Source organism: Cornus florida, unplaced genomic scaffold, assembly GCF_030987335.1.
Source record: "Cornus florida cultivar Cherokee Brave unplaced genomic scaffold, ASM3098733v1 CherokeeBrave_3.0.0_Hap2_Chr01, whole genome shotgun sequence".
NCBI classification, from domain to species: Eukaryota; Viridiplantae; Streptophyta; class Magnoliopsida; order Cornales; family Cornaceae; genus Cornus; species Cornus florida.
The window spans coordinates 90940228-91012316 of record NW_026775571.1 but is presented as its reverse complement, the minus strand read 5'-3'; the positions used below and the strand labels follow the sequence as shown (position 1 = coordinate 91012316).

Here is a 72089-nt window from a genome sequence, read left to right as displayed (position 1 = left end):
TGGCATAATCTAATAGGGTCGACATACTTTTGTTGGTTGCACGGGGATGATTAATTTATTATAGATTTGTGGTGAATTAGTTGATTTATTATTTATGAGTGATGTGTCATTACTTATTTATAGAGTTGTGGACACAAGCAAGAGGGGAATTGTGTTCATTCAAATTAGGGATTGTGTTTTTGTTTGCAGTGAAAGTGATTGGTTGTGCTGTTGGTTTCTCTCTTTCTTAATTGATAATGATTTATAATTAATGATATTTTCTGATTCAGAATTGTGATATTTCTTTCTCTAGAATCCCATTTTAGATTTCACTACTTTTTCTCAAGACGTCTCCCCTTTGCATAGGGGGTTTCTCTATTCTTAAGAGGTTCTCCGCTTGTCGGAGTGATTTCTTTGGATTTCCTCTTGGTCTATTTTTCTTTCTCCTTTCCTTATCTTTCCTTGTCTCTAATACTCTTGTAGATTGTTTTCTTTGGTTTGCTTCTATTATAGTTCTTTTGCTTCTGATGGTTTCCTCTCTGGTGATCTTGGGTATTCCTTTATCTCCTTGCCGGAACGGCAAAAGTGTGCAGCGAGATGTACAGCAGGGGGTTCTACGTTTTGGAAGAATTGACGACCAATTAGTGCAAACTTTTCCTTTCAATCCGGGTATCGCTATAAGTTTTTGTGTTTCTATGTTAGTGTTAATTTTATCTTGGTGTGTTTTGCCTTTCAGATTTCTTGGTTTGCCTCATTTCTCTTTCCGGGTGAAGGCTTCACTGTTTCGGGCTTGGTTGGCGAAATCAATTTCTCCTACTTCTTGGTTGCCGGCGAATCTGGGTTATCCTCGTGGGATGATTAGATCTTTGATTTGGTGGCCCGTGGTGAAGAAATTTGGGGTACACTTTTTCTGTTGGGTATTCAAAATTGGATGGTGCTGTTGGTGTTTTCTCGTCATGGGGTTAAGTTTAAGCAGTCTGTGGCATGGTTGGTGGATCAGCTCCATTCGCCGGCGGCATGATCATGGTGTTTGCCGGTTTGTGATTGTCGGTGGCTTGGTGACAGGGTCAACTTTTGCTTCTTTGGCTGGGAAAGCCATGACGTCATGGTTGATGTCATGGAAGTTTTTTCTGCCTTTTAGTGGGTCATGGCCATGCGTGTTTTAGGAATTTGTGTGAGGCGGTGTCATTTGATAAAAGATCTTTAGGTGCTTTGGTGGGTCCAAATTATGACTATTCTAAACAATCTAGTGCTCTGTTTGTGGGTACTAACACTCCCAATATCAGTTATTGTCAAGAATGCTATCTTGACATTTGAGAGTGTTAGTTTTGAATCGTTATGTGTTTTTTGGCACTAATTGTGTTTATGCGTTTTGATATGGTTCCATGTTCTTGCCCTGTAGATATCATATGGTTGCTTTCTTGCCAGGTTAAAAAAAATAATAATAACCCTATTTCTCAGAGGTCAATATCATACCAGGTAACTGATTTGATAAGAAATTGCTTATTCCAGATGAATTTTCAGTTCAAAGAGAAAACAATTATGCATTTCAGCCATATTGTAGGATTAGTAATAAAAAATGATCTGTTTAGTTGTTGAGGGGAAAAAAAAATAGCAATAAAAAATTGTCGAAGCTCAATATCTTAGAGCATCATCATTATAGTTGAAAAAGAATGGTAGTTGAAAAAAAAAATGGTGGTTGTGTCAAAAAATAGCATTTTGGATAAAATGCACCATTGGAGCAAAATTGCTAAAATATAGCATTCTAACTTTGTAGCACCTCTCAAAATATAATTTTGGCATGCAAAAATAGCATTTTGTATTGGATATGGTCTCAAATAAGAAGTTTTAAAATTTTGAGGAGGCCAGCTTTAATTTTTTTAAATACAAAATCACCATTATTAATAATAAATTAGTACTATTAATTGAGTTTTAAGAAAAGTTTCTAGCACACCCCCGCTCCTCTTCCACCGGTTTTGGGTGATGTTAGTTTGAATGGAACTCTTTTACGGTTTTACCATAGGTGTCATTTCTATTATTTATTTATTTTTTAATCCTAGCAAGCTGGATAACAATAATTTAGTACCATAAATGGAAAGTTATAAAAAATTTGAGGCCCAACTTTCCTCGATTTTGGGTGGTGATTTGTTGATTGGAACTCATTTGGGGTACATCCGTTCGAAGAGTTAGGCGCTCTACCAATTACGCCAATAAAGGTTGAACCGAATTTATTTTTGTAATTGTTATGAAAAAAGGATCGAGTAGGAGTTTATAAGAACAAGAGAAAAATAAATTACAAGAAAATAAAATAGCGCACACACAAACGAGATAAGGATTTACGTGGTTTGACTATGCGTACGTCCACGGGGAGAAAACAAAACAATATTTCATTATGGAAATAAAGAGATACAAGACAAAGTGGCTTACACCCAAAACCTAATTTACACCCAAAGTCTCTCACTCTCTAATTGATATTATTACAAACTCACTCACTCAACTGATGAATGATTTTCGGATGATCAAATAACATATGGGCATAGGCTATTTATAACCAAACAAAAGCAATTTATGCTTGTTAATCAAGTGCATGGGCTGACACCAAAAGACTTTTCAAACACAGCTTGGTGGTCACACATACTTGGAGGGCAAGCTGATGATGTAAGTGATGAGCTATGACATGGCGAGTTGGCAAATTTGAGCCACAGCTTTCAACAAATCTCCACCTTGGTGAAAATTCAGATGCGCCACTATATTTCTGCTAAACAAACTGTCTTCTCCACAAAAAAACATATTAATTAAGAATTTTAGTTAAGTTTGAGTCATCCTCAAACTTAACCATTGGGCTATCAATTGTCAACCTATGCATGCCTTGCGTAGCCACAAGCATACCTCCAGTATTTTTGTTAAACTCTGAATGCTTGCCAAAAGTAACCTCGGAAACTCTAAGTTTGACATCTCCTTTAGCAACCTTCTCCAATCGCCCACTAACCACCGGCTGGTAATGAAAAGTCATCTTCTCACCCTTGTGGAGAATATGACGTCCTAGATTTTTCCCCGTATTTCTATTGTGACCAACTACTTGCCTCCTACACATCTTAATGGCACTCGAATGGACTATCTCATTGCAAGTCAATATCACACCTGTCCTCATAGGTCTGCCTCCTTGTAAGGACTACTGCAATTTTGATTGCCATTTTAAAATGGATTTCATAATCCCACCACGTTTTTTAGTCCCCTCACAACCTTTTTGAGAATTAGGATTGTCACTCCTCTTTCTAACTCTTTCTTTGCCAAGACCTGAATGCAGATTTCTACGAACTGTAGAAGATCCTATAATATCTCTACCTGTTACTATATTCCCTTGGAAAAAATACAAATTTTTCACCTTGGTGCCTTGTAACACCACAAAAGAATCCATCACGACCATCATTGCTCTACCTTCTGTTACAACCTTGTAACCTTTGGAGTCTAGCACACCTACTGAAATAAGATTCATCTTCAGATCTGGTACATGTCACGCATCTAACAATGTTCTCATCAACCTATTGTACGTCTTGATCTTGACTGTTCCAATTCCCAAAATTTTAAAAGTTTTCATGTCCGCCGTCAAAATCGAACCACCTTTAACCTCTTTATTGGAAGAGAAAGAATCCCTATTTGGACACATATGTAGGGAACAACCAGAATCAAGAATCCACTTGTCATTAAATGACATACCTGAACACAAGGTTGTTATGAGAACATAATCGTCACTTTCCAAATCACTCGTTGTAGCAGTTGCCACAGAAGCTGCTTCTTAAACCTTCTATTTGTCATTCCCATTCTTTGCCTTTAGTTTGGGACAGTGCTTGATGATGTGCCATATCTCGTGACATTAGTAACATTCCACATTTTTATGAGATTTAGATTTGCCCCTACTACCAGAACTTTTTGTCTCACTTTTACCTCTTACAAATAGACCCTCAGCCTGTTCATCTCCAATATTCCCAGACACCTTTTTCCTCAACTCCTGAGAATTCAATGAGGATTTAATATCCTCCATATTAATAGTGTCTTTTCTATAGAGCAATGTGGTAACAAAATGCTTATAGGAAGGAAGCAAAGAACACAATAAAATAAGGGCTTGATCTTCGTCATCAATTTTAATATCAGCATTTTTCAAATCTATAATAATAGAATTGAAATTATCAATATGCTCCTTAAGAGGCATACATTCCTTCATACGAAGGGTGTAGAGACTCTGTTTCAGGTAGAGTGTGTTGGTGAGAGATTTCGTCATATACAGACTTTCCAATTTTAGCCATAACTTTGCCGCCGTGTCTTTATCAATAACTTCATGCAACAGCTCATCAGCTAGATTCAAAATAATCGCACTGCACGCCTTTTCATCGACCTCATTCTTGTCTTTATTGGATATAGTTGTTGGCAACTTAACCTTCCCGAATAATACCTTCTTTAGACTTTGCTGAGTCAGCAGGGCCTGCATCTTTATATGCCAAAGATTGAAACTAATCTTGCCATCAATTTTCTCAATCTTGTATCTGGTCGACATCTCAAAAAACTCCCCAAAATATTTCTCGGTGAATAGTATCATATTTGTGAACAATACATGAATAGTATTTATGAACAGTACCGTACGTGTGAACAATATATGTATACAAATTAAATACACGAACTGAGCTCTGATACTGGTTTGTTATGAAAAAAGGATCGAGTAGAAGTTTATGAGAACAAGAGAAAAATAAATGACAAGAAAATAAAATAGCGCACACACAAACGAGACAAGGATTTACGTGGTTCGGCTATGCCTACGTCAACGGGAAGAAGACAGAACAATATTTCATTATGGAAATAAAGAAATACAAGGCAAAGTGGCTTACACCCAACACCTAATTTACATCAAAAGTCTCTCACTCTCCAACTGATATTATTACAAGCTCACTCACTCAAATGATAAATGATTTATGGATGATCAAATAACATATGGGCATAGGCTATTTATAGTCAAACAAAAATAACTTATGCTTGCTGATCAAGCACATGGGCTGACACCAAAAGACTTATCAAACACAACTTGGTGGTCACGCATACTTGGAAGGCAAGCTGATGATGTAAGTGATGAGCTATTACATGGTGAGTTAGCAAATTTGAGCTACAGCTTTCAACAGTAACCTTGTGATATAATTGACATAGAGTAATGCTATTAAGAAAGCGCTCCCTTTAGTAAATTAACGAGTCGTTGTGTGGCAACCTTGTGGGCAGGTGTACCATGGGTGAGTGCGATGCACTGGCAGGTTACCACACTGGGCGAGTTACGGGTGCACAATCCCACACCGCCTGAGTAAGGGAATGGTGAAGTGCTTATATATGGTGGTGTTATTTCCAATTGGTATGAGATCTTTTGAGATAAAACCTAAGAACAAATTGTGCGGAGCAGTAAGTTACCTTAGTTTACTATTAATTAAGGCAGGAAAAAAAAAATGTCTCTAATAAAAAAAAAATTAACAAAGAAAAGAAGAGAATTAAATATTTGAATTAAAATAAAAAAGGTAAAAGATTGTTGGAAGAAATGAATTACGAGTATAATTTATAATTGTGATTTTTTGTTTTTTCACTCAACAAGAATACAAATTATTGGTATTGATTATATTTATATTGGATGTTTAATTTTGGATTTTATCAAAAATAATAATGAATTGAAGGAGTAGTTTTTATCTTGAAAAAGAGTGTCAAAATTTGATAAGTATTTTATTGATGATGATATTCGTAAGACTTCTTGATTTGCTGTGTATATAGAGAGATGGTTATGGTGATATTATAAGATATCTTTCTCTCTCATTTATTATTATTTTTCTTTTTTTATTTATTTATAGAAAATAGTAAAACTAACATCCCTCTTTTTTAGGTACGTTTACCTAAAATTTCTTAATTTAAAGGCTAAAAAATGAGAGTTTAGAGGGCGTTTTCTTAATAGCATTACTGATTGACTTATAATACAATTTTTGTGAATCATGAATGTTTAGCAAAAACTTGTATGCCATTTGAATAACTATGGAGGAAAAGTAAAAGAAAAGAAGGAAAACGAAAAAAGAAAAAGAAAAAGGAAAGAGGATTATGTTACTCTCTCTTTGTTTGGATAATCAAGGGAAAGAATAATGAAAATTCTTTAAGAGTACTCAAACAAGTATCATTCCCAATTCTCTTTTAAGGTGGCTGGAAGTGGATTGACCAGATTAGACATGATGAATCTGAAAAGATGCATCCATATAAACATAAGGGTTGGTAAATTGATCAAACATTTTCAAAATCACATATTTATATGATAAATTGTAATACTAATTTTTTGAGAAAATATAATTATGTAGGAATTATACTCCGACTAATTATCGGGCAAGCCCATTGTTTGATATTTCCTATGCATCTCAGGCTAAATATAAACAACTCCCCAATTCCTTTGGCCTCGTTAGAATAAATAATATCACCATTTGTACAGAAAAATATTATTCATTCTAAATCATTACCCTTCTTAATATTTATCCATAAGAAATATTACATTCTTTAAAAAGAAAATTCTCTTCAGAATAATATTAAGAAATCATTCCTGAATGCCCATGTTTTAAAATAGCATACATAGGGATAGGGTAACCACCTAAAACATCATACTATTATTGATGATGAAGGCCATAAAACTTTGTATGGTAAGACCCCTCTTCCACTCAATATTTTATAAACTTTAGGATTCTCCTTTAATAATTCAAGACTTAATCCCATCTTTAATTGGAAAGAATATTGAATTTCTCTCATTTTTAAATGGGAGAGTTTGAAAAAATATAATTTTTAAATTTAAGTATTCCAAATAATTATCCAATTTAATTACAAAAATTATGTCAATAATATATATAACTCATAAATTTAAAATATTAAATCATTTCATTTCAATTGGATTATATATTATAAAATATGAAATAAAATAATAAAATACATGGTTATAGTTATTTGTATTCTATCAGTTTTGTTTTCATTTTATTTAATCTATAAACTTACCTCCTCACCCAAAGTTTATGATATAAACAATATAACGAATTACTCCTCACTATTTTCCCGCACCATTTTGTCTCCCAATAAAGTTTGGTAGGATAGTTAATTACCAAGGAAGCTTTATAAAGCTTATTTGAATTTATATCCAATTTTGTCTTTTATTAATCTCGATTGCAAACTCAATGTCACATGCTTGATTGAATGGAAGATTTGTATTTTTTGGAGCGTGCTTTACGAGAATTGGTTGCTTGGTTTGCAAAAATCAACTCCAACTCTATTTATTATAGGTTAAGGGGCCACATAATGAATGCTTCAGATAACAATTTAATATTGGAGAGTATTTTAGAATTAGGTTTTAGAATGTTTTAAAAACAATACACATAAATTTAAAAAATTTCACATAGGCGGAGAGAAGTCTAGAGTGCTCTGATCTCATGTCATCGTCTTATTTGTGTTGGCGTGATTTCTGCGTAATATAACCTTTCACGATAGAGCGTAACATCAAGCTTAACTTGAGTTCAATGCTTTGAGCCGATCTTAAACGCCTATATTTCGGTTAGTGTCAAACTCAAACTTGAGTTAATTATAGAGGCTAAGGTCAAACAATTGAAAGATACTTCAATTGAATAGGATTAAATATTTTGATTTAGTTAATACTTAAGTATCAAGTTGTATATAGAGCATTCAACTAAAAAAAAGAAGAAGTTGTATATAGAGTGTAGTTATTGTGAAAAACCCAAAGCCACTTTGTAATAACTCAATGAAGATTGATGTGCAAAAAAAGAGTTGATAGTGTTAGAGTTAACGAGTGATAAAGCTTATCTTAATGAGAAAGCTTATCTGTTGCAATTTGTTGTAACTACTCTGCTTTACTTAATTGTAGGAAACCAAAATACCAAATTGTAGGAGGTTGTTTCTCTTCCAATTATTATAAAAAGACTATTCTCTCAACTAACTAAAGTAAGGTTGGAGAATTTCAGATACCTTCTTACTATTTTATCTCACCAAAACTATGTTTTTTTATGGTATCAGAGCAACCAAGGAAAATACATGGCAAGGATCTTGGATCAAATTTTGTTTTAGCATAATCCCGCAAATATGGAAAACAACGACAACCAAATATTCTCAAATAACTATAATTTGGTTTCTGTTTGAACAATTTTTCAAACGGTGACTGCATGCTCAACACTTGGGGTAGGAATCCTATTTATCAACCAAATTGCTGTCTTAAAGGTGACCTGACACCACGTGAATCAATAATTCGGAGCGCATTTGATGATTCGGAAGATATGCAAACGTTGTTGACACCAACATTAAGAAAAGAGTCACCAACGTTGTTGACACCAACATTAAGAAAAGAGTCACCGTCAGAATATTGTGGTCCTTCAAATGGAGGTGAATTTCTTCTTGACACAGTCTCGGGGGTTTGGGGAGATCCTATAAACCAATCATTAAATGTTATTAAATTAACATTATCTTTTACAGAAGAGAATAGTGCACATGGATCACGAAAATGAAATGTTGTTTCATCATCATTTGACACGTCTTCTCCACCAAGTGAACCAACTCAAGAGAGAACACATATATTATCATATCCTAATATGTTTCCTTCATTGAATGAACCAGTTCAAGAGATAGTTGCCTCATTATCTTGTCCTTCATCTTCTATCGATACTGGCCATCGCATGGTTACCCGGCTTAAGGATGGAATTGTGAAGCCTAATCCCAAATATTTGTTGACTATTCGTGATGTCCCAACTCCACATAAGACAACAAAATCTGCTCTCAAACACCTTGGATGGTTTGCTGCTATGAAAGAAGAACTAGTGGCATTGCATACCAATAACACATGGGTATTAGTTCCACGTGAACCCCACATAAATGTTGTTGGATGTAAGTAGGTCTTTAGAGCCAAATTACATGGTGATGGTTCTTTAGAACGTTTAAAGGCACGCATAATAGCTAAAGGATTTGCCCATATTCTAGGCTTAGATTTTTTGGAAACATTTTCTCCTATTGTAAAACCGACCACCATCCGTATAGGTTTGATAATTGTATTTGCTCATCATTGGGATATCCGGCAATTAGATATAAAAAATGCCTTTTTACATGGTCATCTGTCATCTCAAGCGTGCTTTATATGGATTAAAACAAGCCCCAAGAACTTGGTTTGATCGTTTACAAACTTCCTTATTGATATGGGATTTTTCCAGTAGTGTTGTTGATCCTTCTCTTTTCATTCATCAAGGTTCTCATGGTACGACTTTAATACTTCTGTATATGGATGATATTATTCTGACCGAAAATAATCCCACTACCTTACAATCACTTATACGTCGTTTATGTTAAGAATTTGCTATGAAAGATTTGGGTCATTTCCATTATTTCTTGGGAGTTGCGGTTGAACGTTTCAATGGAGGTTTGTTTCTTAACCAATACAAGTATGCGTATGATTTGTTAGAACGAGCAAAAATAAAAAACTGCAACCCATGTCTGCTCCAATGGGTACTAAAATCAACGCAACAATAAATGATGAAGCTTATGGTGATCCTTTCTTCTATCGCAACATTGTTGGTGGACTCCAATATTTGACGTTCACCCGTCCAGATGTTGCCTACAGTGTCAACTATGTCTCCCAATTTATGCAAAAGCCAACTTTCTCTCATTTTCAATTGGTGAAACGTATTCTACGATATGATCATGGAACTATCTCCTATGGTATCCGACTCTTAACTAGGAACTCAATGGTATTTTATGGTTTTTCGGATGCCGACAGGGCGAGTTGTCCTCTTACTCGTCGTTCTGTAACCGGGTATTGTACGTTTCTTGGTGGGAAATGTATCTCTTGGTGTGCCAAGAAGCAACCAACAGTGTCGCGATCAAGCACTGAGGCTGAATACAGAGCACTTGCCTTTGCTACTGCTAAACTTACGTGGATTTCATTCATTCTTCGCGATATTGGGTTATATCTCTCCACTCCACCAAAGTTATTTTGTGACAATATTTTCTGCCCTATAAATGACTGTCAATCCGGTTTTTCATACTCGAACAAAACATGTTGAACTTGATTATCACTTTGTAAGGGAAAAGGTTGCACTTGGCTGCTTAACAACACGGTTCATTCCTTAACACCTTCAAGTTGCTGATATATTTACTAAACCTTACCGCGCCAACTCTTTCTTGATTTAAGACCTAAACTTGGTCTTTGGCATTCTCCAGCGTCTAGTTGAGGGGGTGTGTGAAAATCCAAAGCTACTTTGTGATAACTAAATGAAGACTGATGTGCAAAAAAGGAGTTGATAGTGTTAGAGTTAATGAATGATAAAGTTTATCTCAATGAGAAAACTTATCTGTTGCAATCTGTTGTAACTACTATGTTTTACTTAATTGTAGGAGTTGGTTTCTCTTCCAATTATTATAAAAAGACTATTATCTCAACCAACGTAAAGTAAGGTTGGAGAATTTCAGATCACCTTCTTATTATTTTATCTCACCAAAATTACGTTTCTATTATGGTATCAGAGCAACCAAGGAAAATACACGGTAAGGATCTTGGATCAAATTTTGTTTTAGTACAATCCCGCAAATATGGAAAAAAACAATAACTATAATCCGGTTTCTATTCTCAAATAACTATAATCCGGTTTCTATTTAAATAACTTTTCAAGCGGTGACTTCATGCTCAACACTCGGGTAGGAATCCTATTTATCAACCAAGTTGTTGTTTTAAAGTTGACCTGACACCACGTGAATCAATAATTCAGATCGCATTTGATGATTCTGAAGATATGCCAACGTTGTTGACACCAACATTAAGAAAATGGACCAACGAAATATTGTGGTTCTTCAAATGGAGGTGAATTTCTTCTTGACACAGTCTCGTGGGTTAGGCGAGTTCCTGTAAACCAATCATTAAATGTCATTAAATCAACATTATCTTTTACCGAAGAGAATAGTGCACCTGGATCACAAAAAGGAAACGTTGCTTCGTCATCATTTGACACATCTTCTCCACCAAGTGAACCAACTCAAGAGAGAACACATATATTATCATTTCCTGATATGTTTCCTTCCTTGAATGAACCAGTTCAAGAGATAGTTGCTTCATTATCTTGTCCTTCATCTTCTACCGATACTGGCCATCTCATGGTTACTCGGCTTAAGGATGGAATTGTGAAGCCTAATCCCAAATATTTGTTGACTATTCGTGATGTCCCAACTCCACCTAAGACAACAAAATCTGCTCTCAAACACCCTGGATGGTTTGTTGCTATGAAAGAAGAACTCATGGCATTGCATACCAATAACACACGAGTATTAGTTCCACGTGAACCCCACATGACTGTTGTTGGATGTAAGTGGGTCTTTAGAGCCAAATTACACGCTGATGGTTCTTTAGAACGTTTAAAGGCACACCTAGTAGCTAAAGGATTTGCCCATATTCTGGGCTTAGATTTTTTGGAAACATTTTCTCCCGTTGTAAAGCCAACCACCATCCGTATAGTTTTGACAATTGCACTTGCTCATCATTGGGATATCCGGCAATTAGATGTAAAAAATGCCTTTTTACATGGTCATCTTCATGAAAACGGTATTTATGGAACAACTTCCTGGATTCAAAGATACAGAACAACCTGATCATGTGTGTTATCTCAAGCGTGCTTTATATGGATTAAAATAAGCCCCTAGAGCTTGGTTTGATTGTTTTACAAACTTCCTTATTGATATGGGATTTTTCTGCATTGTTGTTGATCCTTCTCTTTTCATTCATCAAGGTTCTCATGGTACGACTTTAATACTTCTGTATGTGGATGATATTATTTTGACTGGAAGTAATCCAACTACCTTACAATCACTTATACATTGTTTATGTCAAGAATTTGCTATGAAAGATATAGGTTATTTGCATTATTTATTGGGAGTTGCGGTTGAATGTTTCAATGAAGGTTTGTTTCTTAACCAATACAAGTATGCATATGATTTGTTAGAAGGAGCAAAAATGAAAAACTGCAAACCCATGTCTACTCCAATGGGTACTAAAATCAACGCAACAATACATGATGAAGCTTACGATGATCCTTTCTTCTATCGCAGCATTGTTAGTGGACTCCAATATTTGACGTTCACCCGTCCAGATATTGCTTATAGTGTCAACTATGTTTCCCAATTTATGAAAAAGACAATTTTCTCTCATTTTTAATTAGTGAAACGTATTCTACGATATGTTCATGGAACTATCTCCCATGGTATCTGACTCTTAACTAGGAACTCAATGGTATTTTATGGTTTTTCGGATGCCGATTGGGTGCGTTGTCCTCTTACTCGTCATTCTATAACTGGGTATTGTACATTTCTTGGTGGGAAATATATCTCTTGGTGTGCCAAGAAGCAACCAACAGTATTGCGATCAAGCACTGAGGCTGAATACAGGACACTTGCCTTCGCTATTGCTGAACTTACGTGGATTTCATTCATTCTTCGCGATATTGGGTTATATCTCTCCACTCCATTAAAGTTATTTTGTGACAATATTTCTGCCCTATATATGATTGTCAATCCGGTTTTTCATGCTCGAACAAAACATGTTGAACTTGATTATTACTTTGTAAGGGAAAAAGTTGCACTTGGCTGCTTAACAACACCGTTCATTCCTTCACACCTTCAAGTTGCTGATATATTTACCAAACCTTTACCGCGCCAACTCTTTCTTGATTTAAGACCCAAACTTAGTCTTTGGCATTCTCCAGTGCCCAGTTTGAGGGGGTGTGTGAAAAACCCAAAGCTACTTTGTGAAAACTCAATGAAGACTGATGCGCAAAAAGGGACTTAATAGTGTTAGAGTTAAAGAGTAATAAAGCTCATCTAAATGAGAAAGATTATCTGTTGCAATCTGTTCTAACTACTCTCTTTTACTTAATTGTAGGAAACCAAAATATCAAATTATAGGAGTTGGTTTCTCTTCCAATTATTATAAAAAGACTATTCTCTCAACCAAACCAAGTAAAGCAAGATTGGAAAACACCTTTTTACTATTTTATCTCACCAAAATTACGTTTCCTTCGGTTATGTGCAGTGAGCCCACATTCTCAAAATTAGAAGTTTACAGGCCCAAATGGAGCGCAAGAGCCCAAAATTTGAGCACAAAGTGCCTCCAACTAATAATTAACTTTGGGCTTGACAATTCTTTTGGATTTATTCCAACATGTCAACTAATGAAAACCCTATACGCTTGGGCCTAGATGTTAAATTCTTGCGTTGTTTATAGTTTTTTGTGGGAAATGGATTCGGTTGGGTCTACTCCGGTTTTGGCATGCTTTGTTGGCATTTCAAATGTTTTCAAGCATAGATAGATAAAACTTGCGAATTCTGGGATTCAAAGGTTAGGTGCTCTTTAATAAAATTAAAAATTAAGTAATAAAAATTTTAAAAGCTGAATTTGAAATACGGAGTATTGATTAAAAAATAAATATGTTTTGATTTTTTAAAATAAGAGATATCTTTATTACTTTAAATACTATATCATTTATTATTTTTAATAATATTCAAAATGCATTACTAAACACACTTAATTACTTAAACAAACCAATTATGCACTAAACTAACTCAATTATGCACTAAATTGAGTTATTATTGCCCATTTCCAAACCCTTAAAATTTTAGGGCTCTTTCAGACTATTTGAATGCCAAAACATGAATGACACTATTGTCTATCCACTGCATACCCAAAATTGTCTTTGTTGCTTCCACTTTGTTCTGCACATGGGACTAGAGTAGTAGACTCCATCAAGCACTTCATTTCCCTCCTTTCCACAATAAATTAAAAAATAAAAAAAATAAAAAAATGAAATTATGAACTCAAAATAGTATGATTTACATATTTTCTGTAAATCCAAAATTAAAATTTTGTACAAGTATTGCAGAACAAGCATAAACCAACCTAGAATTAAAAAAAAATAAAAAAACTGCAGAACCAAAAATGACACTCAAATTGGAATCAAAGCTCATACTTTGCAAATTGATCAATGAGATTGGAACAAATTTGATCAAAATTTCACAATTGAACAAAGAGTATATCTCGATTAACAATCAATGATCATACTCTTTCAACGTATCACAATTAACAATCAATGATAAATGAGACTGAAAAAAAAAAAAAAAAAAAAAAAATTTCAATTACGTACTTTAAATTCGATTCAGTTTCTTCTTCCTCAGCACCGATCGTTCAACCACGAAAGTATATCTCTCCGAACAACTTCAACATTCTCATCCGTCTCTCCGAATAACAAAGAATGCATCATACCATCATAGATCTTTATACTCTTGTCTTCACTCTTCGCTTCCTCATACAATTCTCTGCTCACATTCGGATCGGTAACAACATCGGCACTACCATGGAGGACGATGAAAGGAAGACCCACCTCGCTCAGTTGATGAGACACGAAATCCGTCACTCGCAAAAGCTCGAGTACAGTACCCAATCTAGGTTTTCCTATATACCTCATTGGATTCATCACCGCAATGATCTTCTTCTCCGGGACTTTCACAGATTTATCGAGTAGATCGGCGGTGGGGACGACCGGCCAAGTGGGTACGAATCTGGCCGCGAATGTGAGAATTTCAGGAATCGGCCATCTGGGTCTGACTTTTTCGGAGATTCTGCACATGGGTGCGATCAGAATCGCGCCGTTGAACAACTTAGGGTTTCGGAAATGGATGAGGAGGCAGATTGCGCCGCCCATTGACTCGCCGAATAGGAACACGGGTAGGTTTTGGAATTGGGGGTTTTGGGTAATGATGAAATTGAAGAAGGAGAGACAGTCGTCGACGACGAGGTCGACGTTTGGGACGAAGGCCTTGAGGCCTTGTGATCGGCCATGGCCTTGGAGGTCTAGGGCAAAGCAGGCGAACCCATTTTGGGCGAGGAAGATTGGGGTGGCTTGGAATGTCCAGCTGATGTCGTTGCCGTAGCCGTGGACCATGCAGATGATGCCACGTGGCGGGTCTGTCAGTGGCTGCCAAGACCTGGTGAAGAGGGATTGGCCTCTGGGTGAGGTGTAGAAGGACTTGATGGATTTGATGCCTTGGAGACTGTAGTATTCTTCTTCTGGGGTGTTTCCCCAGTAGTGAAGGTGGTTTTGGAGGGGTTGTTCCTCCATTTTTTCTAGGGGTTTTCTAGTTCTTTTTGGGGGATATGGACTATTGAGCTTTGTTATTGCTGTTGAATGAAGATGACCTTTTTTTGTTGGGTTGAGGGTCTTGAGTTGATTTGAACTCAGTTCTGAGTGGACTCAGTGAAGCTGATTTGGCTGTGCCTATGAACTGTTTGTTTGAATATCTCTCCACTTCAAGAATAAATTTGAGTATCTCTCTACTTCAAGAATAAATTTATCTCATGGTGGGCACCATATAGGCATATACCCTGCTTTGAAATGTAATCTTTTTGGGCTGTGCCTATGAGCTGTTTGTTAATTTGAACTCAGGACTGGGTTAGTCGACTCAGTGAAGCTGATTTGAGCTGCTTGTTTGAATTTTTCTACTTCAATAATAAATTTCATCTGATGGTAGGCGACCATATACCCTGCTTTGAAAGGTAAGTTTCATTGATTGTTGACTGCTTATTTTGTTGTTCAGCAATTGGATGTCACGGTTTGGAGTATTTTTATTTTTATTTTTTGTAAATAGATGGGAAGGTGAACAAATTGTTCAATCTTTTTTTGAGACTCATGAATTCCGTTGAGTGTTGATAAATTGAATTCATATTAATTTTGTTATGCAATATGCCAACATTGTTGTATCTCTGTCCACCACCAATTGCACGATTTCATTGTCACTAGACTTGGTAAAACACCATCACCGTCACCTTTACTCACCATCACCTTGACATTTATGTGTACCCACTGCAGCACTGCTGCTAATTACTATCATGCTTTTGAAATGACGCAGAAAATCACTTGCACTATCAACGGAATAAATTATTTTCAATGATATCCTTTATGCTTTTTCCTTTTATTAGCTTACATCTTTCAACTATATTCTCTTAATTGATAAGTTTTGATAAGAACATGCGTGCGGATCTCACTTTTTAAGATGTGTGATAGAATGTATTAAGATTTATTGGCGTGATGGCCTTCAAAGATTTAGCTAGATAATGCCAATCCCGTTTTCGTCAAACTTGAAGAATGGGACAAATTCCTTGCACCAAAAACAAGAATACGAATTGGTTTACCACTGAAAATAAAAGATCTAACTTTATGCATTCTAGAAGGAAACGAGACGCATAAAGAAAAAATGTTAATGTTAATTGTTTGTGGGGGTAGGATTTGAAACAAGGGGAAAAGATAAGGGTAGTTAAAACAAGAAAAGCATGGAAGTGGATGAAGTTAGCTTCCTATTACTGGAAGTCCCCTTGGAGGAAATTAGTGAGTTTTTCAGCACATGTATCAGACAACATTAGACATGACACTGATGCTAGGTAGGTAAATGAGCTTTACACTGACCTCAGGGTGCTTTACTTAGTGGGGGACAAACCTTTAGGGGTGGTATCATTTTTATTTGCTCCCTCCAAGAAGCACTTTGATTGGGAATTTGGATAGGTTTTCAGATAGAAGGTGGTCAACAAAGGTGAACAACACAACAACCAATATTTAATTATAGAACACACGGGTGCAGTGAAAAAGAGTAGATAAAGAGAGGGAAAAATGAAAGAGGATAAGGTACGAGGAATGGAGACTAAAGGTTGTAGCTTAGTGGTATCTTTTCTACCTCTCAAAGGGGATGGTGAGGGTTCGAATGCCCGTAGGGACAAATGGCTACGTGAGTTTCTTGCCAATTAAAAAAAAAAAAGTATGAAAAACGAAGAGTATAGTTCAATACTAATTTACTTACCGAAAAGAAGAAAGGAAGGAAGGTGGTATTTCATGATTTTACCAATACTTCATTACATATTAAGCACATATTCTTTTTTGAGGAAAATATTTTCTGTAACAACTACTTGATGTTAATAAAATTATTCATTTAAACTACTGGTACTTGTTTAAATAGGTGTATTCAGGTAAACTACGTGTTATTTTCGGGTAACTTTTAGTCTTTTTCTTTATATTTTGCATTAGGCCTTATCTTGTAGCACTGATCCCTGGCATAAAATGACTGAAGCTAAGCTTTTCAGTTGGCACCATCTACGAAAAAAACATAAAAGAGGACTAGCCATTTCCTTCCTTTTAATTTTAATTTTAATTTTTTATCCGGTAAGTACTCACACACACTTTGCCCTTTCCTTCTTTCAAGGAAAAAAATATCTTTACCCCTTCTTCCTTCCCAACCCCTTCCCCTCCTTACAAATTATTAAATCTCTATCCTTTACTCCCTCTTTCAGTCCCTTTTCTTCCTCCCATTCTTTCCTCCTACCAAACAGACTTTAAGATGAGTATGGCTCTAAGAGGCAATAACTACTAGTGTCTGCATACTATTTTACTAGAATGACCTGTATTTGATTTGTTTCATATACAGATATGGTCCTAATGCACTGGAAGCCCTTGAATCAATGAAGCCTTAGCATCCAATTTATTTATTTATTTATTTTTCTTGCCTTAGCATCCAATTTATGTAAAACTTGACTAGTTGTTACAAAGCGTTCCTCTTTGTTTCATACACACTGAATTTGAGTCTTTCATTTCTGAGCATCCTTCTATTGGCATGCTTATACCCTTAGATATCTGCGACACATTGATTTTCCCTATTACTACATTTTGGGGAAACATGTATATGAATCACTAAGTTTTAGTCATTCTATGAGCTTGTACTAAACTAATTTAGTTGCATGTGAAAAAAGTGTTTATCCCATTGCAACCAGTCTCTCTTCTAATTCCTTAGTTCATCATGAAGTTGATAACTCCTGTAGTCCTGTAGTTTAATCTAATAGAGAACATCATACCTGCTATAAGAAAATGGAATGTAGAAACTCGTTCTCTTTATCTTTACTTTATGGTCATATGGTTCATAATTGATTACCTACTTCAGAAGAAAATGAAAAAGAATGACTGAGGCTTATCATAATCCGATTTCTATTCATGTGAAACGTACCGACACAGTTTCTAACATTATCTGCTAAAAAGATTTTTCAAACTTCAGAATTGTCACGCAACTACTCAAAGAGAAACACTTAAGTGAGCCCATACACGCGAAATGTGATTGGAAAATTAGATGAATGGCTTTAGCACTTTTTATTATATACATATATATTTTTGTAAAATAATTTGTTTCTGTCAGTCAAACATGCATTTAATTTCCGCATCTAGTGGGGTGGATTGGCAAGGAAAAGGGAAAATGGGTGGAATGGATGAATCCATCTTGGTGACAATAAATTCTGGCACTGAAAGGACGTTCTCTCTCTCCCAGAAATCAAATGAATAGCTTACTGTATATTGTAGGATATCAAGTGACTGTGCAGGACCCTCCGTAGGGTTCTTGGAAAGGATTGGAGATAAGAAAAGAAAATGCCTAAGAGAGAGCCACACCAAACATGTCCTTTTCTCTTCTCTTAGGGATCCAAAAAAAGCTTTATATTTTATTTTCCAGGTAGGACTGTAGGAGTGATGCATAATTAAAGAGCTTCGCGGTACCTGATTTTGCATCTGTACCGTGTATCGTTACAACCTCAGGAATAAGAGAACTAAAATAATTGAACAATATGCACCCATTAATATATACACATATATATCAAATTTAAATTATGCTCCTTGGAGGTAAGGTCATGATTTGGTTAAGGCCTTATTGCTGCCAGGTCTTTTAGTGGATAAGTGTAAGAGAACTCAAATCACAGTGATGAAAAAATTACCTACACGTGTTATCTGAAAGTCATCAAATAAGGAAAATAAATACTTATTTGATCTACATTTAAGAAATGAGTACTGCTTTTATAATTAAAGCTGGTCAATTCTGGCCTATAGTGGTGACAGATGAGCCTTGATCTTTCTCCTTTTTGCTTTTTCTTTTTAAGTTGACCATAGGAGATAAGGTTCACGTAGGATAGGTAAAATCTTGCTCTAGCTTGTAGAACTTCATCAACACGGAAGATACAAACTTTTAATTGCCATAGTTTGTAGAATAAAAAGTTAGGTGAATTTTTCAAACACTAGAAAAGGAGTAGGCGAGGGGGAGAGGGGTTGGCCTCTTGGACAAAGTTTTTACTTTTAAAATATATCGGTTTAAGGTGAATGATCGTCATGGCCAGATTCCATAACAATACAGAGTGCCTGATAAGCAGATTCCATAACAATAGATAGCATCTGATGATTATAGTTTTTAGAGGTATTACCAGCTGTGAGATGTTTTTATACAATCTGAATATTCCAATTGGTTAAACACTGAATGTGTTTGTTGGAAGTTATCATAAATAGTTAGTTAGGCATCAACTAAAATTTTCAGTGGAAGTGACCCTGGAATTTTGGAAATCAGGGTTCATTTAGGAAAACCGAATGTACGAAGGGCATTTTGTAACAGCTAGGTTTTGTGGATGACACACATGGATTATTGTGCATTTGACACCAGCATTCCCTGTAAAGGTGATGGTTGGAATGGCACTCAACTATTATTAAATAATGGATAGTGCGTTTCATCTCAATTTTGAAGTCATGAATTTAATTCTACTTCAAGCATAGGCCTACCTAAATTCTGATAGTGTCACTTGGTGATAAAAATGACTAGTAAATCTTAATTTGTAGAATATAACATTGGTTTGTGTGTCTCCTCACGTCACGCTTCAGGTTAGTCACCTAAAAACTGAATAGGAGCAGCGATGTCATGCACTACACCTGGGCATTCATGGCTCTATCGTGATACACAATATTTAGACAATTCATAAAATTGATAGCCCAATTCATAATGAGCTTAGCTCAGATTTGCACTTTTCTTTCTTTACATTGACTAAATCTTAGTGGTGGTGAATCAACACAAAAGGAAATGACCTCATGAGTCTACTGAGGGAATACGTGGACATCCATTGGCCAAAATAGGGTTACTTGTGTTATAAACGGGGTAGGGGTTAAAGTGGCAAACTCCATGGCGGGGACCATATTTTGGTGCCAATTTGAGGATGCTTATCTGGGTCTAATGCTTTCAGATATAAGCACAGTGTTAGACTTTTATTTATGTATTTATTTTATTTTTTTTGCATATGAGGTGGAGAGGAGAATCACCGTGATTTTATCTGAATATCCTTGAAGTTGTTTATAATTGGAAATATATATATATATATATATATATTTGAAAGGCAAAAAGTTGGACCATCTAGTCCAAATTTTTTAAGTGCTTAATTATGTAATATAATTATTATACCCAACCGGGAGCATCCAGCATTGATTAATAGATTGATTAACTGATGTACAATTATTATAGAGGCAACTTTTCTGCACAAACTCCTAAAGTTCTTGGGTAAGTTAAATTGCGTAAGTTGTTAGAGCATATCCAGTTCTTAATGGGTTTCTTAAGAATTACAAAACTCCCAGTACTGAAGGAGAGCCAAAAGTAACTAGCTAGAGAATACAAGTAATTGAGACCTGTCATGTTGGTGGATCTACGAGGATATAATACAATAGCAGAAAGCATGTCTAAACCCTACAAAGAAAAGTTGTTGTAAGAAAATAATTTTAGAAGTCTTTGACTATAATAGTGATGACCAGAGTGCTAGCAATGGATAGCAATGGAAGAAGGTCCTGAATAAGATAATAATCAATTAATTAAGAGATGAATTCCATCTCATTATTCAACTAAATAAAGTTGGAATCCAAGTCATGGTTCAACAACCAACTTGGTTGATAATCTCATTTCTTTTCATCAACATGACTTCTACCCACAAGGTTCGCTACAAAAACCCTTCTTTCTTCTCTTTGATGATGAGATTCTGGAAAACAGCTTACCTTTTTGTATATTTTAAGGCCACCACCAATCTGGAATATATACCAAAATTTCTTTCCACTTGGCATTCCCATGACATGATAACTAAGTAGCAAGAACATGGTCAATTGTACAAAAAAGTTGCCATGTGCCACACAATGGTTTATCCTTTTTCCTTTGCATCTGCATTCACTATTATTGACTTTAACACAGTGCCATTGTCGGTAAATTCATTAATGTCTTAGTTTAGGATATTGATGTTATAGTCCCACTGTTATCACTATTGATGGATCTTGATCTGGACTGCTTATTGGTGGATACATTGACAAACCAATGGCTTGGATCCTTCTTCTATGCTTTTTAGCTCTTTCTGCCAGCATTTCAATATATTGCAGAGTTTAGTCACAATTTGTGGTCGTTCTGATGCTGTGATCATAAAATTGATCATTGTTTATAATGTCAGTTACCCATTAGTTTATCACATTTTTTGCTCCTATTTTATAAAACTAAAAATGGAAGACTCCTGACTGTGTCATTTGTTGACTCATTCTTTGGATGGTTTTTAACATGTGTCTTAGTGTTGGCCGTCTTAGTTTTGCTTGGAAATCTCTATAAACTTCCTCCGGGTCTGGGTTTTGACATGATCAACAAAATAAATAAACCACAACATAGTTTTGTCTTGGATGCTGCTTTCTGCTAGATGAGTGGTGCAACAATTTCTGTATTACTTGCACAACATTTTCCTCACAATCAATTATATGTTCATCAGATGTGAAAGAATGAAGGAACAAATGTACACCTATATTTATAATTAGAATTATTTAAGCAAATTGAAGTTGAATGATAGGATGATCACATTGATAGTAACCCAGAAAATAAGAAGTATATTTCCCAATAAAACAATGATAATGGGAGTAACTGTTATGTAGTTTAGGAGTTATACTTCATTATGTAATACTATCCAGAATCAGTAGTGAGCAGTAAATAAGAGAAGAAATTGTTGTTTGCTGCAGAAGAGAAATTTGAGGTTCAAGATGACTTCCGAGGAGAAAATAAATTTTAATGTTCATAGAGGATATTGTGTTCCAAGTAAATCAATAAATTGTTTTAGAACATATTGTAGTAATATGATCAATGTTCATGTTACTGTGATCCAACAACCCATACAAGAAATGGAGTCTCCACTCACCCTTGTTCATATGCAAGAAAGGCTCTATAATCTGCCCAAAATCTACGTCAGATGCCATACAATTTCTGCCCAAAATAAAGGATAGTTTGCCACGTAAGACTCTTCACTAATATCTGATTTAAAAATCCATCTCTTGATCGCGGATTAGTGGATGCAAGTAGTCACTTACTAGTATATATAGACATGTGGGTCTTTTTGTTTTTTCATCCTTTAATGTAGAGTTTTCTCTAAATTGGCCTTTTGTTCCTTAATGGATTTTGTATTAAGAGTGATGTCCTTCCTTACTCTAGCTCTCATTTCTTTATTATCTGTAATAACTACAGCAGGTGCCAGACATGGGCAATGGTCTAATGATAAAAAATTGAGCACATGGGGAACTGAGGATCTTGTGACCAACTTGCCTGGCCAGCCCAAGGTAGATTTCCGCCATTATTCTGGGTATGTTACGGTGAATGAAAAGAATGGAAGAGCACTTTTCTACTGGTTCTACGAAGCCTCAACTCTCCCTGATGAGAAACCTTTGGTGCTGTGGCTTAATGGAGGTAAGCATTTTATATGGAGTCATTTTCAGTGAATCTTCTTTGTCCATTGTAGGCCATATAACATTAAACATATTACACATGCATGCTTGATTTTGCAATGAGCTTGGGAAGTGCCATCTAATGCACTTCTGGACGTTGAACCTTCCCCGTTATTGTTCTCTTATTATGGTGGCCTCTAGACAGTATGGGAGATCTTGCTCAGAAGAAGTTTGACTGGGTCTAAGGATTATGATCAGATAAGGTTTTCAAACCTACTAATTTGAAGGAGGAATTTTTTTTTCAATCAACTTAATCATAGTCGGGGCAGTCCAGATTCCAATAACAAATCTTTTTGACCAAATCCTATCGGATAACCTACATATATATATGTATGCAGGCCTTACCCTAAAAGAAGTAGATAAAGAGAGAGAGAGAGATTCCTTCTTAAAATTTTCATGCTGCCATGTCTTTAAACAGTTCCACACAGCACCAACCAAGCTTTTACTAATAAAAGTATAATTATATTTCTTTAAGGAAATATAATGATTATCCTATTTCTTATCACTTAGTGGACATTTATCTTTCTCCACGTTTCCAGCTCAGTCATGTAATTTTATAATAACTCCATGTGGTATTTTGGTTCCCTGTTCTCCAGTAGGTAACAAGAAAGCTATGTGTTTCAGGTCCCGGGTGTTCTTCTGTGGGATATGGAGCAACACAAGAGATTGGACCTTTTATCATAGACACAGATGGACATGCCCTTAAAGTTAATCCTTACGCATGGAATAGAGGTATTACGTCTACCATCCTGCAGACAAGCACGCATATGTATTAATATCTGTACAGATATGACAATTGCTTTATAGGCACATTGATGGACCATGTACAATACCCATTAATGACCATCATATCGTATTTAAAAATTGTTCATCTCTGATGATGCAGAAGCCAACATGTTATTCCTGGAATCTCCAGTTGGAGTTGGCTTTTCATACTCAAATACAACTAGTGATTATGATAACCTTGGAGATGACTTTACAGGTGATTTTTTTTCTTTATATATTTGTATTATAAAATTAAATTAAATTTTATAATACATATACCAATAAGAGAATTATATACTATACTATCAGGTGATTTCTTTATTTTGTTTTTTAGTGGGGGCTTTTCAACCATTCTCATACAGCCAGAGGCTTGTGAATCTAATAATTTGCTTTTTTGGTTCCATGACTATTTTATTAGCAAATGATGCTTATACTTTTCTGCACAAGTGGTTTGTCAAGTTCCCATCATATAGAACACGAATCTTCTATATTGCAGGGGAGAGCTATGCAGGTATATCACCTCAACAACTCTTTGTTGCATCCATTCTAATCACACTCATGTGAATTCATATTTTTACTATGTGATTTAACAGGAAAATATGTTCCGGAATTGGCTGAACTCATCCATGACAAGAACAAGGATCCTTCCCTATATATTGATCTGAGGGGCATATTGGTACAGTTGTTGCTAGATAATTAAACAACCAGATAAACCTTATTATGATGAATGATATAACATTGATACATGTTCTAGTACTCTAGAACATTGTTTTTCATTGGTTATATCATTAGACTGTTGTCTGTATAGTTTTTCAGTGAAGTTATTTTCTTCTACTTTTATCTACGATTCCATAGTAATTGCGAATTTGTGACGCGGGATATCAAATTACAGTTTATTTTATTTTATTTATTTTATATTCAATGTGCAGCTGGGTAATCCTGAAACATGCGATGCTGAGGACTGGAGAGGTATGGTGGATTATGCTTGGAGCCATGCTGTTGTATCAGATGAAACTCACAAAACTATCAGAGAATCATGTGATTTCAACCGCAATGATACATGGAGTAATGAAGATTGTTATCAAGCCGTGGATGAAGTACTCCGACAGTATAAGGAGATTGATATCTATAGCCTCTATACCTCAGTTTGCATCGGCAATTCGACAGCTTCAGACGGGAAATCACCGCAAATGATGTTTAGGAGCACATCTAAGATGGTGAGAAGTAATTCAAATTTCTTCACATGTTAGTCTTGTTTTGGTAAACCCCAAGGGGTTGGCTCAAGTGGGTAAGAACTTGGTCCCGGTGCCTCAGAAAGCATCATGTCTAAGGTTCAAATCCTCTCGGGTGCAAAGAATTTCTCGAGAGGGAAGGGGGGTGGGGGGTGAGTATCAACTAGGGAAAAAAATAGTGTCTTGGTTTTGGTACAGTTGAATCATTATTAGCCAACAAACAAAATAAATAAATAAATAAAAACTAGAAAAGGTACAGTGGCTCTGTTCAGCAGCATGAAAGAAACACATATAAATGGTAGTATTTCCTTGAGATACTATTATCATGTATCATGGAATTACCATATCATTTAATCACAAATAGGCTAAACCCAACAACAGCCTCAAACTTGGTAAGTTAGCTGGGCCTATTGAGCTGAATTTGATTACTTCCAATATATGACTTCCAAGTAAGACTGTAATTTTTGGTTATTTTAAAATGGGGCACCTTCAGGCTATCTACTTCTATCAAAATGATGGTAAATTTATTTTGTTTACCAGATGCCGAGGATCATGGGTGGTTATGACCCATGCCTTGATGGCTATGCAAAAACTTACTACAACAGGCCTGATGTTCAGAAGGCACTCCATGTAAGCGATGGTCACCGCCTAAAGAACTGGATCATCTGCAAGTAATGCAATTTTTCTCTCTTCTTTCTGAGGGTTGTCATGTTTCATTAATTCATTCAATCATGCCCATACTTGTATAGATACTTGTTATATATTTAGAGCTGTCTTAAGTATGAGAAGAAACGTATAAAAGTATATGCTAACCATGATACTTACTAAACTATAATTGATGCAGCATGAATATATTTGATCATTGGTTAGATTCAAAGGAATCTGTTCTTCCAATATACAAGAAGCTTATTGCTGCGGGGCTTAGAATATGGGTCTACAGGTACTTGTTCCCCAACTAACATTAGTTTCTATGGACTGTAGTGAAATACTCTGTTCATTTTTATGACGTTCTATTCTGGGTGGGTCAGTGGAGACACAGACGGAAGGGTTCCTGTTTTGTCCACAAGATACAGCTTAACCTCTCTGGGATTGCCCATCACTAGGGCATGGAGGCCCTGGTACCACCAAAAACAGGTAATCCTTATATTTTCATATGTAATGCTCTAACTTCCTAAATGAGATGAGGAAAGAAGATCAGATTCCATTACTGTTTGGAAGTTCTAATAAATTTTCATTATCCAGGTGAATATTTTTTGGATTTTCTTAAAGACCGAAACACAAAATGTCTGTACATATCTTTATTTTTTTCCTTTCTTATTTGTCTGTACATGTCTTTTGATTGTGTGAGTATGATTAGTAGTTTTTTTTTTTGGTATAAAGCACCATTAAATGATTATTTCTATATTCCGTAGTACAATTTTAATAAAAGCATCCGTATTAGTCTGAAAAAATACATTAGGACCTTTAAGTTGTTTGGAGAAAAATTCTAAATTTGATGGTGAAAGCTGAATAGTCATCAAATTGAGCTAATTCCTAGTACCTTTTGGGTGCTGTTTCTTTTATATCACGCTTTTAATAACATGGCATGGGAACCAAAGTACTACAGTTGGCCAAACAGTATGAAGCAAGAACAACTATCAATACATTTGAGCACCTACAGCTTTCATGTGCGGCAAACCATGAATCTTCTTCTAACTGATGCACTACTTTGTTTGGATCAGGTTGGGGGTTGGCTTCAAGAGTACGAGGGGCTTACATTTGCAACATTTAGAGGAGCTGGCCATGCAGTGCCCATCTTCAAACCGAGCGAGTCACTTGCATTTTTCACATCCTTTCTTCTCGGGGAATCTCCCCCTTTTGAACGATGAAATCAACTCTTAATGAGTTGTTTGAGTACTTCTGCAAAAGATTTTGCTAACGGTTACTAGGTTTGATATAGTTTGCTACATGTAGCAGAAAACAGCTGATATAAAAATATATCAGATATGTGAGTGGTTTCCCCACACTGTATTTGATAAATAAACATCTCCCTTTTAATCTATCTTTATCTATTCGCTCGTTTGGTTCAGGAAGGAGTACACATAATTCTAGTTTAGAATCCCAGTAGTCCATTTTCACCACAACCTATGTTGGGTTTTTGAGTCTCCAGTTATTTTTTTGTCTGCCTTTTCAGTACCTAAAAATAATTCATAGTAGTGGTGGGTCTAAAAAATGTTATTAGTGTTGGATGACATATGAGCATTAACATTTAGTTTCTCACATTGATCAATATGGGGCAACCATTTGACACACAATATATATATTTTTTGGAAGCTGACAAATAACAAAGCTCTCATTTTTGTCGGGGCTTTTATCCTCAACCTTTCACTTTGAAAGGTGAGGAAATGCCACTACTTTCGCCTTTGTTGGTACCATTTTACAGATTGAATCAACTTGTTTGTAGACTTGAAGGTTGCGAGTTCGAAACTTTTGGAAGCATTAAACTCTCCCTAGACCAGAGGCGAGAGCCTTGTGTACCAGGCTAGTTCTTTTTACTTCTCGGTCAGTGGGCCATTTTGATAAAACTACTTGGATCGACTCTATATTTGATATAAATCCTATATTTCTCATGCAACTCGAACAAGTTGGAGGACTAACTCAAGTCCAACCAAAGTTATAAAAGCTTTAAGCCTTTAACCCAAGCCCAACGCGACCCAAGTTCTCTAAACCGAGCCCAACCCATCTTCAAAATTCTGGAAATTTCTTTCTAGAGCATCTATAAAAATAGAAGACATTGTTAGTCTTCTACAGCTACTCCATGGGCCCGAACCTCCTCTCCTTCTCTTCTCCAACCCCGTCTTCTCTGATTAGTCCAACACTGCCCGGGGCTTCTACAGAGTTTACGCTGACGTATCTTACAGAATCTACTCTGACAAGTTGAACTCTGCAAGAAATTAGGCTTACACTTAGGGACTTAGGGGTGGTGAAGGAGGTGCAAGTGAATCGTGGTGGACAATTTGGAGAGAGTGTACAAGTAGGTGACGATGTTTTATAACTTAGGTGCTGTTTGATAACTCAATCAACACTTAAAATTTTAACATTTAATATTTAGCTCTTAAAATTTTCATCAAGTAATTAATCCACTTTTTATTTTTTTATTTTTTAAATAATATCTTATCAAACTTTATCAATCCACTTTTTTGAGTTGAATAGTTTTGATATCACATCATATAGCACATAGTTGAAGGTTTATCTTGGTAATGAAAAATAATATAATTAACTTATTCTTTTATCCGACTGAAAATCGATTGAACTGTGTATAAACACACTCTTTCTTGTCACAAGAAAATCGCTCACTCAAGGTGATCAAGAACCAAGAAATTTTCATTACTCACTTACTCAAACTCTTACACAGTCTGCAAAAAGATCGGCTGAGACGCAATAATAATTGCATAAATGGTATACACAAGGCTATTAAGGGACAAATCCAATGTAATTGCCCCCACTAATTTTTTTTTTTTTTTACTTAATAGCACTAGTTTTTTCTTTTTTCAATTATATATATATACACCCCCGGGCCGTGAAATTACAAAAAAAAAAAAAAAAAAAAAAATTAATAATAATAATTTTGCTCCCCCACCACCCCATCTCCACCCCCCTCACACAATTTTGTGGTTCCGTCCCTCAGACTAAATGTGTTGCCTTGAACTCCGTTGTGGTGGCCGGCCTTTAAAAGCATCAACCTTAGATTGATCCCTACTCTTAAGGTTTTGTTTATCATGTATTTCTTACGCTTCTATTATCATGCACGATTAAAAAAACAAAAAAATCAAAGTACGATGAAATTTGTTTGAAATCCTTGGTTGGACCGTTGGAGGAAAGAAAATAAAAAAGTAGAAAAGGATGAGAGGAAAGAGCCCGACACACGAGAGGAGAGGAAGGTGTTTGAATAAACTCCTAAAGTGAGAGGAGAAAGATCAGTACGAATTTATTTTACTTTTAGTAAATTTCAAAAAAACTGTCTTAATCAATGGTTAATAAAAGAAACTCATTCGTCTTTAAGTATAAGAAGGGTCGTGTAATAACATTACTCTTATTTCTTATTTCAATTTTCCAACATTATATTGTACTACTTGACGTGACAAAGGAAAGTTGACCACATAGTCAACTAGTTATTATTTACGGATTTTTTTTAAAGGTAAATTATACGAACTTTTTGTAAGATTTGAACAAATTATACGTAGATATAACACTTGGTTTTTTTTTTTTCTTCAGTCTTTAAAACTTTGATATTCCCTAAAAGTATGAAATGTCTTTTATACTTTTATCTAATTTAATAAAAAAAAACCTGTTAAACTAAAATACTCTATAACCTTTCTTATTTTTTTTTTTCCATCTTGTAAACATTATATTACCTTACTTTTCTTTTGGGAAAAAAAAAAACCTATCAAATGTTATTAAAAAAAAAAATTTATTTGTAAAATTTAATAATATAAAATATATTTTTTTTCTTTCTTCAAACTAAAAAGGTGCAGACTAAGAGTCGGAACTGAATTGGCCTCTTTGTGTCATGCGGAATAAATTCATTCAAACATTCGCCACATATAAGGGATCGCGTTGTGCCCCATTAATACATGCTGTCTAAAATCAACTATAACACAATACAATTAGACCATGACATGACATGTTCCACGTGCAATGTGCCACCACCAAAATTAATACATCAAGAATTTGATTATAAAGTTAGTTACGTGTATTTTTTTTTGGCTTTGACTTTGGAAAAAATTCTTGGAATGTCAAGAATGCATTATATGAGCCACATACATATTCTTTCGAGTATTTCATTTTGGTGTGTGTAAATTATTTAATATTTATGCAAATCAAAAGCTAATTCATGAGATATATCTATTATTCTAAGTATGGGAGAGTCAAATCCACAGTCGAGAAATTATTTCATATATAATAAAAAAGGCATGCAAGTATATATTTTAATTGTTTTCATGGAGGTAAGTCCATGAGATATCGTTTTTAAATCACACTTCTGACTTGAATGATGCGTGTGTTGTGTGACTGATATACATACTCTAAGGAAAAAAGCACACTCTAACTATTGTACGCCTTAAAAATACATATGCAGCTAATAATATTGATACCAAACTGATTCAAATGTTGCAGAAACTGAGTTTCAGAGGAATGAACACTTTTGGGCAGCCATTTCTTGATTTAGTAGTCTTTGTTACAAAGTGTTGTCTAATGGTAAAAGTTGTACTTCTATGATTTTTGAAGCTCTGATCAAATCGAGCTGAGACGATCAATTTTTCCTTCTTGGGTATGGATTGGATTGTTGGTAGAGTCTTCAGAGGCTTTGAGTTTCGATATTCCAAAGGAGTGTAAATGGCGTTCATTATGTCTTGAAGGAGGTCTATGTTGGAGTCGTATCGATTGCCAGAGTTGGAAAACATCTGAAATACTTTCAGACATGATAAATGAAGATGCTTGCATGATTTGGACAAATCGTTGAAGCCATCCATCAAAATATGTTCAAGAAACTCTTTCTTCTTTTCATCCAATATCTCCTTTACATTAGTGATTGAGCCTTCAATTCCTGCCTCTGGATTTTCTTTCAAGTGGAGCAAAACAATATTCATTTTCCCACCCTCTTGTTCCTTCTGCATTAAAGCACAATATACGAATATATATATATTCATGAAAAGGGGTTTGTTAAGTAATTAATTAATTATACCTGGTAGCTTTGAATGTCATTCAACAAACGAGCCGTGATCATGAGCAATTTCGTGACAGTTTTATACTGTGCAGGCTTGAGTATTTTGTGAGACAAGGTCGGGCTCAAAAAGCATGAAGCCGAAAGAACCAAAGTGTGTGTGGCAATCGATTTCATGCCAATTTCAAGGTATTCATCTTTGGATGGTATATATCCTCTCTTGCTCCATCTAGTTTCTGTCAGCCATGCAACAAATGTTTCGCGCCACTTTCATAGAAGAAACACACAATTTTCCAAAATTATTTCTAAGTTTTAGTTGATAGTTCAAACAATTGTGGAGTAATTAGTTGAATTACACATAAGTAAGAAAAACTTACTATATCTTGTAGATCATTTGTTATGTCACTTCCCTGTAGATGGAGGTGTTTCGCTGCAATGTCCCTCACAAAATGGTCAAGTGCATTAAATATAATCTTACCATGGCCATTTAAGCCGTTACAATCCCATCTGTTTTAAAAAAAACAAAAAAATTGAGATAGGAAGAGTTAGAAAAACGAAGTATTACTTGGTGTAGCCTAAGCGAGGTGTTTTAAGTAGGTAGGTCAATGAATCGAATTTGAATTCAAATCCGGTCCAAGTTTGATCTAATTTTGGATATGAATTTTAATAATTTGTTGATGATTTAAATTCGATAATTTGTTAAATTAACAAAATCGAGTATGGATTAAACTAAAAATTTGAATATCACGAATATTCATTGTCGGATTCGGATACGTTCAAACCATATTCGGTTGGAAATCTAACTGGTTCACAGGTCTACTTCCAAGTAATTCTAGCTAAATAGGATGCAAATAAAATAACATATATACCTTTGAACCGCCTCGGTTAAGCGTTGTAGCTCATTCATAGAGCCTTCCATATCATAAAAATCATCTGCAACTGTAATAAGTATTGCACTCTTGGCGACTAACATTCGAATTGGGGAATTGTGAGGTAGAGAAATGCTGGCTGCAATGGCGAAGAAGCAATACCTAGTTTTCTCCCTTCCAAATCCCATTTCACTAAGACCCCACTCTTTCGACCACCTATATATATATATATATATAAATTAGGCAAAAGAATGATGAAATAGAAAAGCCATTTATAGATGTATATATATAACGGTCATGCTTGTAGTTATATACATTTAGAGAAATATCAAGTATACCTTTTAAGCTCCTCCAATTCATTCCTGTAGACTGATTGCCGAAACTCATAATTCTCCACAGCAAGTCGCATTAGTTTGCCATTTTGAAGACATGATAACCTAACATATATATTTTGCAACATTTCAATATTATTCTTTATAAAGGAATATATATATATATATATCTTATTCGTAATAATTAGGGAGAATGATGTTAAATTTAAAGTTTAAACAGTGGCTTGTACCTATAGGAGGCGGCCTTTCCAATCCAAAGGGAGTGGACCTTATTCTCTTCAATCCACTTTCTGTGATCCAGATGACTAAGTCGAGCAATCCATGGAAGAGCCAACTCATGCTCGATCTACATAAAATTATGGAGTCATATGATCAATATGAATGATGCATGTGTGTATCTATATTTTCTTGCTAAGTACAAAATAGATATGCATATATATTTTCTTTTTGAAAGAAATTTGGAATTAATTAGTTTATCAAAGAATTATAAGCTAGGAATAGAAAATTACCAATCTTTGAAAATTTGGTAACACGACAATATTATCATTTATGTTGTGTCAGGGATTTCTCAAGTAATTTCCTTGAAAATGACCTTGCCTCTTCTAGTTCATATTCTCCTGAGAACATAAGATCTGTGGCTCTATAAACATTATACATTGTACTTGTAAATAATTCAAAGTTTTGTTCTATATGAGCTACAACATCTTCATGGAGTAGAAACCAACAGAAAGTCCCTGCATATTTAAAATTTCCAAATTAGTGATGAAGTCATTTTCTATAGTATGACACAAAATTAAGGTATAATTAATCAACATGAGAGTTTTGAAACTTGTGTGAATTGAACGACATACATGGTGTCACATTGTACCCTTGCATCCGCAAAAGCCTAAAAGCCAAAGCATCCTTGTATATTTTTGCAGGTACTAATTCAACTTTTGTCGTTGGTGATTCTTGTTTCTCGTACGTGCTGAATGATTGAGTTTAAAATTTGGTAAAGACCAATGAGGTTAGTACATAACAATAATTGGCTTGCATTTTGTTTTTTAGTATTTTTGTTTTTGTTAGATACTGTAAGCAGTGAATAATGAAAAAAACATGTTTGATAATTTTTTTTTTTAATTTTATTTTGCACAAAATATTTATGAATAGTGGTTAAAAATCGAAACACCAGTTTGATATTTTTTTATATTTCAGAATTATAAAAAATGGGTACGGTAGTGATGAACAGTTAAAAAAAAAAAAAAAAAAACCTCTTAAATGACATTTTAAAACTAACCATTATTATATGTTTCAAACTTATAACATATTTTTACCAAACTTTCGTATTTTTGTTTTCAAAAATCTTGCAACAAATGGACGTTACCAAACATACTTCTGATTACTGTTCAAACACTCTACAACAAAAGACTTGTTTTGTTTCGGGTTAAAATAAAATGCCAAAAACAAATCACGAACCAAACAGGGACTAAGTATTTTTTAATGTTAATTGTAATTTGAAATTTTAATAATCAATGATACATTACCTATACACCTCTGATAAAGTTTTTTCAATCTCCTCATTGAAATGCTCCGACAACCCTAATCTTTGAATTTGATTTACCATACAAAGCTTTATGAGCTCCTCATCCATGGGATAAATCGATGGAACTGCATCAAAAATGAAGTTTAGAATTCTAATGAAGCCTTGAGAATTGGTTATATATATATATATATATAAAATCATAGAATTAAGAAGCTTTATATAACCTCCATGGCCACATCTTTGAACAAGAGACACTAGGTAGTCCATGCACTTCTGATTTCCAGTAGTCATATAGGCGCATGCCGTGGCCGAAGGTGATTGGAACAATGAGCCGTCCGATTCATTCAAGTGCATCACTATATCTTCTTCATCAATATCATATGTTGATGGCAAGGCCTCCAAATATGACAGCAGTGGAGGATAATGGTATTTATCTACAAGTTCGTCCCTACAAATACATGCATATATACATATTACTGATTATATATATTTGTGTTCAACAATAATTATCACTACAACAAAAATTCAAAAAATATATAAATATATATGTATGTGTGTGTATATGTATATTTATAAGTAAGAATTTACATTTCAAGAATCCGTTGCCTGTGGAAGAAAACATCCAACACTTCTCCTTTGAGCTCGTCAGGGAAGACAATTTCTAGACCTTTTGCTTGAGAAAGTTCAACCATTGCAGGGAAAACAATAGAAAAGCAACGAGGATATCCGTCTTGTTTTACTTTGAGAAGCATCTCCATGTTTGCGTGAATAAATTCCAATCCTAAAATGTTGAAAGAAATTAATAACATGCTTATATCATCTCGTTAAATTAATGACATAGAAAGAAAAAAAAAAACAATGGTCAGCGTCAGTGTGTTTTTCTTTTGATTTTTGGTTTTGGTTTGCCAGTGTGGATTGAGTTTTTTGTTTTATAAAAATTGAAAATTAGAAAACTGTGTTTGGCTCACAGGAAAACTGAACATTTCTCTCAAAAGCTCTTGAAGTGAACCATGAAATGTTGTCTTTTCAATTTCAAAACTTCAGAAACTGAGAAGTACTGAAAGTGAACTATGAAAATGAAATGAGAACAACAAGCCTCGACTATAATTGAACCTTGGACCATCCACGTTGGATATTTCACGACTTTTTGCAAAATAGAAAAAGTTGAAATAGTTGATTAGTCACTAGGAACTAAGAAGGTGATATGAAATTATTATTGATACTCATCAATCACTAATTTACAAGCAAATAAATGTGTCAGCTTTTTATTTATTTATTAATATTTGTAAATGTACTAGACATATATATATAAAGGGTATTAAATCTATGCTACACTTTTGTAACAATATTGATGTAATACTCATGCAATATATTTATATTGAAAATACAACACTCATGTAATATATTACACCGTGTTGTAACTCAATAACACTATTAAATCGAGAATTCAAACATATTTACGTAATTATTGTGTTATCGATTTAAAATTATTGCATTAACGAATTAAAGTTGTTGCATTGTTGATTTAAAAGCATAGAACGACACAAGACGAAAGACCAAACTCGGGAGACTTATGATCCGTAATTACCTTAAGTAGTATCTCCTCCTCTTTTAGAAAAGAAAAGCAAGAGTTGGGAGTCCCAATGATACAAATAATGTTTGTGTTGACTGTAATTACAAGAAAAAAGGCTACTGTATATATATATATATATACCTTTCTTTATGTTTTCGTCCCCAACATTCCAGGTTTTGAGCACAACCATGCAAGCAAGAGTGGCAGGAAGAGTATCAATGGTGTATTGATCTTCTCCCCAGAACCCTTCATCTCTTTGGTTGTTGAGAACCCAATCCAAGCAATCCTTGAACATGGGACAATCCCATTGTCCAGGGTCTGGAATCATGGCTAACCATGCAGTGTCGTAAGCTGAAGGAGAAACAAATGAGTAAAGATCAGTAGACTTAGTACTACTACTACTAGAGAACATCTCTTCTTTGATCTCATTAACTAGGGTTTGAAGCGAGGTTGGTATAGAGGATTCCATGGAAACAAAAGCAAGGTTTTCTAGAGATGACAGAACGTCTTTTGGGCGGGGGTACCATGAAGAAGCATGCAAGAAAGATATATATATATATATATATATATACAGAGAGAGAGAGAGAGAGAGAGGGGAAGTAATTTCAGGCGCATGCACTATATAGGACCCACACATACATGATTTTAACGTGGGTATAATGGGGTGGACATATTGGTTATGTCCTCCTGGCGTGCTTGCCAAATTATTGTGATGTACTTCCTTCGTTTCATAGTACTCTTAATTTATTTTTTAATTTTTGATTGTTTCTTAATAATTGTTTCATTTTAAAAAATAATATATTATTTTTTATAACATTTCTAATTTATCCTTAAATAATATTATTAATTTACCCTTAAACATAAAACACATTAAAGTCTCAAAATGAGGAATCCCATCAAAGAATAACATTTAAAGGAATAAATTTAAAAATACATCTTCTGCCAATGTAATAAAAATTAGTACCTTAAAATGTGTGAATTTTGAATGTGAACATCAATAATAGGACAATTAGTGAAAAAAAAAAAAAAAGAAAAAGAAAAAAGGAAAAGGAAGATGACAACTGTAGTGCAATAAAAGCAATTAATCAGTCAGATTTTTTTCGTTCTCTCTTTTCTACACGGGGGAATGACTAAGTTTCCAATGTGAGCACAAATTATATATCTTTCTCATCTTCTTTGCTTTGAAAATATAGTCACGAACCAAGGACTTGGCTTAGAGGAAAAGATTTGAGCTCTCAAGTTCATTAAGTTTCAGGTTTTAAGTTTGATTTTTTTTTTTTTTAAGTGTGAGCAATTTTTTGGGGTCATGTTTGCAGATATAGTCCAAGTTTTACTCGATTCGTGTTAGAGGTCGCCTTGCACGGATCTCTTAGATTAGTCGGAGTTTTGCCCCGAAAATCCCAGTTATCGAAAAAAGATAATCATCCTTAATTTTTTATTTTTATTTTTTATTTTTAAAATTTGAGTTCTTACATCTTTCTTTAATATTCCAAACAAAAGAATCATTTTTTTCTTTAACTTATTTTTTTTACTTCGTTGAAAATGTCACTGGTAACTAGAGGTATTTATTACATGGTACTCTCAATCAATGAATAGTCTTATTTATTTATTTAATTATTCTTGAAAATTACATATTTTTAACTCATGTATCAATATAAATTGAGAGTTTTCGTATTTGTTCATTGAGTAAGGTATTACATAGAAGTACTTGGGATATCATAAACTTTTTCCTTAGAGAGAAGAATTCATAAGATGATATAGTTAAGAGTCCTGATGGGGGGTCCCGCAACCACTTTCTGAGGGTACCAAAAGTAAGAATTTAGATCGTGTATCATTTTTTGTATTGTTATGGTAAAAATAATTCATATTTCGTGTATCATTTTTTGTATTGTTATGGTAAAAATAATTCATATTTCTTTTCATGTGGTACAGCACCAGATTAACTTGGATGCTTTTTACCAAGAGTCTAAGCCTAATGGTACTTTTTTAACTTTCAAAATAAAAGCTCGAGTTCAAGTAGTCCTTTCAGAGGCATATATTTCCTCTTTTGTGTGACGTTCTAAAGACTATTAGATACTCTGGAAGTACCAGCAATGTAATATACTCTCTCATCCAACGAAGACTGTTTATATTATATTAACCAGACAAATGGCCAGATATTACATTGTTGGTGCCTTTGAGATACTTAAAAATTTCACTTACGTGTTTACTAATGGTACAACTCAGTTAGGTTTCAAAATAATTCAATAAGTCTTTACTTTCAGCAAGCAAATGAGTCGATTTTATTTTTCCACAAAATAAATTAGTTGATTTCAAATTCTATTACTAAAAATTATCAGCACCCATGGCCTAAATAGCCTCTACAGTTGTGACTGTAAGTGCTGAACACTGAGGTTATCCACTTCCTTAATGTAGCGAACCCTGCACGAGGGACATCCCTTACCTCCTCACAATTGTCAGAACAATATCACGACATATTTAGGCCGTCGTATGTTAAAACTGACATAAGAGAATATGATTACAATCACACCCCAAGTCCGGTGTTAGGAATACTAACTCCCTCCAACCCATTCCATGGTCAGTTATTGTTGAGAATTCAATTCTTCTTTCGTCATACACAACAGAATCATCATCATCATCATATCATCAATCAAACATATATGGAGATAATAATTATACACATTTACGCATAGTATAATACTTTACATGGTTCACCCAACTTTATGACTATGTCCTTGAAGAGAGAAATTTCACTATGTATCATTACCCAACCCCACTCACTCAAACATTGAAGATATATTAGACATGAATTACATATATATTCTCCCTTCTCCTCTCAGCCATTTATATCTTTCCCCTCTCTCTCCTTATTTACATAAACCCACACTTCCATTCATAGAGTCTGTAGTTACCAATTCTTTATTATTGAACAAGAATCCCATTACTTGTCTATAAAGAATTATTATATCAGTGGCAACTCTAAAATAGCGGCGTCCCAACGAGAAAGAATTAATTCATTCACAAGTCTAGACCCTTTAAAAAGTCCAAAACAGAAAAGAAAAAGAAAACTTATTTCCCGCATACAAATTTCAAAGCACAAACATCAGCTCAAGGGACTTTGGCACACCCGCTAACCCAAAGAGCCCCAAGTATATAAAAAAAATTATCCAACTCCTTTTGACCCATTAAATAAAGATAATTCAATTATTTTTATATAAGTCGTTTAGAGAGTCTAATGGGAGTTTACCAAGTGCAGATGACATTTTTAATTACTTCTTCCCAAAAAAAAAAAAAAAAAAAAAAAAAAAAAAATAATAATAATAATAATAATAATAATAATAATGATGATGATGATGATACACACTAACATTTCCAACTAAGAATAATGCGAGTCACAAATAACAATTTTGTACTTATCACACATACATGGTGATAAATACATCTTATTAAACCCAACAGTCTGAACCCCACGAATCAACTTTTGTACCAACATCATTTGTCGTAATTAATTCAAAATTTTGATGTTAGTCAAATATGAATTTGTATCTTCTTTTAATGAAATTTAATTTTTTCTTTTAAAAAAGAATAACATTAAAATTTTCCATTCATTCATGGACGGAGCCAGGATTTTAGTTTAGGGGTACAATGTTAAAAAAAAAATATATATATATTTAAAGTAGTAGAAGGGAAAAAAAAAAAAGAAAAAAGGAAAAAAAAAGAAAAAAAAAAGGACAAATGACAACTTAAAAAGGAAAAAATTAAAATTAATTTAACAAGGAAAATTTAACTTTTTTTTTTTAAAGGGATTTGAAAAGTAAATTAAAAAAATAAGAAATAATTTTAAAAAATAATAATTTTAAGAAACATTATATAAAAAATTATATATATATATATATATATATATATAAAATATAATATAAAAAAAAAATTTATATGCATAATGGGCGGGGCTGGGACAAGTGCCCTCCGAACAGCTCCGCTCCTGCATTCACCCATTAACAGTCAACCTGGTATGCAAATCATTTCACACGCTTTGTCGAGCCAAAATATGTCACATTTTTTTTGATTCGACTAGTCAGTCCTTCGGTTGTCTTTTTGGAATTTAACATCAATGAGAAAAAATTCTTGTCACATTTCCCTACAATATATATATATATATATATTGCTGATTATTCTTCAGGGCATGTAACACATGCCTCTCCAAAATTAGCAGCTCTAGATTTATTTGGAAGTATCTTCAATTCAAATGTCGTTTTCATATCTCAGTAGAAATTGGTAAGAGTCCTTGATATGGACATCATCAAACGTTAATCAAAAGTCAAAACCTATTTCTAGCTTGCCTTAGCTAGTGCCGTGTATCATGTTTGGCTCATGTGGTGGGGGAAGTGTTTTTAGGACCAAAGAGTTAGGAATTCTGAGTCAGTGATTCGATCGATGGAATCAATGAAAGGACATAATTCAAATTCAGAATTTTTGAATTAAGAGGTATTGATTTGACCCATAACCGGAACCACCATCACCCAATAACATGTTGCATATAGGAATCCCCAGAGAAATGGATTCAATTAATCAAATCCATTCTATGTAAAATAAAAAATAAAGGTGGAATAAAATAACCGGTCGAAGCATAATGGGGGAGCAGGGCTCTTGCCGATGCGGATGTGTCTTGTCACTCGTGAGGTTTTCAATGGGGGTGATGCTTGATACATGTTGAGATTTTATTTTTTTTGTAATTTAGGATTATACAGATTGTATAGTTATAGTATTAAATTATTTACTTTTTAATTTAGAACTAATTAATAAATAATTAGTTTTTTAATTATTGTATAATTAGTTACTTATTTTAGTTAAGTTTTATTTTATAAATTGAATGTAATACCATCAGTGAATATATTAAATATAGTTTTAATTTTCATATTCTTTCTCTGAATTTTAATATGGTATCAGAGCCTATCGAAAAAAAAGCTTTGAATCTCTTTAAACTGTACCTCTGAAATTAAGTCAGACCTAAACCCTCGAAAAAATAATTTTTTTCCTCCACTTTATTGCTTCGCAAATCGCACTAGTACAGCAAAGCTGCCAGCCTCGCCGCAGCACAAGAATCGTCACCGACAATTGCTTTGGAACCAGCTACCACTACTCACGCCGCTGCTCTCTGCCGTCGCGGCCATCGCCGGATCTACCATCGTACCTGCCGTCACTGCTGTCACTGATCTCTGCCTTTGTGGTCGTCGCCGGATCTGCTCCTTCTCTCGCCGCGAGCTCCTACCAATCACCGCCACAAGCCACCTCCATTTTGTTAATATATATATATATATATATATATATATATATATAGAAAAAAAGTTGTCGTCGTCATCATCACCAGTATCTAGTGAACCAAGAAAGAAAATTGGACTTGCCAACACCCGAATCTCCGATCAGAATCACTAAGTCACACTGATGGTGACTTTTCATCATTGATGCCACCGACCTTTAATAGCATATTCCCTATTAATATGCTTTAATAGCATATTCATGTTTTTTATCTGCTAGTTTTTATTTGAAACCAATTTTGTTTTATTTTTTTAGTTTGGTATTTGTCTAATTTAAATAAATAAATAAAAAATGAGTGAAAAGAATATTGAATCATCTGGGACGAAATTAGTTCCTATTTTTGTTCAATCTAAATGTGTTTTTAATGCAGGGATTAATCTTACTGACTCAAATTATGCCTCTGAAGCTTCAGTCATGATGGCTCAAAACCGGTCTAAGCAAAACTGGTAGGATCATGCTAAGCCCAATCAACCTAAAGCCACTAACGATGCAGACAAGTCTACCTACAAATGCACCCATTGCAACCAGACTGGTCATACCAAAAGTCGCTGTTTCAAACTTGTGGGATATTCGGAATGGTGGGATCATAGCTGTTGGAAGAAGAATTCGACGAAGACCTCCACAGCAGCAGTTGTTAAGAAAGAGGATGATGGTACTGAAAAGGCTTTGGGGTTGTTAGTGTTGACCTAAAATCCAAGGCTTTTGATGATCATAATTCATTAATGATGTTCTATGTGTTCTAATATCTACCTTGAGCAAAATTATAGATCTAAGCTCTTATCAAGACAAGACACTACATATAAAAGCACAAATGAAGGAGCATCATGAAGACACGGGAAGAAGACAAAAATGAATCAAAACTTAAAGTCAAGTTATCAAGATCTCATCAAATGGGGTAGCTAAGATGGTGAGCTTTTTAGGAACCATTGTTAAAGTATGTATGAACATTTTGAAGCTCACATATCCTTAACCATGCATAGAACCCCATTCATCAAGCCTAAGGAACATAAGACTAAATTTGGATATCATCAAACATGTTCCCAAAATTGAATTCCATTTCGGTCGACCGAAATGGAAGGATAGCTTGAAACGGTCGACCGAAATGGAAAGATAGCTTGAAACGGTCGACCGATTCTATCAAAGAATTTGGATCAAAGCTTCTAAGTTATTTCGGCCCACCGAAATAGAGGACCAATTTATTTCGGTCTACCGAACTAAGTAAATGAAAGAACACTACTAGGTGTTTCAAACGACCGAAACTAAGAGGCAAATGAATCGGACGAGCCGATTCTCACAGAATGTTTTGGAATAAAGGAGGAAGGAGTTTCGGACGACCGAAACAAAAGATAGAATTCTTCGGTCTACCGAAACAAGAATGGTGGCCAACCTCAAACCATTTCGGTCGACCGAAACACAATGGTGGTTTATTTCGGACGACCGAACCAGCGTAATTCAACTTTTGAAATGGCTATCTTGTCTCGAACTGAGTGCCCAACAGCTAGAATACATATCAGATACATCTGAAAGTCTATATAATGACTTGTGGTCTTCATAAAAAGGTATTGCATCAATTGAGAATTATATCATTGCAATCATAAATCCTTTGAATTATCATTCACACACTCTATATTTTTCAAAGAGTGTTGAGCTTCATTTATTCATACATACTCTAGAGTGAGCTGAAAGTTGTACTTCAGATCTGAGAGAGATCATCTTGTACTTCATCTATCTTTTTCAAATCTTGTAAGGGCTAGTGTGGCCCAAGAAAGGCTAAGAGAAGGAGTTTCTCTTAGCATTTAGAAGCAAGGAAGAGCTTTTTGTAAAATGTTTGCTCTCCACCCGTAAGGAGAAGCCATAATGAATTAAGAAGTCTCAAGAGGGGTCTTAAGCCGAGGAGTAGGAGTTTCCGAACCTCGCTAAAATCGCTGAGTACTTGTTTGCAATCTCTCTCTTTATCTCTTATATTTATTGCTTCGAGTTTATTTGAATTAATTTCTTGATAATTGCTGATAGGTGTAACTTAATTTTCAAATTGCTTTGTTAAATTATTGTTGAGAAATTAGCCTTGCTATTGTATATCAATTGAAATTGAAAATTGACCATTGTTTGCTAAGACTCTATTCACCCCCCTTTAGAGTCATTATTTGGGCAACAGGTACTAACTGTAGATAATGGTGGCAAGGTTTTAAATATTTCTACACCTGTTGTTAATAGTGCATGGATAATTGATTCTGGTGTCACAGAACATATGACATTTGATTCTAGATAGGTCTCACATCTTAATTTATCCTCAAAAAAATTTGTTTCTACTGCTAATGGTACTTCGGCCCAAGTTATTGGGGAAGGATCTTTGACACTCACTGATTATCTGCATTTAGATTATGTGTTAGTTGTTCCATCTTTATATTATAATCTTTTATCAGTTTCCCAACTAACCACAGCCTTATCTTGTGTTGTAATTTTTTTGCCTGATTTTTGTGTGTTTAAGGACATCCAAATAAAGTAGACGATTGGTTGTGGTATTAGGCAAGGGAAGCTGTATTACTTGGATTTGATGTCAAAAAGTTCTGCCAAGTTACGACAAGCATTGACAGTGGATGGTTCTGAAGGGGAGAAAAAGAAATCTGAAATCTGGTTATGGCATCGACGTCTGGGGCATGCCTCCTTTGGTTATTTGAAAAAATTATTTCCTAATTTGTTTGCAAAATTTAATGTTTCTAGTTTCTGCTGTGATGTTTGTGAACTAGCATAGAGCCACCGTGCTTCGTTTCCATTATGTTTGACTAAAAGTCCACATCCTTTTATGGTTATACATTCTGATGTTTTGGGTCCGTCTAGAGTCCACGTTGGTTTGTTACTTTTATTGATGACTATACCAGGATGACCTGGTTATGTTTGATGAAGTCCAAAGGTGAAGTGAACTTATTGTTTCAAAAGTTTCATAAGATAGTTGAAACTCTATACAATGCACATGTTCAGGTTCTTCGTAATGACAATGGTAGAGAATATCAAAGTTCTGACCTTCAGCAGTATCTGGAAGCACATGGAACTATTCATCAAACCATTTGTTCCAATACACCCCAGTAGAACGGGGTTGCAGAACGAAAAAATCGACACTCGTTGGAGGTTGTTCGTGCTTTATTGATAGAAGTTCATATGCCGTTATCATATTGGTGAGAAACACTTACCTCTGCAGCATATCTAATCAATCGAGTACCTTCCGGCTCTATTAACTTCCAAACACCATTGCAGGCTCTCACTGACGCAGTTGTTGCCCCAACCGTCCCAAATCTACCTCATCATGTCTTTGGTTGTGTAGCATTTGTACACCTCCATAAGCATCAATGCACCAAGCTAACTCTTCAAGCATTGCGATGTGTTTTTTTCGGATATGCTACTCATCAAAAGGGGTGTCGCTGTTAACACCCTCCAACTCGATGAATGTTTATCACAATGGATGTTGTCTTCTATGAAGACTCAATGCATTTGTTCTCTGCGTCTGAACTTCAGGAGTTCCAGAAAGAAATTCAAACTCTAGATTATGATTATTAGACTCTAGATTATGATTATCATACTTTTGAGTACGGCGATTCTAGTGATGATGACTCACAAGTTGGACCAACCAATTAGGAATCGGGCGAATTGGATTCAAGTGATATAAGTTTGGATCAAAGTGATGATGAACACCCATAAATGGAAAGTATGGCTCCAACCCCACTGTCGTCCGAGTTTGAGTCCCTCGCAATTGATATATCAAACCAATCGCCTACTGAGGATGTTCCTGATTTAGTGCCTGAGCCATTTAGAAAATAAATACCACTGCGTCACATTAGAGGTATTCTTAAACCTACATATGAGCCCGAATTTTCTAGTAAAGTTAAGTATCCCATGAGTCATTATGTGTCAAACCATCGTTTGTCAGAATCAAATTTGTCATTTGTAAATCAATTATCTACTGTATCTATTCCTAACAGTGTGCAGGAAGCCTTAGCTGACCTTAGGTGGAAAGCAGCTATGAACGAGGAGATGAAATCCTTATAGAAAAATGAAACTTGGGAACTCATTAATCGTCCAACAGGAAAGAAACCAGTTTGATGTCGATGGATTTACATTGTGAAGTATAAAGCCAATGGCACAGTTGAATGCTTTAAAGCAAGATTGGTGGCAAAATGTTACACCACAACCTTTGGAGTCGATTACATAGAGACGTTCGCACCTATAGCCAAAATTAACACAGTTCGAGTCTTGTTGTCTTTAGCTACGAATTTGGATTGGCCATTGCAACAATTCGATGTAAAGAATGCCTTTCTGCATGGTGAATTATCTGAAGAAGTATACATAGATCTCCCACCAAGATGTATAATACCAGAAAAGTATAGTCGGAAGGTCTGCAGGTTAAAGAAATCATTATATGTATTGAAATAATCTCCGAGAGTATGGTTTCGAAGATTCACAAAGTCTATGATAGCCTTTGGCTATCATTAGAGCAATTCAGATCACACATTATTCTTGAAGAAATAACAGGGTAAGATCACTGCACTCATTGTATATGTAGATAACATGGTGGTTACATGGAATGATTCTGAAGAAATTAAGGCTCTCAAAAAGTACTTGTCCAGAGAATTCAAAATGAAAGATCTAGGTCCTTTGAGATCGAAGTGTCTCAATCAAGAGCATGACAACATGTCAACCAGCTGAGATACCAGTGGAAGAAAGACTGAAATTATATGTTAAGTCCAACCAAGTACCTGCTAATAAAGGAAGATACCAAATACTTGTAGGGAGATTGATGTACTTAGCACACACGAGATTGGATCTGGCTTATGCATTAAGTATTGTTAACCAGTTTATGTATGATCCTGGAGAGCAACATATGAATGTAGTTATGCGCTGATAAGCGCTGAAAAGTACATATTAAAACCCTTTAAACTTAAGTATTCTAGAACCTTTATTTATCTTATTTTCCCATTTAAGACTAATTTCGTGTTATTTCCCTTTTTAGGTCAACAAGGCTAAAACGAGCTAAAAATGGTTGCTTAAGGCCTTTTTGGAGTCAAACTAAGTCTTAGTGATGATCCGGAGCAGAATGAGGCTGATTTGGAGCAAAAAGAGGCTGATGCTGAAAATATGCCAAGTTGGATCCATCCAACTCTCAAGTTGGATCGATCCAACTTTCTGAGATCGATCGTAGAAAACGTGAGATCGATCGAACTTTTCTCAGATCGATCAAAGTTGGATCGATCGAAAATCAAAGTTGAATCGATCGAACTTTTGCTGGCAGTGAGCTGTCTTATTCCCGTGCTCGCCCAAACTCCCACCTACCACATAGTACGGGATTAGATATTTTTAGAGCTATATTCCTAACTTAGTGACTAAGAAAAGGACCTTCTATATAAAGGGAAGTGACCCATTTTATAAAGAGCTTTTTATCTTTTTATTTTTTACATTGTATTTTTTATTTCTCTCTCTAGCAAAGTTAGAGATTAGGGTTAGAAGAAAAGAGGGAAGTGGAGGCACATCTCAAGATCCATCTTTAGACCACTCTCTCTCTCCATCTCTAAAGCTTCGAAGAAGAAGAATAAGAAAATGAAGAAGAAGATGGAGCCATATTTGGAGCTTAATTCCATGACCACATCCACCTCCTCCATGATTGGCTAGATCTATACTTAGGGCTTGGATGAGCCCTAAGTTTTGTGTAATCTAAACCCTTGTATTTCTATTTTTGGAGATTTATAGATATATTGTTGTGATTAGTGCTCTAACCTTGTGATTGTTGATTTAATTATTCCTTATGATTCTCTATTTTTAATTACATGTTGTCTTATGTGTGATTATTTGGGGAATTGATCTCTACACTAGATTCTCTATGTTGGTTGCATGTCTATGTGTGATTAATTAAGGATTTAGTGATGGCTAAGCGTGGGTTTTCATTGAATGGGTTTGTCAATTAATTTGATGGTTTATACTTATGCTTGATGGGTTGTTCTACAATTTAATTCATGCTTGTAGGTAGGTAGATAATCTATGCTTGCTTAGATATTCCATGGCTTATTATTGCAAATTCCATGATTCTCTAGATTGATATGTGCTACAATTGTTACTAGTTAGATGGGTCATGCTTAAAATTGATGGGTTGTGCTACACTTAGTTTAGGTAGACAATTCATTCTTAAATTAGACGGTTCATACTTAATATTGCAATTGGTAGTTGCATTTTGTTCACAACAATGTATTCCCCATTAATGGAAAGCAAGTGGTTAATTACATGAGCTTAGTGGTGATTCTAACACCCTAAGTCCTTTCTTCATATCTCTTAAATCCCTATTTCTAATTAGTTTTATTTCACTTTCATTTTAATTAATTGTTGTCTAGTTTAATCAACCAATCTCTATCTTTTGTAATCTTGTGATACGCTAGAGTTGAAGTTAAATTCCAATACGTATAATCCCTTGGGACGATCCCTACTCACTCTTGCTACTTTAGTAGTAGTGTTGGTAATAGTTTTTATAAATTTAAACTTGACCCAAAAGGTTTTTCTTGAACCGCACATTCACTACATTATTTTGGCGTATATCAAGCGGCCTCGTCACAATTTTGGCGCCGTTGCCGGGCATTAGGCAACGTCGTATTTGTGGAATCAATTAGGAATTAGTATTCTTTTGATCGTGTCTTTACTTTGCTTTTATTTTTCTTTTGATTACTTATTGTGTTTGTTCATCTTTGACAAGGAGCATTGAGCTAGGAAGCAAGCAAATGAGCATTCAAGCAAAGGAGCTAAGCAAGAAAGGAAAAATGCTAAAAATTTAAAAAAAAAAAAAAAAATTTGCTAAGTTAAGCTATAAATTTGGAGTTGAAGTGCTAAAGGACCTTTGTGAGACTTTCTTTACTCAATCCCTTACTTAAATCGTCGGCCTGCGTGGAGGCTTGTTTTTAATTTCTTAGATAAATCGTGAGCCCGCGTGGAGGCATTCTTAATTGTTTTTTGCATCAATGTTGTTAAAGCATAGAAGTATGGGTTAAGTGTTTGTGGAGGAAGTTTTATTGAATTGTTGTGAAGTTGAAGTGTTTGTTCATTCATTGTGTTTATGTGTTTTTACATTGTGCATGCATGGTCGTAGATCACTAAGACCAACTCTTGTCCCTATTGATTTGCATCTTGAATCCGTAGTTAGAAATCCTAGGGAAAGAGGAAGTTCTAGTTCTACCCAATCCATTACATCAATAGAAGGCCATAATGAAGAGCATGTGGAAGACCTTGGTCACATAGACCAACAAGGTATCCTTCATCCAAATGTGCATCATGAGAACATGAAAACACCATTAGACATGCTTAGGCCATTCATTCACCAACCATAACAACAACAAGGCCAAGTTCCATTTAGAATACCAAGGCCAATGTATGCTCCACAACCTCCCATCATTCAAGGAAATCAAAATCAAGGTGCCCATGTTGCACCTTAAATTGCTAATCCTTCACTTGTTTTAAGAGATCACTATGTTCCTAATGAATACAATGCACCCACATGCATTCAATTGTCACTATTTAGAGCACATCACTATGAAATTAAGCCACAAACCATTTAAATGCTTCCTAATTATCATGGACTTCCAAGTGAAGAATCTTACAAGCATTTGGATGAGTTTTTAGAAGTATGTTCCACCGTAAAATATACGGACATGCCGGAAGAGGTCTTAAGACTCAAATTTTTTCCATTCACCTTAAAAGATAAGGCAAAGTATTGGTTTAACAATCTTAGGCCTTTTTCAATCACTTCTTGGGCAGAAATGCAACAAGAATTCTTGAAGAAGTACTATCCGGTTTCTAAAACTAATGCCATGAGAACCTCAATTCGGGAATTTTCACATGGGGATGGAGAAACGTTTCATGAGGCATGGGAATGCTTTAATGAATTGCTTAGGAAGTGTCCATATCATGACATGCCCAAATGACAACTAGTTCAATATTTCTTTGAGAGCTTATCGGACAATTACAAAGGCATGGTTGATGCTTCCATGGGTGGCTCATAGATTGATAGGCATGAGGATGACGTGTGGCATCTTTATGAGAGTATGAGTGAAAATTCTTTGCATAGAACATTATCATTCAAGAATGGTAGAAATTCACAAGGTAGGAAGAGTGTTGGCTTACATCAAGTTGACCATTCAAATGAAATAGCCACAAAAATGAAGTCTTTATCTCAAAGGTTTGATCAATTTTTAATTAACCAAAACTCGACGAACCAAGTATCTTCCTTCCCTAACCATTCTCATCGTGCATCAAATGAGACATGTATGACTTGTTTTAGTGTTCTTCATTCTACTTCTCATTGTCCTCACGGACAAGTGCAAAATGAACCTAATGAACAAGTCAATGCAACTTTTGTGAACCAAGGGAACAATCCTTATGGTATTCATTATAATCCAAGTTGGAGAAATCATCCGAATTTTTCTTGGAAAAACCAAGGAGAGGGCTCAAACCCTTCCCAAGGCGGTTTTAAAGGGAAGTACATTCCACCTCTACTTCAAAACCAAGGATCCCAAGGTTATAGACCTTATCAATCACAAGGGAATCAATTTGCTAACTCTCATTTTCCCAACCAATCTTATTCCCAAGGAAATGCTAGAAGTCTCGCCTTTGAAGAAAAAGTTTTGAATGCTTTGGGCACTCTTGAGGCAAACACACAATTGCTTCATTCCCACTCTCAATCTATTGCAAAGCTAAAAACCCAAGTAGGGCAAATAGTAAGCACTCTTAATGCAAGAGAGAAGGGAAAGATGCCTATGAATGCCCTACCTAAGCAACAATGTGTTGTGGAAACCCATTCCTCATCAGAAGGCCACACCATTGAGCATGTTAATGTGGTGACTACCTTGCGGAGTGGTAGGATTGTGGACAATTAAGTCAAAAAGTTCAATGAAGAGAGTGAACCGGTGCAACCTCAAGTTGTCACCCGTCCCGTTTCACATCCCATTCCTCCTTCATTGCATAAACATGATCTTGTGAATGAGAAAGCTTCAAAATGTGATTTGAAGAATGATTTTGAAAATGATTTGAAGAAAGATTTGCCGAAAAATGAATTTGAAAAGGTTTTGTTGAAAAATGATTTGAAACAAAGTGATTTGAAAAATTCTTGTGTTGAAGAGTTTTCAAAAGGAAGTGCTGAAAAAGTGTTTGAGCCAAAAGCTCCATTTCCGGATACCTTAAAAGGATCCATTTCAAAAGAAAAGCAAAAGGCAAAAACCAATGAAATCATGGAAATGTTTAGGCAAGTGAAAGTCAATCTTCCACTTTTGGATGCAATCAAGCAAATTCCAGCTTATGCCAAATTCTTGAAAGACTTGTGCACCCAAAAGCGGAAGAACAAGAGCCCAGCACCAAGAAAAGCGGTTTTAACCGAGCAAGTGAGCTTAATTTTGCAACATAACACTTTACCAAAGTTTAAGGACCCCAGTTCACCTACTACTTCATGCATTATTGGTGATCATATCATTAATCGGGCGCTTTTTGACATAGGAGCAAGTGTTAACCTTCTTTCATACTCGATTTATGTTAAATTGGGCCTAGGTGAATTGAAACCAACGTCGGTAGTTTTACAACTTGCCGACCGATCCATTAAGAAGCGTAGGGGTATAATTGAGGATGTTTTGATAAAGATTGATAAATTTTTCTTCTCCGTTGATTTCGTTGTCATTAACACGTGGTCATCGTCCTACCATAAGCTTAAAGAGTATGAATTAAGGCGAGGGCCAAGAGTTTTACATTTATAGAAGCCATTACTACCTTTCACTATAAATATAGCTAGGGCGAGTAGGGATCGTCCCAAGGGATTGTGAGGGTCGAACAAGGTTGTGGAATCGCTATTAGGGCTAGTAGGTCGAGTGATCAAACAATTGGTTGGTTGGTTGATTAGACTAGAGAGCAACTAAATTAAACTAAGTGATAACAAAAGAATGTAATTAAGAACAAATAAGAGAGAGAGAGAAGAGTCTTGGGGTTTAGAGATCACCACCAAGCAATGCATTTCTATACCATTTACAAGTGACTAATGAGGGCAAATGGTGTGTTGCAATATTGGTGTGTGTGTGTATTTGGTTGATTCAACAAGCAAGGATGGCTAGTCTAGCATGTATTGTCTAAACATTATGTGAAAGGCACAATATATCTAAGCAATGAATCATATATTGTCTAAACATCAGGTTTGAGATCGATCGAACTATGCAGAATGCGCAATAATGACATGAAAGCTCATGCAATCCTCACCAAAGTTCCTTTCAATGCATATGAGAACCAAAAACAAGTATCTAGACTTCGCAAGAAATGAAATTTAAAAGAGAAATGGGGGAGGAATAGGGTTTTGACACCCTACGAATGCTTTTGCTAGTCTTTAACGTCTCTAGCAAGACATTGGGCTCTTTTAGCCCGGATCAAAGATCTTATAATGCATCCCCTCCTTGTTGGGGTGATAGATGCTTTGAACTCCACCCAACAAATGGTTCTTTGAAGAACTTATTGGATTAAGCTCAAAAGAAACTTTTGATCCTTTGTCTATGCAATCACAACCTTTGGGCTTCCATGCCCTTTTAAAGTAAGAATTTGAAACAAGACTTTTAGAATGCAAGGTTGAAGATGATTCTTTAGAAGTTTTGATCTTACACAAAAGCCCACTTCCTTGACATTGAAGATCATGACATTTATCTACAACATTAACCTCTCCTTCATATTTGTCAAATGAATTGGGTGTGGGATTAAAGATATTCAACTTCACCTTCATGTGGCCAAATGAGATCTTCATTATCCCCGTCCTACAATTGATATTGGCATTAGCGGTTGCCAAGAAAGGACGGCCAAGAATAACGGGAATTTGACTCTTAGGATTGGGGACCGGTTCCGTGTCTATGACAACGAAATCAACGAGAAAGAAGAATTTGTCAATCTTTATCAATACATCCTCAATTATACCCCTAGGCTTCTTAATGGATCGGTCGGCAAATTACAAAACTACCGACGTCGGTTTTAATTCACCTAGGCCCAATTTGACATAAACCGAGTATGGAAGAAGGTTAACACTTGCTCCTAAGTCAAGAAGTGCCCGATTAATGATATAATCACCAATGATGCATGAAGTAGTAGGTGAACCGGGGTCCTTAAACTTTGGCAAAGTGGTATGTTGCAAAATTGAGCTTACTTGCTCGGTCAAAACCACTTTTCTTGGTGCTTGGCTCTTGTTCTTCCACTTTTGGGTGCACAAGTCTTTCAAGAATTTGGCATAAGCCGGAATTTGCTTGATTGCATCCAAAAGTGGAAGATTAACTTTTACTTACCTAAACATTTCCATAATTTCATTGGTTTTTGCCTTTTGTTTGTCTCTTAAAATGGATCCTTTTAAGGCATCCGGAAATGGAACTTTTGGTTCAAACACTTTTTTAGAATTTTCTTTTGAACTCTTTTCAACACAAGAAGTTTTCAAATCACTTTGTTTCAAATCATTTTTAAGCAAAACTTTTTCAACGTCATTTTTCAAAACTTCTTTTTCAAACACATTTTTCAAGACTTTCTCATTCCCAAGATCATGTATGTGCAATGAAGGAGGAATGGGATGTGAAACGGGACGGGTGACAACTTGAGGTTGCACCGGTTCACTCTCTTCATTGGACCTTTCAACTTGATTGTCCATAATCCTGCCACTCTACAAGGTAGTCACCGCATTAACATATTCAATGGTGTGGCCTTCCGATAAGGAATGGGTTTCCACAACACATTATTGCTTAGGTGGGGCATTTATAAGCATCTTTCCCTTCTCTCTTGTATTAAGAGTGCTTGCTATTTGTCTTATTTGGGTTTCTAGCTTCGCAATAAATTGAGAGTGAGAATGAAACAATTGTGTGTTAGCCTCTAAAGTGCCCAAAGCATTCAAAACTTTTTCTTCAAAGGCGGAACTTCTAGTATTTACTTGGGAATAAGATTAGTTGGGAAAATGAGAATTAGCAAATTGATTCCCTTGTGATTGATAAGGTCTATAACCTTAGGATCCTTGGTTTTGAAGTGGAGGTAGAATGTACTTCCCTTGAAAACCACCTTGGGAAGGGTTTGAGCCCTCTCCTTGGTATTTCTAAGAGAAATTCGGATGATTCCTCCAACTTGGATTATAATGAGTACCATAAGGATTGTTCCATTGGTTCACAAAAGCTGCATTGACTTGTTCATTAGGTTCATTTTGCACTTGTCCATGAGGACAATGAGACGTAGAATGAAGAACACTAGAACAAGTCATACATGTTTCATTTGATGCACGATAAGAATGGTTTGGGAAGGAAGATACTTGGTTCGCCGAGTTTTAGTTAATCAAAAATTGATAAAGACTTCATTTCAGCGGCTATTTCATTTGAATGGTCGACTTGATGTAAGCCAACACTCTTCCTACCATGTGAATTTCTACCATTCTTGGATGATAATGTTCTATGCAAAGAATTTTCACTCATGCTCTCACAAAGTGGCTACACGTCATCCTCATGCCTATCAATGTATGAGCCACCCATGGAAGCATCAACCATACCCTTATAATTGTCCGATAAGCTCTCAAAGAAATATTGAACTAATTTCTATTTGGGCATGTCATGATATGGACACTTCCTAAGCAACTTATTGAAGCGTTCGCATACCTTATGAAACGTTTCTCCATCCCCATGTGAAAATTCTCGAATTGAGGTTCTCATGGCATTGGTTTTAGAGACCGGATAGTACTTCTTCAAGAACTTTTGTTGCATTTTTGCCCAAGAAGTGATTGAAAAAGGCCTAAGATTGTTAAACCAATACTTTGCCTTGTCTTTTAAGGTGAATGAAAAAAGTTTGAGTCTTAAAACCTCTTCCGGTATGTCCGTATATAGGTGCATTATACTCATTAGACACATAATGGTCTCTTAAAGCAAGAGGTGGATTAGCTACTTGAGGTGCAACTTGAACACCTTGGTTTTGAATTCCTTGATTGATGATGGGAGGTTGTGGAGCATACATTGGCCTTGGCATTCCATGGGGAACTTGGCCTTGTTGTGGTGGTGGTTGGTGAATGTATGGCCTAGGCATGCCTAATGGTACTTGTATGTTCTCATTGTGTACATTAGGATGAAGGATACCTTATTGGTTTATGTGACCAAAGTCCTCTACATTCTGTTCATTATGGCCTTCCATTGATAGATTGGTTCTATTTGAACTTCCTCTTCCCCTAGGATTTCTAACGATGGATTCAAGATGCAAATCTAAAGGGACAAGAGATGGTCTCAATGAATGACGTCCATGCATGCACAATGCAAAACACAACAAGCACAAAGAATGACAAACACTATGCCTTCACAACAATGCAATTAGAATTCTTCCACAAACACTTAATTCATACTCCCATGCTTTAACAACAATAATGCAAAGAACAATTAAGAACAAGTCTCCACGCGGGCCGACGATTTAACTAAGGGATTGAGTAAAGAAAGTCTCACAAAGGTCCTTTAGCACTTCAACTCCAAATTTAAAGCTTAGCTTAGCAAATTTTTTAAATTTTAGCTTTTTACTTTCTTTGCTTTGCTTGAATGCTTATTTGCTTGCTTCCTCTCCAACAGTACACTTAGTCAAGTAAGAACAACACAATAAGTAACCAAAAAGAAAAATAAAAATAAAAATAAAGTAAAGACACGATCAAAAGAGTACTAATCCTAATTGATTCCACAATTCCGACGTTGCCAAATCAAATCAATCAATCCCCGGCAACGGCGCCAAAAATTATGGTCGTCGTCCTACAATAAGCTTGAAGAGTGTGAATTAAGGCGAGGGCCAAGAGTTTTACATTAGAAGCCACTACTACCTTTCACTATAAATATAGCTAGGGTGAGTAGGGATCCTCCCAGGGGATTGTGAGGGTCGAACAAAGTTGTGGAATCGCTATTAGGGCTAGTAGGTCTAGTGATCAAACCATTGGTTGGTTGGTTGATTAGATTAGAGAGCAACTAAATTAAACTAAGTGATAACAAAAGAATGCAATAAAGAACAAATGAGAGAGAGAGAAGAGTCTTGGGGTTTAGAAATCACCACCAAGCAATGCATTTCTATACCATTGACAAGTGACTAATGAGGGCAAATGGTGTGTTGCAATATTGGTGTGTGTGTGTATTTGGTTGATTCAACAAGCAAAGATGGCTAGTCAAGCATGTATTGTCTAAACATCATGTGAAAGGCACAATATATCTAAGTAATGGAGTATATATTGTCTAAACAACATGTGAAAGACACAATAGATCAAAACAAGTCATTAATCCTTTTATTAAGCTCACAATCTAAATACAACACAAGATTAGAGACATATGCTACTTGCATTCAAAAGCTTGGATTATCAAATAACAAGCATGGGTTGTCCTCCTATTTAACACTACACTATAACTACACTACATTTACACTGCATCTACACTACTAGCATGAAAATAAACTAAGGGAGATGCGCAATCCATCAAGGAATAAGTATGAATCATCAAGAAAATCACAAGAGTATTCCATTAAGCACTATGTTTTGACAATCTTTAAATCTATTGCATCAATACACATAGACATGCATCAATAACACTAAATCTAGAGACAAGCACATGAGCATCTATTCTAGCATACATAGACATATGGATAGAATGAAATGATCAATTGAAACCATTTAACCACATAAATCATTGAACAACCAAGATCTATATAAATCAAAGTGTCAAAACATCAATTACAACACTAGTCCCTCAATAATACACAAGATTAAGATATAGAAAACATGCTTGGGGCTAACACTAGCCCCAAGAGGATGTCTAGCCACTCATGGTGATGTTGCTCCAACCTTCAAGGGCTAACTCCATGGAAGAAATCTACTCCTTGTTGATGAAGAACTCCAATGGTGTCTCTAGCCTCCTCATCTTTTTTTCTACACTAAGAATAGCCTCTAAAGTTGTATCTACGAAATGCTAAGTCTCTTCTCTCAAAAAGTGCATCATATTCCTTTTATAGGTAGGTCAAGTAACACACCAAATAAGCTAGGGTCGTGCAAAGAATATTCTCTAATGATTGGATAGAGGACGGATTGAATAAACTGGTTTTTTTAACTTTTTCGCATTGGAGGAAGTTCGATTGATCGAATTTTGGACTTGGATCGATCGAACTGGTTGAGATCCATCGAATTGAGGCTGGATCGATCCAACTGGTTGAACTTTTTGGGAAAAGACAAATCCGAGATATTTTGGGAGATATTTTTGGGAAAAGGACAAAAGTGGTTAGTGGGTGGTACAGCTGTGGATGAGATCAATCATTTGAATAAGGATAAAAGTGTTAGATCGATCGAAGGGTGGTGTTGGATCGATCGAACTTTGAACTTTTTGCTTTTGGGTCAAGGTTTGGATCTATCTTGAAGTGCTGGGATTGATCAGTGTTCGATTGATCGAACCTTAAAGTTGGATCGATCGAACTTTGCTGCTTCCCACTTTTGACTTCATTTGCTTCCTTCTTTCTCCACTTTGCTCCTTTCTTTGTTTAATCCCAGAATTGCTTTAATTAAGCTCTTATTTGGCTGAGTTAGCTTGTTTTCGGGATAAGTGCCTGAAAATGGAAATAATACGAAATCAATCTAAAACGGTAAAGTAAGATAGATTAATGTACTAGAATGCCTAAGCTTAAGGGGTTTAAATACGCACTTTTCAGCGCTCATCACACCCCCAAACTTAAATATTACTAGTCCCTAGCAATGAATTACGAAGTAAAGGAATGAAATGAACAACTATACAAGTATGAACTAGAAAATAATAAATAGATAACGCCACTTTCGTAGGGAACACGATTGCACTTAGCACATGCAACAAGCATTTTAAACCCCTAGGTTACCCCTAGTGGAAGAGTGAAGTCTCGTGAGGGTTTCCAGAAATAATACCCATAAACATTAAGCTCATTCTATCAAAAGAGGCACCAATATTGCAAACAAGCATTGGGAGAAAACTACTTCAAGTATGCATTTTTTCAACCCTTTCCAAGCAATCTCCCAAAATCTCAACATCAAGCAAACAAATATGGTCCTCTACACATTAAGAAAATGATCATGCAAATCAAAACAACTCTAAAATCCTTTTTGAGTGGACCGGCATCAAATGTGTTGCTATCTTAGCCAACTAAAGAAATGATCACATCCTTACCCTCAAACTAGCACACAAATCTAGTACCGATCATTAAGATAAAAAGTGGACCTTTTATTAAAGCTTTATTTATGTAGGTGCGCTTATTATTTTCACTCGACCTTTTTTTTTTGTTTTGTTTTTTTTTTTTTTTTAGGATCAAAGATGGAAGCATGGTGCAATATGTTGATCTATTAAGCTTTCTAGTGATTCATGAGGTCGAGCTTTAGGTCAATGACTCCCAAACCAGATGGCTTTAGGGCATTAGGCATTCAAATACCCCTACGGACTTGCAAGCTCAAATCAACTAGGCTACAAATTAAGACAACAACCATCTAATCATTTTCCACTTCTCACCTTTTGGGAAAAGTCCTCACTTTTTATTGCTTTTGCAACTTTTTTTTTTCCTTCAATTATTAACCTAAAGTTTGGGCCCTCCACCTTTCGGCATGAGAAGTTCAGTGCTTGATGAGGCTAGAATCTCAGCTACTTAGTGAAAAGGTGTTGTTATCCACCTTTATCAAGAATGAAAGCTTTCAATGCACTACTAGCTCAATTGGGATATAACCAATTCAATAATCAACAAAGCATGTACCCCACAAATGAATGCTAGTGTGCGCTGGTGCTAGTGTAAAATCTGAGAATGAATCTCAAAACAATCACAAAATCAAGATGATGTGGACCACAAGTGCAAGCAAGATATCAATCTTTCGAAAAATTTACTCCTAAATGGCTTCCATAAGGCATACAAGGAGTATTGGACTCTCAAGTCAAGCAATTTTTAAATTTTAAACAATATAGTTTTCAAAAGATCAAAATCATAGCTAGATATGGACCAATCATAGAAAAATCCTCAATTACACAAGTCATGCTCAAAATCTTGAAATTTAAAACTAACACTGCAAAGCACCATTCCCCCCAAACTTAAATGACACAATGTCCTCAATGTGCAAGAGAACAAAGGAAAGAGTATACCAGTGTAACTAAGGCATAAAATGATCGGGACTGAAGTATCCGAAGTGGGTGGTATGGCCCCCCCAAACTTGGGATGAACTATGGTCCTGAAAATTGGCACTTGGATAAACTCATCAGATAACAAAATGGGATAATCGATGCACAGTGGACATGCAAGTGTAAATGGGATAAACAGATAAAGAGATGAGAGAGGTATAAGGGTGGTCCTGAAAATCTGGTAGCACTCTCTTACTGAAGTCACTGTGATGCACCTGATGGAATCAAACATACAGATATGAGAATATAATCATATGACATCCATAGCAAAAACAGATATATAAAACAGATAAAGTACAGATACAACAAAAATATCAAAGCTGACAGACCGGCTGTAAAAATAATAGTACTGTACAGTGACAAAAATATAGATCAGAGATCAGAGAGCAGAGAAGGATCAAAAGATAGAAGGAGCTGGGAACTCAGGACGATGATGTAGGACGGGCAGGTCGGGCTTCTCGGATATCTCTAGATAGATCTCGGAACATAGTCGCGATATTCGTGCGGAAGGTAGCAAAATCAGCTCTGTGGGCTGTAAGATCAGTTTGTATGGCAACAATAGCATCCTCAAGAGTCTGCAGGCGTACTCCAAAGCCGGGGGTCAGATTTGGAGCCTCAGGTATAGAAAAGTTAGAAGAAAGCTCCTGAGTTTGTTCTTGCTCGTGAATGGGCGACCCAGCTGGAGAGTACTGCTCTGTGGCATCTGCAGGGCGCTCTAAATCAATATCTATATACTCAGCAGCTGGATCGACTGGTGCGTCGTCCGCTGCGGGATTTGCTGCTGCTATCTGAGCTGCTGCCTGTGCTGCTACCTCTGCTTCCTCCTCAGCTTCTAGCTCCTCTGCAGCCACTACCGCATGGTCCTGCAGTCTAGTAATAATGGCATTGTAGCTCTTGTTCCAGTCTTTCTTCAAGAAGTGACAGGAACCTCTCTCAGGATGCTCCCGAGGATGAATAGGGTAGCGCTGGTTAATCAAAATCTGGGTGATGAGGTAGCCGAATGGGAAAGACTTAGCCCATCTGGGCGTCTCCTTGCTAATATACTCATCAAATAGCTTCCTCATCACGCTCCAGATGAGCGCGGGAATAGATACCCAGTGGCCGGTGTAGAAGGCGTAAAGGGCTGTCAAATAAGCTCCATTCCTCTGAATCTTGTGCCCTGCCATGTAGATGTTCCGGAAGAGCACGGAATCAGTGAACCACAGGTCGTCTGGAAGGAATGTCCGGGTGGCGAAGGTCTCATCACCGGCATGGTGACCTGTAAGAAAAATTGTTATGTCGACATAAGAAGGCCTGTATAGCTTGGGATATGTCTCTTCAAGCTCTGGAGGATAGCGGTGTGGGCAGTGGCAAGAGCGGGCTAGTGAGTCCACTGTGATAGTGATTTGATGGCCATCTATAGAAGTGACCAACTCTGCTGTGGTACATGGGGATGGTCGGAGGTTCTGGTACAACAACCGTACTAGCCGCGGGTAAACTGGCTTTGTGACTGGGGCAAGAATAGCTGCCAGGCTTCTCTGAATGATATCGTGGTAAACTGATCGGGTCAGCACCGATCTAGAAAAAAAGGCCGTGTCGAACACTGACTCATGGTCGACCGCCATATGCGCATATCTAGGAACGGGCCTATCACCCTCCTGAGCTGGCTGAGCTGGCTGGCGTGGTGGAGATGGTGATGGTGTAAATGCAGGATGAGCCGCAGAGGTGGATGGCATATGGTCATCCTCAGCCTCATGAGATGGTGACTGAGGTGGGGTAGACTGTGCTGGCTCTTCCTGTGCATGAGAGGGCTCTGCTGGCTCCTCTGTCTGTGGTCTAATATGGCGCTGAGGCCCGTGTTGCCTGTTGGCAATGGTCTTCCTCTTAACCATGGCCTGCAAAAAGAAAAAGAAAAACTTGCAATGGGAGTTAGTGCTAGAATAAGAAATTTTAAGCATAATATAGAAATATGTATGTCAAGTAAAATAGACAAAATAAATATGACATGAATCTATGCAAGTGGCAGGATGTGAAGCATGCTAAGCAGTGTGAGTATGAAATGCATCCAATGTGGAACATCACAGGCATTGGGCATATATGAGATAGCTTGAACACAAGATATGAAGAATGAAGTGTGTGTGTGAGATCTGTGAAGTTCGATCGATCAGAAAAAGAAGTGAGATCGATCACAAAAGTTGGATCGATTGAAAATAAGTGAGATCGATCTCACAACTTCGATCGATCTGAGACATGAGTTCGATCGATCTCTCAAGATCGATCTGAGATACAAGTTCGATTGATCGAACTGTGCGACGAATGTAAACAGTCACAGATCTGTGACTTTGGAAGCATGGGGCCCACACGAACGTGTTCGTGGGCCCATCAACACAACACATCATCAAATCCCATCACTGTAGAAGACCCATACTCCCAAAATAGATCAAACACATATATATACATACGAAACATATACACATATATATAAACATGTAAACTAAGTACTTCGAAGCTTCAAAAATGGAGATTCAATCATGTATAAAGCATGAATGTAACATATAAAACATGTAATCATCATATCGAAGCTTAAATCATAGATGATATCTCAGATTTTACCTCAAATCGAAGGGAGAGAAGTGGATGCGAAGAGTGGATGAGATATCCGAGATGAGAGAGGTAGATGCGAAGCTTAGATCTCATCGGAGAACTCGCCGGAGATGAGGGAGATGGAGTGCACAGTGGCGACGAAGAGGGAAGCAAGGGTTTGGAGGGTTGGATCGATCTACATGATCGATCTTGAGACCCTCCAGGTCTATTTTAAAAACATTCCCGACAGAGTTCTATTGATTGAACTGAGACTTCAGATCGATCCAACTTTGATGAACTCTCCTCAAAGTATTTTTGGATTTTTGAAATTTTTGAAAAATGAAAAACTAAAATTAAAAATTAGAATTAAAATTAAAAATTGTAAAATAAAATAAAATAGAATAAATTATTTTTGGATTTTTATTTTCATTTTTTTTTGAATAAACAATAATAATTAAAAACTAAATAAACTAAAATATTTTTGTATTTTTGAAAACTTTTTGAAAAATAAAATAAAATGAAATGAAATGAAAATAAAATAAAATAAAAATGAAAATATTTTTGAATTTTTAAAATTTGAAAAGTCAAAATAAAGTCAAACAATGAAATGGAGAACTGAGATCGATCGGAACAAGAGTTCGATTAATCAGATAGAGAGCAAAAATATGCAGGTTTTTCGTGCAAAAATTTGGCTAAGTGTTGGAACTTAAAGATCGATTGAACTTGGAAGTTGGATCGATCGAAGAAGTTTAGATCGATCTTGGAATGTTTTCGATCGATCAGACAGAGAGCTGAAATATACAGGTTTATGCAGGCTCAAAATTTTCCTAAGTGTTGATGCATGAGATCGATCAAACTTTGGATCGATCAAAGATCTCCTGATCGATCTAAGAATTAGTTCGAACGATGGGACAGAGAGGTGATTTGGATGTAGTTTTCTGCAGGTCGAAAATTTTTCTAAGTGTTGGATGCAGAATGGAGTTCGATCGATCGAACTCAGGTTTGAGATCGATTGAACTATGCAGAATGCTCAATAATGACTTGAAAGCTCATGCAATCCTCACCAAAGTTCCTTTCAATGCATATGAGAACCAAAAACAAGTATATAGACTTCGCAAGAAATGAAATTTAAGATAGAAATGGGGGAGGAATAGGGTTTTGACACCCTACAAATGCTTTTGCTAGTCTTTAACGTCTCTAGAAAGACATTGGGCTCTTTTAGCCCGGATCAAAGATCTTATAATGCATCCCCTCCTTGTTGGGGTGATAGATGCTTTGAACTCCATCCAACAAATGGTTTTTTGAAGAACTTGTTGGATTAAGCTCAAAAGAAACTTTTGATCCTTTGTCTATGCAATCACAACCTTTGGGCTTCCATGCCCTTTCAAAGCAAGAATTTGAAACAAGACTTTTAGAATACAAGGTTGAAGATGATTCTTTGGAAGTTTTGGTCTTACACAAAAGCCCACTTCCTTGACATTGAAGATCATGACATTTATCTACAATATTAACCTCTCCTTCATATTTGTCAAATGAATTGGGTGTGGGATTAAAGATATTCAACTTCACCTTCATGTGGCCAAATAAGATCTTCATTATCCCCGTCCTACAATTGATGTTGGCATTAGCGGTTGCCAAGAAAGGATGGCCAAGGATAACGGGAATTTGACTCTTAAGATTGGGGACCGGTTTCGTGTCTATGATAACGAAATTAACGGGAAAGTAGAATTTGTCAATCTTTATCAATACATCCTCAATTATACCCCTAGGCTTTTTAATGGATCGGTCGGCAAATTACAAAACTACCGACGTCGGTTTTAATTCACTTAGGCCCAATTTGACATAAACCGAGTATGGAAGAAGGTTAACACTTGCTCCTAAGTCAAGAAGTACCCGATTAATGATATGATCACCAATGATGCATGAAGTAGTAGGTGAACCAGGGTTCTTAAACTTTGGCAAAGTGTTATGTTGCAAAATTGAGCTTACTTGCTTGGTTAAAATCACTTTTCTTGGTGCTTGGCTCTTGTTCTTCCGCTTTTGGGTGCACAAGTCTTTCAAGAATTTGGCATAAGCCGGAATTTGCTTGATTGCAACCAAAAGTGGAAGATTAACTTTTACTTGCCTAAACATTTCCATAATTTCATTGGTTTTTGCCTTTTGCTTGTCTCTTGAAATGGATCCTTTTAAGGCATCCGGAAATAGAACTTTTGGTTCAAACACTTTTTCAGAATTTTCTTTTGAACTCTCTTCAACACAAGAAGTTTTCAAATCACTTTGTTTCAAATCATTTTTCAGCAAAATTTTTTCAACGTCATTTTTCAAAACTTCTTTTTCGAACACATTTTTCAAAACTTTCTCATTCACAAGATTATGTATGTGTAATGAAGGAGGAATGGGATGTGAAATGGGACGGGTGACAACTTGAGGTTGCACCAGTTCACTCTCTTCATTGAACATTTCAACTTGATTGTCCACAATCCTGCCACTCCGTAAGGTAGTCACCGCATTAACATGTTCAATGATGTGCCTTCTGATGAGGAATGGGTTTCCACAACACATTGTTGCTTATGTGGGGCATTTATAGATATATTTCCCTTCTCTCTTACATTAAGAGTGCTTTCTATTTGTCCTACTTGGGTTTCTAGCTTCGCAATAGATTGAGAGTGAGAATGGAGTAATTTTGTGTTAGCCACTAAAGTGCCCAAAGGATTCAAAACTTTTTCTTCAAAGACGGGACTTCTAGTATTTACTTGGGAATAAGATTGGTTGGGAAAATGAGAATTAGCAAATTGATTCCCTTGTGATTGATAAGGTCTATAACCTTGGGATCTTTGGTTTTGAAGTGGAGGTGGAATGTACTTCCCTTGAAAACTGCATTGGGAAGGGTTTGAGCCATCTCCTTGGTTTTTCTAAGAGAAATTCGGATGATTCCTCCAACTTGGATTATAATGAGTACCATAAGGATTGTTCCTTTGGTTCACAAAAGCTGCATTGACTTGTTCATTAGGTTCATTTTGCACTTGTCCTTGAGGACAATGAGAAGTAGAATGAAGAACACTAGAACAAGTCAACATGTTTCATTTGATGCACGATGAGAATGGTTAGGGAAGGAAGATATTTGGTTCGCCGAGTTTTGGTTAATCAAAAATTGATAAAGACTTCATTTCGGCGGCTATTTCATTCGAATGGTCGACTTGATGTATGCCAACACTCTTCCTACCTTATGAATTTCTACCATTCTTGGATGATAATGTTCTATGCAAAGAATTTTCACTCATGCTCTTATAAAGACGCCACACGTCATCCTCATGCCTATCAATGTGTGAGCCACCCATGGAAGCATCAACCATACCCTTATAATTGTCCGATAAGCTCTCAAAGAAATATTGAACTAATCGCCATTTGGGCATGTCATGATGTGGAAACTTCCTAAGCAACTCATTGAAGCGTTCGCATGCCTTATGAAACGTTTCTCCATCCCCATGTGAAAATTCTCGAATTGAGGTTCTCATGGCATTGGTTTTAGAAACCGGATAATACTTCTTTAAGAACTTTTGTTGCATTTCTGCCCAAGAAGTGATTGAAAAAGGCCTAAGATTGTTAAACCAATACTTTTCCTTGTCTTTTAAGGTGAATGGAAAAAGTTTGAGTCTTAAAACCTTTTCTGGCATGTCCGTATATTTTACGGTGGAAAATACTTCAAGAAACTCATCCAAATGTTTGTAAGGTTCTTAACTTGGAAGTCCATGATAGTTAGGAAGCATTTGAATGGTTTGTGGCTTAATTTCGTAATGATGTGCTCTAAATGGAGGCAATTGGATGTATGTAGGTGCATTATACTCAATAGGCACATAATGGTTTCTTAAAGCAAGATGTGGATTAGCTACTTGAGGTGAAACATGAACACCTTGGTTTTGAATTCCTTGATTGATGATGGGAGGTTGTGGAGCATACATTGGCCTTGGCATTCCATGGGGAACTTGGCCTTGTTGTGGTGGCGGTTGGTGAATGTATGGCCTAGGCATGCCTAATGGTACTTGCATGTTCTCATTGTGCACATTATGATGAAGGATACCTTGTTGGTTTATGTGACCAAGGTCCTCTACATTTTCTTCATTATGGTCTTCCATTGATAGATTGGTTCTATTTGAACTTCCTCTTCCCCTAGGATTTCTAACGATGGATTCAAGATGCAAATCTAAAGGGACAAGAGATGGTCTCAATGAACGACGTCCATGCATGCACAATGCAAAACACAACAAGCACAAAGAATGACAAACACTATGCCTCCACAACAATGCAATTAGACTTCTTCCACAAACACTTAATTCATACTCCTATACTTTAACAACAATGATGCAAAGAACAATTAAGAACAAGCCTCCACGCGGGCCGACGATTTAACTAAGGGATTGAGTAAAGAAAGTCTCACAAAGGTCCTTTAGCACTTCAACTCCAAATTTAAAGCTTAGCTTAGCAAATTTTTTAAATTTTAGCTTTTTACTTTCTTTGCTTTGCTTGAATGCTCCTTTGCTTGATTCCTCTCCAACAATACACCTAGTCAAGTAAGAACAACACAATAAGTAACCAAAAAGAAAAATAAAAATAAAGTAAAGACACGATCAAAAGAGTACTAATCCTAATTAATTCCACAATTCCGACGTTGCCAAATCAAATCAATCAATCCCCGGCAACGGTGCCAAAAACTATGGTCGTCGTCCTTCCATAAGCTTGAAGAGTATGAATTAAGGTGAGGGCCAAGAGTTTTACATTTATAGAAGCCACTACTACCTTTCACTATAAATATATCTAGGGTGAGTAGGGATCGTTCCAAGGGATTGTGAGGGTCGAACAAGGTTGTGGAATCGCTATTAGGGCTAGTAGGTCGAATGATCAAACAATTGGTTGGTTGGTTGATTAGACTAGAGAGCAACTAAATTAAACTAAGTGATAACTAAAGAATGCAATTAAGAACAAATAAGAGAGAGAGAAGAGTCTTGGGGTTTAGAAATCACCACCAAGCAATGCATTTCTATACCATTGACAAGTGACTAATGAGGGCAAATGGTGTGTTGCAATATTGGTGTGTGTGTGTATTTGGTTGATTCAACAAGCAAGGATGGCTAGTCAAGCATGTATTTTCTAAACATCATGTGAAAGGCACAATATATCTAAGCAATGAAACATATATTGTCTAAACAATATGTGAAAGGCACAATAGATCAAAACAAGTCATTAATCATTTTATTAAGCTCACAATCCAAATACAACACAAGATTAGGGACATATGCTACTTGCATTCAAAAGCTTGGATCATCAAACAACAAGCATGGATTGTCCTCCTATTTAACACTACACTACAACTACACTACATCTACACTACTAGCATGAAAGTAAACTAAGGGAGAGGCACAATCCATTAAGGAATAAGTATAAACCATCAAGAAAATCACAAGAGTATTCAATTAAGCACTATGTTTTGACAATCTCTAAATCTATAGCATCAATACACATAGACATGCATCAATAACACTAAATCTAGAGACAAGCACATGAGCATCTATTCTAGCATACATAGACGTTTGGATAGAATGAAATGATCAATTGAAAGCATTTAACCACATAAATCATTGAACAATCAAGATCTATATAAATCAAAGTGTCAAAACATCAATTTCAACACTAATCCCTCAATAATACACAAGATTAAGATATAGAAAGCATTCTTGGGGCTAACACTAGCCCCAAGAGGATGTCTAGCCACTCATGGTGATGTTGCTTTAACCCTCAAGGGCTAACTCCATGGAAGAAATCTGCTCCTTGTTGATGAAGAACTCCAATGGTGTCTTTAGTCTCCTTTTCTTTTCTTCTACACTAAGAATAGCCTCTAAAGTTGTATCTACAAAATGCTAAGTCTCCTCTCTCAAAAAGTGCATCATATTCCCTTTATAAGTAGGTTAAGTGACACACCAAATGAGCTAGGGTCGTGCAAAGAATATTCTCTAATGATTGGATAGAGGACGGATTAAACAAGCTGGTTTTTTAACTTTTTCGCACTGGAGGAAATTCGATCGATCGAACCTTGGACTTGGATCGATCGAACTGGCTGAGATCCATCGAACTGAGGCTGGATCGATCCAACTGGTTGAGCTTTTTGGGAAAAGACAAATCCGAGATATTTTGGGAGATATTTTTGGGAAAAGGACAAAAGTGGTTTGTGGGTGGTACAACTGTGGATGAGATCAATTATTTGAATAAGGACAAAAGTGTTCGATCGATCGAAGGGTGGTGTTGGATCGATCGAACTTTGGACCTTTTGCTTTTGGGACAAGGTTTGGATTTATCTTGAAGTGCTGAGATCGATCAGTGTTCGATCGATCGAACCTTGAAGTTGGATCGATCGAACTTTGCTGCTTCCCACCTTTGGCTTCATTTGCTTCCTTCTTTCTCCACTTTACTCCTTTCTTTGTTTAATCCCAGAATTGCTTCAATTAAGCTCTTATTTGGCTGAGTTTGCTTGTTTTCGGGATAAGTGCCTGAAAATGGAAATAATACGAAATCAATCTAAAACGATAAAGTAAGATAGATAAAGGTACTAGAATGCCTAAGCTTAAGGGGTTTAAATACGCACTTTTCAGCGTTCATCAATATGGAACCGGTCCCTAATCCAAAAAGCCAAATTCCCGTTATCCTTGGCCGTCTTTTTTTGGCAACCGCTACTGCCAACATCAATTGTAGGACGGGGATAACGAAGATCTCATTTGGCCACATGAAGGTGAAGTTGAATATCTTCAATCCCACACCCAACTCATTTGACAAATATGAAGGAGAGGTTAATGATGTAGATAAATGCTATGATCTTCAATGTCAAGGAAGTGAGCTTTTGTGTAAGACCAAAATTTCAAAGGGATCATCTTCAACCTTGCATTCTCAAAGTCTTGTTTCAAATTCTTGCCTTGAAAGGGCATGGAAGCCCAAAGATTATGATTGCATTAACAAGGGATCAAAAGTTTCTTTTGAGCTTAATCCAACAAGTTCTTCAAAGAACTATTTGTTGGGTGGAGTTCAAAGCATCTATCACCCCAACGAGGAGGGGATGCATTACAAGATCTTTGATCCGGGCTAAAAGAGCTTAACGTCTTGCTAGAGACGTTAAAGACTAGCAAAACATTTCGTAAGGTGTCAAAACCCTATTCCTCCCTCATTTCTATCTTAAATTTCATTTCTTGCGAAGTCTAGATACTTGTTTTTGGTTCATATACATTGCTAGGAACTGTGATTAGGATTGCATGAACTTTTATGTTGTGATTGAGCATTTTGCATAAGTTCGATCGATCTCAAATGAGAGTTCGATCGATTGAACTTCCACCTGCATCCAACATTTAGAAAAATTTTCTACCTGCATCCACCTGCATCCAAATTACCTCTCTGTCCCATCGTTCGAACTTATTCTCAGATCGATCAGAAGACCTTAGATCGATCCAACTTCATCATTGGATCAATTTGCAAGTTCCAACACTTAATCAAAATTTTGAACCAAAAACCTGCATATTTTTGCTTTCTGTCTGATCGATTGAACATTTTGTTTAGATCGATCTCAGTTCTTCATCTCACCATCTTTGATTTTGTTTGACTTTTTAATTTTAAAAATCCAAAAATATTTTTTTTTGTTTTTTGTTTCAAAAATCCCAAAAAGATTTTATTTTATTTAAAAAAAGGGGGATTTTACTTTATTTATTTCAAAAAAAAAAAAAACCAAAAAGATTTTATTTTATTTTTATTTTTCAAAAATCCAAAAATATTTTCTATTTTTCAATTTTAATTTTAATTTTTTTTTTAATTTTAGTTTTTAATTTTTTAAAAATTCAAAAAATACTTTGAAGAGAGATCATCACAGTTCGATCGATCTGAAATCTCAGTTCGATCGATCGAACTGAACGGGATAAATTTTTAAAAATAGAACCTGAGGGTCTCAAGATCGATTCATTAGATCGATCCAACCCTCCAAACCCCTGTCCCTCACTCCCGTCACCACTGTGCACCCATCTTTATCATCTTCTCCGGCGAATCTCCGGTGAGATTCGGTGGGCGTTGACTTCTCTCTTCTCTCGGATTCCATCACCCCTTTCGCATCTCATCCACTTCTCTCATATTTTAGGTGAGATTCGAGATCCACTTTCTGATTTAAGCTTCTATTTTATGTATTTGTACTTTACATGCTATATCTATGATATTTTGATGATGAAATCCACCATTGATGAAGCTTGAGACATTTTGTATATATGTGTATATATGTGTTTGTATATATTTGTATATATTTGAGTTTTGATTTGTTTATGTGGGAGTATGGGCTTTGTAAAGTGAGTAGGATTGAGGAATTGTTGTGTTGATGGGCCCACGACCTTGTTCGTGTGGCCTCCATGCTTCCAAAGTCACAGATCCGTGACCTTTCAGTTTTCATCTTCGCACAGTTTGATCGATCGAACTTCTATCTCAGATCGATCTTGAGAGATCGATCGAACTCATCTTTTTCAGTTTCTTAGATCGATCGAAGTTTTGAGATCGATCTCACTTTTTTTTTTTGTGATCGACCGAACTTCACAGATCTCACACACACACTTCATTCATCATGTATTATGTTCATGCTATCTCATATATGCCCAATGCCTGTGATATTCCTTATTGGATGCATTTCATACTCATATTGCTTAGCATGTTCACCTCTTGTCACTTGTATAGATTCATGTCATATATGTTTTGTCTATCTTATTTGACATGCATGTTTCTATTTTGTGCTTTCAATTCTTTATTCTGGCACTGACTTCCCTTGCAAGTTTTAAATTATTTTTCAGGCCATGACTAAGCGCAAGACTGTTGTCAAGAGGCAACACGGGCCTCAGAGACGTATTAGACCTAGGATAGAGGAGCCAACAGAGCCCTCTCATATACAGGAGGAGCCATTAGAGCCTACTCTACCTCAGTCACCTTCTCATGAGGCTACGGCTGATCATATTCCATCTACTTCTGAGGCTCAACCTGCGTTTACACCATCTCCATCTCCATCACATGCTGAGGCTGAGCATTCACCATTACCATTTTCACCACACCTGCCAGCTCAGCCAGCTCGAGAGCGTGACAGGCCTACGCCTAGATATGCACATATGACAGTGGACCATGACTCAGTTTTCGACAAAGATTTCTTCTCTAGATCGGTGCTGACCCGATCAGCTTATGATGATATTATCCAGAGGGGCCTTGTAACTATTCTTGCCCCAGTTACTGAGCCAGTCTACCCGCGGCTAGTCTGAATGTTCTTCCGGAACCTCCGACCGTCCCCGCGTATCACTGCAGAGCTGGTCACTACCATAGATGGCCATCAGATTTCTCTTACTGTGGACACACTAGCCAGATCATGCCATTGTCCACACCGATGCCCTCCGGAGCTACTGGAGCTTTATCCTAGGCTATATAGGCATTCTTATGCCGACATGGCAATATTTATGATAGGTCACCATGCCGATGGCGAGACTTTCGCCACCCGCACTTTTCTTCTAGATGACCTATGGTTCTTTGATTCTGTTATCTTTCGGAACATATATATGGCCGGGCATAAGATTCAGCAGTGAAGAGACTATCTAATAGCCATCTATGCATTTTATACAGGCCACTGGGTATCTATCCCCGCGCTCATCTGGAGTGTGATGAGGAAGCTCTTCGATGAGTATATCAGCAAGGAGAAACCCAGAAGGGCTAAGTCTCTTCCATTCGGCCACCCCATCACTTAGATACTGATCGATTAGTGCTATTCTTTCCATCCTCAAGAGCACCCTGAGAAAGGTTCCTATCACTTCTTGAAGAAGGACTGGGACAAGAGCTATAATGCTATTATCACCAGACTGCAGGACCATGCAGTAGTGGCTGCAGAGGAGCTCGAGGCTGAAGAGGCAGAGGCAGCAACAGCAGACCCTGCAGCGGACGATGTACCAGTAGGTCCAGCTGCCGAGCACATAGACATCGATTTAGAGCGACCTGCAGATGACGCAGAGCAGTACTCTCCAGCTGGGTCGCCAGTACACGAGGAGGAGCAGACTCAGGATCTTTCTTCTGATTCATTCGTACCTAAGGCTCCTAGTTAGACCCCCAACTTTGGAGAACGTCTTCAGGCTCTAGAGGATGCAGTGGTTGCTATCAGAGATGATACTGCTGCCATTCGAGCCGATGCTGTAGCCCACTGAGCTGATTTTGCTACATTCCGCACGGATGTCATGACTGCACTCCGAGACTTATCTCACGATATCTGTGGAGTTCGCCCTGCCCATCTTGCCTCGTCCACCTGTGATCTATACTTCATTTTTGTCACTGTATATTATTTGCAGCCGGATATGTCGGCTTTGCTCTTTTGATGTACTCTATACTTTATTTTCTTTATATATGTTTTTGCTATGGATGTCATCTATTATGTTCTCATATCTATCTGTTTGACTCCATCAGGTGCATCACAGTGACTACAGTGAGAGAGAATGCTACATAATTTTCTGGACCACCCTTATACCCCTCTCACTGTTTTATTTCATTTACACTTGCATGTCCACTACGCACTGATTATCCCTTTTTGTTATCTAATGAATTTATCCGAGTGCCAAATTTCAGGACCACAGTTAATCCCAAGTTTGGGGGGCCATGCCACCCACTTTGGATACTTCAGTCCCAGCCATTCTTTGCCTTAATTGCACCGGTATACTCTTTCCCTTGTTCTCTTTGCACATTGAGGATATTGTACCGTTTAAGTTTGGGGGTAATGGTGTATGTTACAGTGTTTGTTTTTAAATTCAAAATTTTGAGCATAACTTGTGTATTTGAGAGATTTTCTATGATTGGTCTATATTAGCGATGATTTTGATCTTTTGAGGACTATATTGCTTAGAATTTAAAAATTGCTTGACTTGAGAGTCCAATACTCCTTGTATGCCTTGTGGATGCCATTTATGAGTAAATTTTTCAAAAGATTGATATCTTACTTGCATTTTTGGTCCACATCATCTTGATTTTGTAATTGTTTTGAGATTCACTCTAGGATTTTACACTAGCACAGGTGCACACTAGCATTCATTTGTGGGGTACATACTTTGTTGATTATTGAATTGGTTATATCCCAATTGAGCTAGTAGTGCATTGAAAGCTTTCATTTTTTATAAAAGTGGATAACAACCCCTTTTCACTAAGTAGCCGGGATTCTAGCCTCATCAAGCACTGAACTTCTCACGCCGAAAGGTAGAGGGCCCAAACTCTAGGTTAATAATTGAATTCAAAAAAAGAAAAAAAAAAGAAGAAGTTGCAAAAGCAATAAAAAATGAGGACTTCTCCCAAAAGGTGAGAAGTGGGAAATGATTAGATGAAGGTTGTCTTGATTTATGCCTAGTTGATTTGAGCTTGTAAGTCTTTAGGGGTGTTTGAACACCTAATGCCCTAAAGCCGTCTGGTTTGGGAGTCATTGACCTAACGCTCGACCTCATGGATCGCAAAAAAGCTTAATAGATTAACACATTACACAATGCTTCCATCTTTGACCCCTTAAAAAAAAAAAAAAAAAAAAAAAAAAAAAATTTGAGTGAAAAGAATAAGCGCACCTAAAACAATAAAGCTTTAATAAAAGGTCCACTTTTTGTCTTGATGATCGGTACTAGATTTGTGTATTAGTTTGAGGGTAAGGATGTGATTAATTCTTTAGTTGGCTTAGATAGTAATATATTTGATGCCGGTCCACTCAAAAGGATTCTAGAGTTGTTTTGATTTGCATGATCATTTTCTTGATGTGTGGAGGACCATACTTGCTTGCTTGATGTTGAGATTTTGGGAGATTGCTTAGAAATGTTTGAAAAATTGCATACTTGAGGTAGTTTTCTCCCAATGCTTGTTTGCAATATTGGTGTCTCTTTTGTGAGAATGAGCTTAATGTTTGTGGGTATCATTCTTGGAAACCTTCACGAGATTTCACTCGTTCACTAGGGGTAACCTAGGGGTTTAAAAGGCTTGTTGCATGTGCTAAGTGCAATCGTGTTCCCTACGAAAGTGGCGTTATCCTTTTATTGCTTTTTAGTTCATAGTTAATTAGTTGTTCATTTCATTTCTTTACTTTGTAGTTCATTACTAAGGACTAGCAATATTTAAGTTTAGGGGTGTGATAAGCGCTGAAAAGTACACATTTAAACCCCTTAAACTTGAGTATTCTAGAACCTTTATCTATCTTATTTTCCCGTTTTAGACTAATTTCGTATTATTTCCCTTTTTAGGTCAATAAAGCTAAAACGAGCTAAAAATGATTGCTTAAGGCCTTTTTGGAGTCAAACTAAGTCTT

General features: G+C 36.1%; 2 protein-coding genes and 1 pseudogene across 2 annotated transcripts; 1 reads left to right on the top strand and 2 right to left on the bottom strand.

Annotated features, from left to right (window-relative positions):
* Positions 1-13586: 13586 nt before the first annotated feature.
* LOC132306135 (caffeoylshikimate esterase) lies at positions 13587-15509 on the bottom strand. The gene is made up of 2 exons (XM_059803385.1): positions 14199-15509; positions 13587-13820 (listed from the first exon to the last, which is right to left on the bottom strand). Exon 1 carries the CDS (start codon positions 15171-15173, stop codon positions 14226-14228), a length of 948 nt encoding a protein of 315 aa, XP_059659368.1. The 5' UTR covers positions 15174-15509; the 3' UTR covers positions 13587-13820; positions 14199-14225.
* Positions 15510-22320: 6811 nt separating this feature from the next.
* On the top strand, positions 22321-26712 carry LOC132306129 (serine carboxypeptidase-like 31). The gene is made up of 10 exons (XM_059803375.1): positions 22321-22638; positions 23301-23408; positions 23563-23658; positions 23860-23952; positions 24035-24117; positions 24371-24658; positions 25214-25344; positions 25518-25613; positions 25702-25807; positions 26395-26712. Exons 1-10 carry the CDS (start codon positions 22347-22349, stop codon positions 26539-26541), a joined length of 1440 nt encoding a protein of 479 aa, XP_059659358.1. The 5' UTR covers positions 22321-22346; the 3' UTR covers positions 26542-26712.
* A 3102-nt stretch (positions 26713-29814) lies between these two features.
* Positions 29815-35139, bottom strand: LOC132277339 ((E,E)-geranyllinalool synthase-like; annotated as a pseudogene).
* Positions 35140-72089: the final 36950 nt, after the last annotated feature.

What these genes read in the sequence shown, in the direction of transcription:
- LOC132306135 (XM_059803385.1), bottom strand. Translation starts at nt 15,173, where the DNA reads ATGGAGGAACAACCCCTCCAAAACCACCTTCACTACTGGGGAAACACC.
- LOC132306129 (XM_059803375.1), top strand. Translation starts at nt 22,347, where the DNA reads ATGGATTTTGTATTAAGAGTGATGTCCTTCCTTACTCTAGCTCTCATT. An exon ending in TCCTTACGCATGGAATAGAG is followed by an intron (nt 23,409 to 23,562) that starts GTATTACGTCTA and finishes CTGATGATGCAG; the next exon opens with AAGCCAACATGTTATTCCTG. An exon ending in TTGATCTGAGGGGCATATTG is followed by an intron (nt 24,118 to 24,370) that starts GTACAGTTGTTG and finishes TTCAATGTGCAG; the next exon opens with CTGGGTAATCCTGAAACATG.